The sequence below is a fragment of the Salvelinus fontinalis genome, chromosome 3 (assembly GCF_029448725.1).
Source record: "Salvelinus fontinalis isolate EN_2023a chromosome 3, ASM2944872v1, whole genome shotgun sequence".
In the NCBI taxonomy this organism is placed as follows: domain Eukaryota; kingdom Metazoa; phylum Chordata; class Actinopteri; order Salmoniformes; family Salmonidae; genus Salvelinus; species Salvelinus fontinalis.
Window position 1 is genome coordinate 23380245 of NC_074667.1, and position 72089 is coordinate 23452333.

At 42.3% G+C, this 72089-nt stretch overlaps 2 protein-coding genes across 2 annotated transcripts; one reads left to right on the forward strand and one right to left on the reverse strand.

Moving 5' to 3' along the window:
• Positions 1 to 19248: 19248 nt before the first annotated feature.
• On the forward strand, positions 19249 to 24747 carry LOC129841342 (intermediate filament protein ON3-like). The gene is made up of 9 exons (XM_055909576.1): positions 19249 to 19852; positions 21623 to 21831; positions 21967 to 22027; positions 22132 to 22227; positions 22399 to 22563; positions 22675 to 22800; positions 22999 to 23219; positions 23342 to 23397; positions 23560 to 24747. The coding sequence occupies exons 1-9, from the start codon at positions 19406 to 19408 to the stop codon at positions 23736 to 23738; spliced, it is 1560 nt and encodes a 519-aa protein (XP_055765551.1). The 5' UTR covers positions 19249 to 19405; the 3' UTR covers positions 23739 to 24747.
• A 1634-nt stretch (positions 24748 to 26381) lies between these two features.
• si:dkey-195m11.11 (uncharacterized) lies at positions 26382 to 43913 on the reverse strand. The gene is made up of 8 exons (XM_055909588.1): positions 43854 to 43913; positions 42378 to 42428; positions 40246 to 40548; positions 38101 to 38421; positions 37285 to 37605; positions 36738 to 36862; positions 26797 to 26977; positions 26382 to 26588 (listed from the first exon to the last, which is right to left on the reverse strand). Exons 1-8 carry the CDS (start codon positions 43906 to 43908, stop codon positions 26407 to 26409), a joined length of 1539 nt encoding a protein of 512 aa, XP_055765563.1. The 5' UTR covers positions 43909 to 43913; the 3' UTR covers positions 26382 to 26406.
• Between the last annotated feature and the right edge of the window lie 28176 nt (positions 43914 to 72089).

Sequence of the window (72089 nt, forward strand, 5' to 3'; positions counted from 1 at the left end):
AATTTGAGATTTTTGGTTTCAACCGCCGCGTCTTTGTGAGATGCAGAGTAGGTGAACGGATGATCTCCGCATGTGTGATTCCCACAGTGAAGCATGGAGGAGGTTTGATGGTGTAGGGGTACTTTGTTGGTGAGACGGTCTGTGAATTATTTAGAATTTAAGGCACACTTACCTAGCATGACTACTACATCATTCTGCAGCGATGCGCCATCCCATTTGGTTTGCGCTTAGTGGGACTACCATTTGGTTTTAAACAGAACAATGATCCAAAACACACCTCCAGGCTGCGTAAGGGCTATTTGACCAAGAAATATGGGCTCCTAACCAACTGCTATTCTTTTTTCTTCCGCAATGTAACTTATTTTGTACATAATGTTGTTGCTACCGTCTCTTATGACCGAAAAGAGCTACTGGACATCAGAACAGCGACTACCCCTCTGTAACGATCGTCTTCGGGAGAAAGAGAGGACCAAAGCGCAGCGTGGTGTGTTCATGATGTTTTTAATTAAACTCAGAACACTAAACAAAACAATAAACGATGTGAACAAACAAAACAGTACCGTGTGGCGACAAAGACTGACACGGAAGACAAACACCCATAAACCAAAAGACAAAACAGGCTACCTAAATATGGTTCCCATTCAGGGACGACTGACAGCTGCCTCCGATTGAGAACCATATCAGGCCAAACACAGAAAACCAACACAGAAATAGAAAACATAGATTACCCACCCAACTCATGCCCTGACCAACTAAAACAAAGGAACTAAGGTCAGAACGTGACACCCTCCTTGAACTGGACAAATCATTTATTTTATGAGTCGGACCAGAGGGATTTACTCCAGACACCCGAGAAGGCCCTCATCCCTGTCATTCGCAGGAGAAAGAAATGCAGGTATGGCGGAAGAGGTCAGGGTGCCTTGTGAGGATACTGCGGCTAATCTGCCTTTACCACCGGTATTATTGAACAAACATACAATCGTTGGATAATAAAGTGGACGAACTACAAGCACGTACAGTGAGGAAAACAAGTACTGTGAGATACGGAATCTAAAACAAAAATCCAGAAAATCACATTTGTATGATTTTTAAGTAATTAATTTGCATTTTATTGCATGACATAAGTATTTGAACACCTACAAACCAGTAAGATTTCCAGCTCTCACAGACCTGTTAGTTTTTCTTTAAGAAGCCCTCCTGTTCTCCACTCATTACCTGTATTAACTGCACCTGTTTGAACTTGTTACCTGTATAAAAGACACCTGTCCACACACTCAATCAAACTGACTCCAACCTCTCCACAATGGCCAAGACCAGAGAGCTGTGTAAGTACATAAGGGAAAAAATTATAGACCTGCACAAGGCTGGGATGGGCTACAGGACAATAGGCAAGCAGCTTGGTGAGAAGGCAACAACTGTAGGCGCAATTATTAGAAAATGGAAGAAGAAAGAAGAAGTCTGGGGCTCCATGCAAGATCTCACCTCGTGTGGCATCAATGATCATGAGGAAGGTGAGGGATCAGCCCAGAACTACATGGTTGGACCTGGTCAATGACCTGAAGAGAGCTGGGACCACAGTCTCAAAGAAAACCATTAGTAACACACTACGCCGTCATGGATTAAAATCCTGTAGCGCACGCAAGGTACCCCTGCTCAAGCCAGCGCATGTCCAGGCCCGTCTGAAGTTTGCCAATGACCATCTGTAGGATCCAGAGGAGGAATGGGAGTAGGTCCTGTGGTCTGATGAGACAAAAATAGAGCTTTTTGGTCTAAACTCCACTTGCTGTGTTTGGAGGAAGAAGAAGGATGAGTACAACCCCAAGAACACCATCCCAACCGTGAAGCATGGAGGTGGAAACATCATTATTTGGGGATGCTTTTCTGCAAAGGGGACAGGACGACTGCACCGTATTGAGGGGAGGATGGATGAGGCCATGTATTGCAAGATCTTGGCCAACAACCTAATTCCCTCAGTAAGAGCATTGAAGATTGGTCGTGGCTGGGTCTTCCAGCATGACAACGACCCGAAACACACAGCCAGGGCAACTAAGGAGTGGCTCCATAAGAAGCATCTCAAGGTCCTGGAGTGGCCTAGCCAGTCTCCAGACCTGAACCCAATAGAAAATCTTTGGAGGGAGCTGAAAGTCCGTATTGCCCAGCGACAGCCCCGAAACCTGAAGGATCTGGAGAAGGTCTGTATGGAGGAGTGGGCCAAAATCCCTGCTGCAGTGTGTGCAAACCTGGTCAAGAACTACAGGAAACGTATGATCTCTGTAATTGTAAACAAAGCTTTCTGTACCAAATATTAAGTTCTGCTTTTCTGATGTATCAAATACTTATGTCATGCAATAAAATGCAAATTAATTACTTAAAAATCATACGATGTGATTTTCTGGATTTTTGTTTTAGATTCCGTCTCTCACAGTTGAAGTGTACCTATGATAAAAATTACAGACCTCTACATGCTTTGTAAGTAGGAAAATCTGCAAAATCGGCAGTGTATCAAATACTTGTTCTCCCTACTGTATATCCTACCAACGGGGCATATTTTATGTTTCACCAAGTTGTGGCTGAAGGACGACATGAATAACATACAGCCGGCACGTTATACACTATTGGCAGGATAAAACAGCAGCCTCTGGTAATACAAGGGGTGGCGGTCTATGTATATTTGTAAACAACAGCTGATGCACGATATCTAAGAAAGTCTCAAGGTTTTGCTCGCCTGAGGTAGAATATTTCATGACATGCTGTAGACCACACTATCTACCAAGAAAGTTTTCATCTATTATCTTCGTAGCCGCCTATTTACCACCACAAACCGATGCTGTCACCAAGACCGCACTCAATGAGCTGTATACGGCCATAAGCAAACAGGAAAACACTCATCCAGAGGCGGAGCTCCTAGTGGCCGGGGTCTTTAATAAAGGGAAACTTGAATCTGTTTTACCTCATTTCTACCAGCAAGTTAGATGTGCAACCAGAGGAAAAAACTTGTTCAAAGCTCTCCCTCGCCCTCCATTTGGCAAATCTGACCATAATTCTATCCTCCTTAATTCCAGTTTACAAGCAAAAACTAAAGCAGGAAGCACCAGTGACTCGGTCAATAAAAAAGTGGTCAGATGAAGCAGCTACAGGACTGTTTTGCTAGCACAGACTGAATATAATATGTTCAGGGATTCTTCTGATGGCATTGAGGGGTACACCACATCAGTCACTGTCTTCATCAATAAGTACATTAATGACGTTGTTCCTACAGTGACAGTACGTACATACCAGAAGCCATGGATTACAGGCAACATTCGCACTGAGCTAAAGGGCAGAGCTGCTGCATTCAAGGAGCAGGACTCTAACCCAGAAGCTTATAAGAAATCCCACTATGCCCTCTGACGAACCATCAAACAGGCAATGCATCAATACAGGACTAAGATTGAATCGTACTACACCAGCTCCGACGCTCGTCGGATGTGGCAGGGCTTGCAATCTATTTCAGACTACAAAGGGAAGCACAGCCACGAGCTGACCAGTTACACGAGACTACCAGATGACCTAAATAACTTCAATGCTCGCTTCGATGCAAGTAACACTGAAGCATGCATGAGAGCACCAGCTGTTGCGGACGACTATGATCACCCTCTCCGTAGCCGATGTGAGTAAGACCGTTAAACAGGTCAACATTCACAAGGCCACAGGACCAGATGGATTACCAGGACTTGAACTCCGGGCATGCGCTGACCAACTGGCAAGTGTCTTCACTGACATTTTCAACCTCTCCCTGTCTGAGTCTGTAATACCAACATGTTTCAAGCAGACCACCATAGTGCCTGTGCTAAAGAACACTAAGGTAAACTGCCTAAATGACCACCGACCTGTAGCACTCATGTCTGTAGCCATGAAATGCTTTGAAAGGCTGGTCATGGCTCACATCAACACCCTTATCCCAGAAACCCTAGACCCACTCCCATTTGCATACCTCCTATACCTCTCTCTATTGCACTCCACACTGCTCTTTCACACCTGTACAAAAGGAACACCTATGTGAGAATGCTATTCATTGACTACAACTCAGCGTTCAACACCATAGTGCCCTCAAAGCTCACCACTAAGCTAAGGACCCTGGGACTAAACACCTCCCTCTGCAACTGGATCGGATCCTGGACTTCCTGACGGGCCGCCCCCAGGTGGTAAGGGTAGGTAACACATCTACCACACTGATCCTCAACACGGGGGACCTCAAGGGTGCGTGATGAGTCCCCTTCTGTACTCCCTGTTCACTCATGACTGCATGACCAGCATGACTCCAACACCATCACTAAGTTTGCCGATGACACAACAAAGGTAGGCCTGCTCACCGACAACGACGAGACAGCCTATAGGGAGGAGGTGAGAGACCTGACCAACCGCACCCTCAACGTGATCAAGACAAAGGAGATGATTGTGGACTACAGGAAAAGGAGGACCGAGCATGCCCCCATTCCCATCGACAGGGCTGTAGTGGAGCAGGTTGAGAGCTTCAAGTTCCTTGATGTCCACAACACCAACAAACTAACATTGTCCAAATATACCAAGACAGACGTGAAGAGGGCACGACAAAACCTATTCCCCCTCAGGAGACTGAAAAGACTCGCAATGGGTCCTCAGATCCTCAGAAAGTTCTACTGCTGCAACATTGAGATCATCCTGACTTGTTGCATCAGTGCCTGGTATGGCTATTGTTTTGCCTCTGACCGCAAGGCACTACAGAGGGTAGTGTGTATGGCCCAGTACATCACTGGGGTCAAGCTTCCTGCCATCGAGGACCTTTATACCAGGCGGTGTCAGAGGAAGGCCCTAAAAATTGTCAAAGACACCAGCCACCCTAGTCATAGACTGTTCTCTCTGCTACCACATTGCAAGCGGTACCGGAGCGCCAAGTCTAGGTCCAAGAGGCTTCTAAAAGCTTCTACCGCTAATCCATAAGACTCCTGAACACCTAATCAAATGGCTACCCAGACTATTTGCATTGTACCCCCCCCTCTCTTTTACCCTGCTGCTCTTCTCTGTTTATTATCTATGCATAATCACTTTAATAACTACATGTACATATTACATGTACATATTAACGGAATTACCTCGACTAACTGGTGCCACCGCACATTGACTCTGTACCGGTACTCCCTGCATATAGCATCGCTATTTTTATTTTACTGCTGCTCTTTAATTATTTGTTACTTTTTTATTTATTATTTTTTGGGGTATTTTTCTTGGTATAGGGCTTGTAAGTACACATTTCACTGTAAGGTCTACACCTGTTGTATTCGGCACATGTGACAAATAACATTTTCTTTTATTTCGATGGTGCTGCATCAGATGACACAATCACCCGACCTCAAACCAATTGAGATGGTTTGGGATGAGTTGGACCCCAGAGGGAAAGCAGCCAACAAGTGCTCAATATATGTGGGAACTCCTTCAAGACTGTTGGAAAAGCATTCCTCATGAAGCTAGTTCATAGAATGCTAAGAGTGTGCAAAGCTGTCATCAATGCAAAGGGTGGCTACTTTGAAGAATCTAAAATATAATAAATATTTTGATTTGTTTAACACTTTTTTTGGTTACTACATTATTCCATGTGTGTTATTTCATCATTTTGATGTCTTCACTATTATTCTACAATGTAGAAAATAGTAAAAATCAAGAAAAACCCTTGAATGAGTAGATGTGTCAACTTTTGACTGGTACAGTAAATCTCAATCACAAGGTCAGAGGATTACTTAATGCAAAAACATACTGAAATCCAATATTCAAATAATTTGTTACAGCTATAACAAAGATATTATATAAGTCTTAACACTATAACTAATGTTCGTTTCGGAATTGTATTAACAGGCCAAACCCACTTCATTTTGGTAATGCAATGCTACAAATCTCATTCATACACCTACAGTGCATTTGGAAAGTATTCAGAGGCCTCGATCCATATTTTGCCAGGTTACAGCCTTATTCTAAAATTGATTAAAACGTTTGTTTTCCTCATCAATCTACACGCAATACCCCATAATGACATAAAACTTTGCAAATGTATAAGAAAACTAAACAGAAATATCACTTTCATAAGTATTCAGACCCTTTACTCAGTATTTTGTTGAAGCACTTTTGGCAGCGACTACAGGCTCTACGCTACAAGCTTGGCATATGTGTATTTGGGGAGTTTCTCCCATTATTCTGTGCAGATCCTCTCAAGGTCTCTCAGTTTGGATTGGGAGCTTCGCTGCACAGCTATTTTCAGGTCTCTCCAGAGATCGGGTTCAAGTCCGGGCTCTGGCTGGGCCACTCAAGGACATTCAGAGACTGTCCCAAAGCCATTCCTGCGTTGTCTTAGCTGTGTGCTTATGGTCATTGTCTTTTTGGAAAGTGAACCTTCGCTGCAGTCTTCCGTTGTCTTGGCTATGTGCTTAGGGTTGTTGTCCTGTTGGTAGGTGAACCTTCGCCCCAGTCTGAGGTCCTGAGTGCTCTGGAGCAGGTTTTCATCAACGATCTCTCTGTACTTTGTTCTGTTCATCTTTCCCTCGATCCTGACTAGTCTCCAAGTCCCTGCCGCTGAAAAACATCTCCACAGCATGATGCTGCCACCACTGTGCTTCACCGTAGATGGTGCTTGGTTTCGTCCAATCAATCAATCAATCAATTTTATTTTATATAGCCCTTCGTACATCAGCTAATATCTCGAAGTGCTGTACAGAAACCCAGCCTAAAACCCCAAACAGCTAGTAATGCAGGTGAAGAAGCACGGTGGCTAGGAAAAACTCCCTAGAAAGGCCAAAACCTAGGAAGAAACCTAGAGAGGAACCAGGCTATGAGGGGTGGCCAGTCCTCTTCTGGCTGTGCCGGGTGGAGATTATAACAGAACTATGCCAAGATGTTCAAAAATGTTCATAAGTGACAAGCATGGTCAAATAATAATCATGAATAATTTTCAGTTGGCTTTTCATAGCTGATCATTAAGAGTTGAAAAACAACAGGTCTGGGACAGGTGGCGGTTCCATAACCGCAGGCAGAACAGCTGAAACTGGAATAGCAGCAAGGCCAGGCGGACTGGGGACAGCAAGGAGTCACCACGGGCGGCAGTCCCGACGCATGGTCCTAGGGCCCAGGTCCTCCGAGAGAAAGAAAGAGAGAAGGAGAAAATTAGAGAGAGCCAAGATTTTCAAAATGTTCATAAATGACAAGCATGGTCAAATAATAATCAGGAATAAATCTCAGTTGGCATTTCATAGCCGATCATTAAGAGTTGAAAACAGCAGGTCTGGGACAGGTAGGGGTTCCATAACCGCAGGCAGAAGAGTTGAAACTGGAATAGCAGCAAGGCCAGGCGGACTGGGGGCAGCAAGGAGTCACCACGGCCAGTAGTCCCGACGTATGGTAACAGGGCTCAGGTCCTCCGAGAGAAAGAAAGAGAGAAGGAGAAAATTAGAGAGAGCCAACATTTTCAAAATGTTCATAAATGACAAGCATGGTCAAATAATAATCAGGAATAAATCTCAGTTGGCTTTTCATAGCCGATCATTAAGAGTTGAAAACAGCAGGTCTGGGACAGGTAGGGGTTTCGTAACCGCAGGCAGAACAGTTGAAACTGGAATAGCAGCAAGGCCGGGCGGACTGGGGACAGCAAGGTGTCAGCATGCCCGGTAGTCCTGACGTATGGTCCTAGGGCTCAGGTTCTCAGAGAGAAAGAGAGAACGAGAGAATTAGAGAGAGCATACTTAAATTCACACAGGACACTGGATAAGAGGAGAAGTACTCCAGGTATAACCAACTGACCCTAGCCCCCCGACACATAAACTACTGCAGCATAAATACTGGAGGCTGAGACAGGAGCGGTCAGGAGACACTGTGGCCCCATCCGAAGAAACCCCCGGACAGGGCCAAACAGGAAGGATATAACCCCACCCACTCTGCCGAAGCACAGCCCCCACACCACTAGAGGGATATCCTCAACCACCAACTTACAATCCTGAGACAAGGCCGAGTATAGCCCACAAAGGTCTCCACCACAGCACAACCAAGGGGGGGCGCCAACCCAGACAGGAAGTTCACGTCAGTAACTCAACCCACTCAAGTGACGCACCCCTCCTAGGAACGGCATGAAAGAGCACCAGCAAGCCAATGACTCAGCCCCAGTAACAGGGTTAGAGGCAGAGAATCCCAGTGGAGAGAGGGGAACCGGCCCGGCAGAGACAGCAAGGGCGGTTCGTTGCTCCAGCCTTTCCGTTCACCTTCACACTCCTGGGCCAGACTACACTCAATCATATGACCTACTGAAGAGATAAGTCTTCAGTAAAGACTTAAAGGTTGAGACCGAGTCTGCGTCTCTCACATGGGTAGGCAGACTGTTCCATAAAAATGGAGATCTATAGGAGAAAGCCCTGCCTCCCGCTGTTTGCTTAGAAATTTTTGGGACAATTAGGAGGCCTGCGTCTTGTGACCGTAGCGTACGTATTGGTATGTACGGCAGGACCAACTCGGAAAGATAGGTAGGAGCAAGCCCATGTAACGCTTTATAGGTTAACAGTAAAACCTTGAAATCAGCCCTTGCCTTAACAGGAAGCCAGTGTAGGGAAGCTAGCACTGGAGTAATATGATCAAATTTCTTGGTTCTAGTCAGGATTCTAGCAGCCGTATTTAGCACTAACTGAAGTTAATTTAGTGCTTTATCCGGGTAGCCGGAAAGTAGAGCAATGCAGTAGTCTAACCTAGAAGTAACAAATGCATGGATTAATTTTTCTGCATCATTTTTGGACAGAAAATTTCTGATTTTTGCAATATTACGTAGATGGAAAAAAGCTGTCCTTGAAACAGTCTTGATATGTTCGTCAAAAGAGAGATCAGGGTCAAGAGTAACGCCGAGGTCCTTCACAGCTTTATTTGAGACGACTTTACAACCATCAAGATGAATTGTCAGATTTAACAGAAGATCTCTTTGTTTCTTGGGACCTAGAACAAGCATCTCTGTTTTGTCCGAGTTTAAAAGTAGAACGTTTTCAGCCATCCACTTCCTTATGTCTGAAACACAGGCTTCTAGCGAGGGCAATTTTGGGGCTTCACCATGTTTCATTGAAATGTACAGCTGTGTGTCATCCGCATAGCAGTGAAAGTTAACATTATGTTTTCGAATAACATCCCCAAGAGGTAAAATATATAGTGAAAACAATAGTGGTCCTAAAACGGAACCTTGAGGAACACCGAAATGTACAGTTGATTTGTCAGAGGACAGACCATTCACAGAGACAAACTGATATCTTTCCGACAGGTAAGATCTAAACCAGGCCAGAACTTGTCCGTGTAGACCAATTTGGGTTTCCAGTCTTTCCAAAAGAATGTGGTGATCGATGGTGTCAAAGGCAGCACTAAGGTCTAGTAGCACGAGGACAGATGCAGAGCCTCGGTCTGACGCCATTAAAAGGTCATTTACCACCTTCACAAGTGCAGTCTCAGTGCTATGATGGGGTCTAAAACCAGACTGAAGCATTTCGTATACATTGTTTGTCTTCAGAAAGGCAGTGAGTTGCTGCGCAACAGCTTTTTCGAAATTTTTTGAGAGGAATGGAAGATTCGATATAGGCCGATAGTTTTTTATATTTTCCGGGTCAAGGTTTGGCTTTTTCAAGAGAGGCTTTATCACTGCCACTTTAGTGAGTTTGGTACACATCCGGTGGATAGAGAGCTGTTTATTATGTTCAACATAGGAGGGCCAAGCACAGGAAGCAGCTCCTTCAGCAGTTTAGTAGGAATAGGATCCAGTATGCAGCTTGAAGGTTTAGAGGCCATGATTATTTTCATCATTGTGTCAAGAGATATAGTACTAAAACACTTAAGTGTCTCTCCCGATCCCAGGCCCTCGCAGAGCTGTGCAGATCCAGGACAGCTAAGCCCTGGTTGTGTTGTGCCGTCCAGACGTGACACTTGGGATTCAGGCAAAGGAGTTCAATCTTGGTTTCATCAGACCAGAGAATCTTGTTCCTCATGGTCTGAGTCCTTTAAGTTCCTGTTGGCAAACACCAATCGGGCTGTAATCTGCCTTTTACTGAGGAGTGGCTTTCATCTAGCCACCCTATCATTAAGACCTGATTGGTGGAGTGCTACAGAGATGGTTGTCCTTCTGGAAGGTTCTCCCATCTCCACTGAGGAACTCTGGACATCTGTCAGAGACACCATCGGGTTCTTGGTCATCTTTCTGACTGAGGCCTCTCCCCCGATTGCTCAGTTTGGCCAGGCAGCCAGCTCTAGAAAGAGTCTTGGTGGTTCCAAACTACTTCCATTTAAGAATGATGGAGTCGACTGTGTTGTTGAGGACTTTCAATGCTGCAGAAATGTTTTGGTACCCTTCCCCAGATCTGTGCCTGGATACAATCCTGTCTTGGAGCTCTGCAGACAATTCCTTCGACCTCGTTGCTTTGTTTTTGCTCTGACATGCACTGTCAACTGTGGGACCTTATATACTGTAGATGGTTGTGCCTTTCCAAATCATGTCCAATCATTTGAATTAACCACAGGTGGAATCCAATGAAGTTGTAGAAACATCTCAATGAAAACAGGATGCATCTGAGCTCAATTTTGAGTATCATAGCAAAGGGTCTGAATACTTGTGTAAATAAGGTATTCTTGTTTTTTATTTTTAAGACATTTGCAAAAATGGCTAAAAAACAGTTTTTGCTTTGTCATTATGTGGTATTGTGTGTAGATTGACGAGTAACTTGTTTTACTTCATTCAGTTTAGAATAAGGCTGTAACGTAACAAAGTGTGTAAAAAGTAAAGGGGTCTGAATAATTTCCGAATTTGCTGTATTACTATCACATTACTTTTAACTCTTCCAAGACCTGATTTGCCAGCTGTAACTTTCCCTTTCACTCACTCATATAATGAACATGCCTTGGCTGGCATGCATGAGTATACTGTCTGTAGATAAGTGTGGTCAGGGTGTTGCGGAGGTGAGGAATGATGGTAGCTGATTTGAAGACTGTTCTCTCCCTGTCACTCACGCTGGTGTGTAGCCACCAATAAGAGAGGTTACAGTCAAGCAAGCATATAGGGTAGCCCATGTGCCAACGTGGAGTGAAGTATTTATTATCCTCAAGTGGCAATTCATTTTTAGCACATAGTAAAAACAATGGACACATAACAATAAATCAGTAGATTATCCATTGTACAATGTCATCAAAACAGTAAATGTCATGGAATGTACCATTTGGTTAATGGACTGCACCCCATTTTTGACCTACAGTATTGACATTTAAATGTGCTCAGGAAGGTACTTAGGCACCATAATTGAGGCTGAACACCATCATTCAGAATAGGTCAGGAAATGATTGCGGGGTTACTGACATTCAGAGAAACAGAAAGGCAGAAACTTATACTATACCTGTTCCATTCACACCAGAATGTGTTCACTCTTGGCATACTCTGTGCCAATAGCTAGACCACAAGGTGCATATCATACATTATCAGCTTCCCCCAGACAGTTTTTACATACCAGAGTGTGGAGAAGGCTAGCAGTGAGAGACTAATTTTGCTTTTCGGAGTGCCACTGTTGAGGTATTCCCAGATGCCAGATGAGGTGTAAAAGAGACTTAAAGAGATGTCATAGATTGCAACGTAAAACTACAGTAACCAAATCCTGAAACAGCATCCACAAAACATCACAAACAACGTATTTGCATGACAAGACTCAGACTGGCTTAATTATTTATCATTTGGAATCACTCATTGAATATCTTGGGATGTTAATACATTACTGTGAACTTATTGTGTTTTTAGGGGCAATAATACCGTGACAGTGGCACTGATAAAGTATGTGAAAAGTTTTTCCACCAATTTCTTTTCATCAGAAAGTTTAGCTTATTCTTGTGTGTGAAAAACATTACTGTTCTCAAATGTTTTATTCATAGATTTTAGATGTGTATTAAAATAGGTTTTGTTGCAAAGCGCTATACAGTTGAAGTTTACATACACCTTTGCCAAATACATTTAAACTCAGTTTTTCACAATTCCTGACATTTAATCCCAGTAAAAATGTCCTGTCTTAGGTCAGTTAGGATCACCACTTTATTTTAAGAATGTGACATTTCAGAATAATAATAGATCGAATGATTTATTAATTTCATCACATTCCCAGTGGGTCTGAAGTTTACATACACCCAATTAGTATTTGGTAGCATTGCCTTCTTTAAATTGTTTAACTTGGGTCAAACGTTTCGGGTAGCCTTCCACATGCTTCCCACAATAACCTCCTGACAGAGCTGGTGTAACTAAGTCAGGTTTGTAGGCCTCCTTGCTCGCACACACTTTTTCAGTTCTGCCCACAAATGTTCTATGGGATTGAGGTCAGGGCTTTGTGATGGCCACTCCAATACCTTGACTTTGTTGTCCTTAAGCCATTTTGCCACAACTTCGTAAGTATGCTTGGGGTCATTGTCCATTTGGAAGACCCATTTGCGACCAAGCTTTAACTTCCTGACTGATGTCTTGAGATGTTGCTTCAATATATCCACCAAATTTTCCGTCTTCATGATGCCATCTATTTTGTGAAGTGCACCAGTCCCTCCTGTAGCAAAGCACCCCCACAACATGATGCTGCCACCCCCGTGCTTCACGGTTGGGATGGTGTTCTTCGGCTTGCAAGCGTACCCCTTTCCCTCCAAACATAACGATGGTCATTATGGCCAAACAGTTCTATTTTTGTTTCATCAGACCAGAGGACATTTCTCCAAAAAGTACGATCTTCGTACCTATGTGCAGTTGCAAAAAGCAGTCTGGCTTTTTTATGGCGGTTTTGCAGCAGTGGCTTCTTCCTTGCTGAGCGGCCTTTCAGGTTATGTCGATATAGATAATTTTGTACCTGTTTCCTCCAGCATCTTCACAAGGTCCTTGCTGTTGTTCTGGGATTGATTTGCACTTTTCGCACCAAAGTATGTTCATCTCTAGGAGACAGAATGTGTCTCCTTCCTGAGCGGTATGATGGCTGCGTGGTCCCATGGTGTTTATACTTGCTTACTATTGTTTGTGCAGATGAACATGGTACCTTCAGGTGTTTGGAAATTGCTCCCAAGGACGAACCAGACTTGTGGAGGTTACAATTTTTTTTCCGATGTCATGGCTGATTTCTTTTGATTTTCCCATGATGTCAAGCAAAGAGGCACTGAGTTTGAAGGTAGGCCTTGAAATACATCCAAAAGTACACCTCCAATTGACTCAACTGATGTCAGTTAGCCTATCAGAAGCTTCTAAAGCCATGACATCATTTTATGGAATTTTCCAAGCTGTTTAAAGGCACAGTCAACTTAGTGCATGTAAACTTCTGACCCACTGGAATTGTGACACACAGTGAGTTATACGTGAAATAATCTGTCTGTAAACAATTGTTGGAAAAATTACTTGTGTCATGCGCTAAGTAGATGTCCTAACCGACTTGCCAAAACTATAGTTTGTTAACAAGAAATTAGTGGAGTGGTTGAAAAATGAGTTTTAATGACCAACCAAAGTGTATGTAAACTTCAGACTTCAACTGTATATCAATTTTTTAGCTTGATTGGAATATTTGTATCCTGTATTTTTGATTGTGATATGTGGTTGTCTCACCTAGCTATCTTAAGATGAATGCACTAACTGTACGTCGCTCTGGATAAGAGCAACTGATAAATTACTAAAATGTCAAATGTAAGTATTTTACAAACAGATGTCATGTTACTGTAATTATTCATTTTTTACAACATATATTTTTTATCTTGATGTCACAAATGTGTCATTTGACTGGGTAAAATCTAGCAGTATTACTTATTTCTCTGAGAGTGAGGGGGATATATAGCGTTTTTCAACAAAACATGATTATTTGTCTCTCTGAAATGAAACCATCAAGTGATAGATTTTAAACAAATACATTGTCTGTCATTGAACAAGCCCATGCACCAATGCATTGTTGTTACATTGTCTAGATTGAAGGAACCTGCAAGCAAGCATTTCATTGGATGGTATATACCTGTCATGCCCTGACCTTAGAGCCCTTTTTTATTTCTCTATTTGGTTAGGTTGGGATGTGATTTGAGTGGGTATTCTAGTTTTTCTATTTCTTTGTTGGCTGGGTATAGTTCCCAATCAGAGGCAACTGTCTATCGTTGTCTGATTGGGGATCATACTTAGGCAGCCATTTTTTCCACCGTTAGTTTGTGGGATCTTGTTTTTGTGTGGCTGCCTGTGAGCAGCCCAGAACTTTACGTTTCGTGCGTATAGGTTGGTTTTTCGGTGTTCATTTTAATAAAGTAAGATGTACGCCTACCATGCTGCACCTCCAACGAACGTGACAATACCATGCGTATTCCGTACATACGACTAATGGCTTTCCTAAGTTCTTTAAAAAATAAAAGCTAAAATAGATATATAGCGTTTTGGAATGAAACCCTTCATGCTCTATTTATTATGTATCCTGATTGCCTAGTCACTTTTACCATGAACAACATGTTACTGGAGGTTGGTGGCACATTAATTGGGGAGAACAGGGTTGTGGTAATGACTGGAGCGGAATCAGTGGAAGGAGGTATCAAATATAGGTATCAAATATATCAAACACATGGTTTCCAAGTGTTTGATGCCATTCCATTCGCTCCATTCTGGCCATTATCAGCAACTTGCGGTACATGTACATATTACCTCAATTACCTCGTACCCCTGCACTTTGACTCAGTACCGACACTCCTTGTATGTAGTCTCGTTATTGTTATTTTATTGTGCTACTGTTTCCTTTGACATTTTTTGCAATTTTTTAAAAACTTTTTAACTCCGCATTGTTGGGAAAGGGCTCGTAAAGTAAACATTTCACAGTAAAGTCTACACTTGTTGTATTCGGCGCATGTGACAAACAATTTAATTATTTGATTTGACATAGCTTTTAGTTTGCCATGTAGCATTAGCATTTAAACAAAGAGCGTCGCTGGCAATCAATCAGTCAATACTGTCACACCAAAGAGCGACACCTGCAAAGGCAATAGTCATCGCAAAGATTGATAGTTGAAACTAGGATTTGTAATTTCTTAATTAGTGCCAAAGAATGAGCAAGCTAGTGAGAAGTGCCGAGGGAAGATGATGTCGGTTGAGGAGGATAACATTTCAAAACGAAGGAGGGTAGAGAAAAGGAGATTATTGTAAAAATTGATAAAAGTGCTTTTCTTCCTTAAATCACTCATTCACTCTCACTGTTCCAAGGGAACGCTTGTGTACTCGTGTTTTTGGCAAGCGTCCCCGTTTTCATTCCATCTTCTTTTTGGCAGGCGTCTTTTCTCTTCGTCAAGCTCTCGTGGTTTTCATAATAGATATTCGTTTTCTTGTTGCATTTTACTTCTGCTTGGGAAGGGAGAGCCGAGATTCACTAATGATAGGTCTATGTATCCAAGACACCAAAGCAAAACTAAAGCAAGTCAGGACACGGCCACTACTTTTCTTTTGTCTTCTTATTGGTGCATGATTGCCTAAGATGCTTTGGGCTCCACAATAATTCACACATATCTATTATAGGCCTAGATGCAGGCACACATACAGTATACCCATAAAAACAGTAGACACGCCCACCCATTGTAAAACACACACACAGACATTTACTCTTGTATATGGCTTTATTACAGTATAACACACTGCTCTTAGGCACAACACGTGACTTCCATTCTTAGATTTCCTGAAAGGCCAAGCCCATCTCTGTCTTGGCCCTGCCGAAACTCACCCTCACACCCTCTCCTCTGTGTGTGTCATTGGGCTAGACAATCCCAGACTCCAGAGCATAGCTCTGACTGACTGCAATCACAGGATCACCACAACAGACAGACACGATTTATGAGCATGACTTCATCTTTTTCTCTTTATTTTTGTTCTTACCTCCCATGTCTCTTACTCTCTTTCCGTCTTTCTTTCCATATCTTACTGTCTTTCTCTCTTTTTGACCTCCTTTTTGCTTCCTTTCTATACTTATTTTCTCTGTGTCACTCGGGCTTTTATTATTTCCCTTTCTTTTTCTATTGCGGTCTCTTTTTATAAGCATTTCCCTCCACTTACTGTTTGTAGCCCTGGGGTTGAATACTTCTACCCACGAGGCTTGTCAGACCGTAACGATATATAAACAGTGTGATATACAGTACATCCATTACAACACACCACCTTTGTTTTCTCTATACCATAGCTCTGACTCCTTCATACATTCTTTAGTATTGACCGAATTGAGAGAGAAATTTGCGTGCGTGTGTGTGTGTGTGCAATGTACATTTATGTTTATACCATTGCATTGTTGAATAGTTGTATCGGTTTGTCTTGAAGGGCATTCTAGAGCGTGCATTATTTCATTGATAATGCCAGAGAAACCAGTGTTTGGAGGATATGTTGGCACGGTGTAGTTAGGGCCTTATATTTGCAAGGTCGAATTCAATGGCTATAGTTCATTCTTCCATGTTCTATGTTTGAGCTGCTTCTAAAATAAAATGTATTGATAAAGCCCTTCTTACATCAGATGATATCTCAAAATGCTGTACAGAAACCCAGCCTAAAACCCTAAACAGCAGCAATGCAGGTGTAGAAGCACGGTGGCTAGGAAAAACTCCCTTGAAAGGCCAACACCTAGGAAGAAACCTAGAGAAGAACCAGGCTATGAGGGGTGGCCAGTCCTCTTCTGGCTGTACCGGGTGGAGATTATAACAGAACATGGCCAAGATGTTGAAATGTTCATAGATGACCAGCAGGGTCAAATAATAATAATCACAGTGGTTGTCGAGGGTGCAACAGGTCAACACCTCAGGAGTCAATGTCAGTTGGCTTTTCATAGCCGATCATTGAGAGTATCTCTACCACTCCTGCTGTCTCTAGAGAGTTGAAAACAGCAGGTCTGGGACAGGTAGCACGTCCGGTGAACAGGTCAGGGTTCCATAGTCGCAGGCAGAACAGTTGAAACTGGAGCAGCAGCACGGCCAGGTGGACTGGGGACAACAAGGAGTCAACAGGCCAGGTAGTCCTGAGGCATGGTCCTAGGGCTCAGGTCCTCCAAGAGAAAGAAAGAAAGAGAGAATTAAAGAGAGCACACTTAAATTCACACAGGACACCTGATAAGACATGAGAAATACTCCAGATATAACAGACTGATCATAGCCCCCCGACACATAAACTACTGCAGCATAAATACATCTGAAAGTAAAAGTCAAATGTAAAAAACATTATTGGCATTGTTGAATTAGATTTTCATAATGGCAAGCTAGGCCTGATGGTTTGTTTAGTTACCACAGCAACGACTAGCTATCTTGTAAAAATTGCTTTCCACCGGCAAATGAACGCATTGCTAGTGACAAATGTGTTAAATTATAGCCATGGTATGAAGGGGATAATCAACTAGGGCCTCTATGCGTTCTCTAGAAAATAATGCAACTCCGTGTAAGGTCAATTCCACTCCACTAGCACGTCATGGCACACACCTTCCACGTCCACGTCGTTCATTATTTTCCATGGAATGCATAGCCCCTCGTTGACTATCCCTTACGTAATGCGTGAATGCTTTTTGTGTGGTGAAGTTGTATGAGATATGTGCTGTATCGTTGTGATTCATTCATACACTAGTTTGAATATTTCTATAAACCTATGTCATGCTATTGGAGAGGCATGAATACGTCTGTCTTTAGGTGTGTGAAAGAGAGATTTACAACTCGAAATGGAGCGAGTCAGCGAGAGAAAGTGGAGGAGAGATTGATAGACAGATAGAGTGCGAGACCGCATACAACCGTGTTGGGACAGGTTGATGAGTCAGAGCTCACTCACACACACACACTCACTGTCAGTAAATGATGTGACTTTTACTATAAGAGGTCCTACAGAGTCAGGAACATAGCATACATCACTGGCGGTGTTGTACTGTTTCTATCCTATGTTTTCAATGCACTTGAAATAAAGTGTGGTTTGATTTGAACATGTCTTGATTTCAAATTCAATGAATCAATGAATCAACCTAAGGAACGAGTCAGGAGTCGCACAACACACTTTCTATGAGATATTACTCATGCATCAACATCTGTTGCCAAGAAGAGTCATGCACATGTCTGGTCAACATTGCAATGAGACAAAGTTCGCAGACAGTTTCTCACACACATTCACGAAAATTCAAGAGACAGAGCTAAAATTCCCCTCACTGAAAGTAGGTGTACAACGTTACTGTTTGTCGAAAACAAAGTGTACAGTTTCCAATTGCCAAAGGAGTACAGTATACTGGAAATGATATCACTGGCATCAACTTGTCTGTCATTAAAACCATCCACTGGGTGTAGTGCCAACTAAATTTGCCGTAATCGAAGTGAGTAAGTGATTATACTACTGCTGAAAGAGGTTGTAATATACGTAATTCATTCATGTGCAAGACTGTACTCCCCGGAGTGTGAACTTGGCTACGCTGTAGACATGTAGAAACTTTAATATATGCATATGCCCTAAGCAAATCCTTCTGTGCCAGCCTTGACGAGCCTATTTTACTCCCCCTAAGGCTCTACATTAGTAGACTCATAGTATAACAGTTTATGTCAGAGACTAGGGCAGGTTTGTATAGTGACTGAAAATAACAAGAACATGCACATAGGCTTTACGTGTGGTTTGGGTCAATCAAATGAGCCACTCTGCTGCAGGTCCGATGAACACTGGATATGTGTGTCTGTGTGTGTGTGTGTGCATATGGGTGTGCGTTGTGTCTATACAGTAGGCTTGCCTTTTCCGATAGGCTATGTTTATTTAAGTTTTGTAATCACATAACCATGTTCGCCATACATATTGAAGACATACGGTAGCGACACGACAGTAAATTATCTCCAAGTAACCACATTTTTAGTGCATTTCTCCTCGTTCACTTTCTCGTAGCTCTGTGACTACTCTCGTAGCTCTGTAAGATAGTGCACCTGTCGTCTCTTGAAGAGACCTCTCGTAAAATGCAATTAATCCCAAAGGTTAAAAGACTCACCCTCCTTGTATACTCACACCCCCCCCCCCTCCCCCACAACTCTCTCTCAACCCTTTGGCCAGAAGCAGGGTGTGTCAGGGCTGATCTCCTCTCAAACCTTTTCTACCAGTCTGACAGGACAGGCCACTCCTGCTAGCCACAGCCTCAAGGGAACCAAGGGAGAGGAAGGAGGAGGGAAAGAGAGAGAGGTGCAGGTAAAAGTGGGTATGTTCCAGGTGAATGCTCCTCCCCTTGGCTCTAGAGTAGGATAAAACCGGTGTGGTGCCAGACAGATCGTCACTTGAGGGACTTGACTCTCCTTTTGAAGCCTCCTTGTCCTCTGTCCTACTTCTGTCGCTCTCTACCCCTCTCTCTTTTTCGAGAATTCCAGGCTTGTAAAGAAGAGTCAACACTCCCCTAAAGTTTCAACGATGAGCTTCAGCAGGACAAGCTACACCAGCGGCGGCGGCGGCGGCATGGGCGGCGGCGGCAGCATGGGCGGCGGCGTCACCAGCGTTCGCAGGAGCTTCACCAGCCAGTCTATGATTGCCCCCGGATCCACCCGGATGAGCAGCGGATCCGTCCGTCGTTCCGGCGCCGGTTTCGGTGGTGGCATGGGCATGGGCATGGGCGGCGGCGGCGGCGGCGGCGGCTTCAACTACAGCAGCAGCAGCAGCGCAGGTGGCTACGGTGGCGGTCTCGGCGCTGGATTCGGTGGTGGTATGGGTGGCGGATACCCCATCACAGCTGTCACAACCAACCAGAGCCTGCTGGCCCCCCTGAACCTGGAGATCGACCCCAACATCCAGGTGGTCCGCACCCACGAGAAGGAGCAGATCAAGACCCTCAACAACCGCTTCGCTTCCTTCATCGATAAGGTCAGTTCCTGTTAACCCTATAGGACTCCACCTCGCCTGCACTTCAAATACTGAGCATTCACATCGATATCGATTGCATGCTATTTGACTATATATTCTGTAATGAGCAAGATAAGTACCAGTACACATTTCCATTGACTTTCTCATGCACTGAATTTATTCTTAAAGAAAGTGAGCTTAAAGCCTGTATTAAAGCAGAATGATATTACTCTGCTTTGCTTGTGTAGAGCTATACTATTTGCAGGCTTCCATGTCAAATTGTAACCAAATAGATATTTGACATTGACTACAGGGATACTGTGCAATGATCAGAATCAATGGAGTAAACCAGAAAGGCAACAGATACAAGCATTTGCTCTCACCTCACATATTAGCATCCTAATATAACAGGATTTCCTGTCTGTATATAGCTAAGAAAAGACGATCTCAATATGCAGGAATGTTTATTTTTCTGTTGACTAAGCCCTTATGTCACAACTCCCCTTGTGAGCTCAATAATCTTACACTCTGGTTCAAAGAAAGAGAGAGATAAGATTCATAGCTGCCATGGCGTCCTATCTCTAATGCTGAATCGTCAATGAATTTCGACCTTTGGGATTCTGTTATAAACTGTGCAAAAGCTGTTTCTGACTACCCCTCTGTTTAACTTTCACAAAAGTTATTAAAGGTCTCCACCCAGGAGTTGATAGCCCGTCCTGTGACTGTAGCGGCCTCTTTGGCTGCTATCTAAACAAGGGTGGAGACCCGTCTCTAACCCCATGACTCACCCAATCTCCTACCTGTGGGGTGTGGTCGTGTGGACCTTTCTAGTGCCCACAGTCCAAAGTCTATGCCTGTCGCCGTTGTCATGGGAGATGAGTATTTGCAGTACAGTAAATCAACTCTTCCTTTTGTCTTTTCCAATGAAAGATGAACTCCACCAGTCTCTAGGTATTTTCACCTGCACACCCCCTATATGCCTTACTTGAGGTAGATAATAAAATACACCCCCTTAATTGGCAGAGAGTCAACTCTCACAAGCAAGGCAAAGAACAATGTAAACACCCCTGTAAAAGCCTTCAAAGCTGCTTTTGTCTTCTGTGGTTTATCTGCCACACCTAGTTTTTTTACGGCTGGAATGAATGCGTGGCCTTCACAGTGAAACAGAGCGAAAAGGAGATGACTCATAGCTATGAGAGATAGGTAAAACATTTAAAGCCACACACACACAGTGAGCCTGTCCTAGGCAGAGAAAGTTTGGATATGCTTTGGCATGCCGATAAACTCTCTTTATCTTGCCTATCTTTTGTTTTGAGAGCGAACAATGAGAGCTACACATCTCAGGGCAGATTACAGACGGGATCAGGTTTCATCTTGCCTCCCAGGATGTGGGCTTCTCAGCCTGGGTGTATACATGTAGATTACCATATGTCATCATCAGTTAAATGAACAATGTCTTGGACAGGGACTGGCTGTTCAAGCCCAACCCTGTGATGCTATTTACACAGCTATACTGGTGTGGCTTTTATTGCAAGTCTGCTACAAGGTTGACTTCAGTTAAGTTATGTTTTTGCCACACCATTGGAGCCCAATTCGTTCTACTCCCTTTTAAAAATCGACAGAACTGATTCATTATTTTCATCACCAAGTCTACTCAGGCTGACAATTGAATTTGAATTTAGAGGCTATAAAGCCTTATTCATGGGCCATCCATCCCCCATCCTCATTCATTAATGAACACGCATCCATTTATTCATTCACTCACTGACCATTTCCCTTTTGTCCCTGCAGGTGCGTTTCCTGGAGCAGCAGAACAAGATGCTGGAGACCAAGTGGAGCCTCCTGCAGGACCAGACCACCACCCGCTCCAACATCGACGCCATGTTTGAGGCCTACATCTCCAACCTGCGCAGACAGCTTGACGGTCTGGGCAACGAGAAGATGAAGCTGGAGGGGGAGCTGAAGAACATGCAGGGCCTGGTTGAGGACTTCAAGAACAAGTAGGCGTCGATATGTCGGATATGCTTCAAAAGTAGCCGTATTAGTATAAGCAATAACTTGTGTTTAACCTCAGCGTAAGAAGCCACCCAGAGTGATGACTTTGCATGAAATTTTGCCCCTTGCTTTGTCACCAGGTATGAAGATGAAATCAACAAACGCGCCTCAGTGGAGAACGAGTTTGTCCTGCTGAAGAAGGTGTGCAGGATATAACATCATGTCTCGTCATAACTCATATCAGAGATGGAACCAATATCAATTCCAATCCATTAACTTCTCTCTCTCTCTCTCTCTCTCTCTAGGATGTTGATGGTGCCTACATGAACAAGGTGGAGCTGGAGGCCAAGGTTGACGCTCTTCAGGATGAGATCAACTTCCTCAGGGCCGTCTACGAGGAGGTACGACCCATTCATTAACATTTTCAACATTCATGAACTTTTTCACATTTACCATGCAACACATGTCTTCCATATCAGAATCTTGGAGAGCTTCAACACGACATGATAGTCAGTGAATCAGATGTGGGATGAAATCTAAAAGCTTCTCTCCATCCTCCCTTGGATCTTCAGGAGCTGCGTGAGCTGCAGGGCCAGATCAAGGACACCTCTGTTGTGGTGGAGATGGACAACAGCCGTAACCTGGACATGGATTCCATTGTCGCTGAAGTGCGCGCTCAGTACGAGGACATCGCCAACCGCAGCAGAGCTGAGGCCGAGACCTGGTACAAGCAGAAGGTAAGCAGCGTTTGAACATGAACAGAGTTTACCAGGACAATTTTGGCCAAAATAAGCAATCTTCACCTCTCTCATTTTAATTTTCTTACATTTCTTCCTCACTTTTCACAGTATGAGGAGATGCAGAGCTCTGCTGGACAGTATGGTGAGGACCTCCGCTCCACCAAGGCTGAGATCGCTGACCTAAACCGCATGATTTCTCGTCTCCAGAATGAGATTGAGTCTGTCAAGGGACAGGTGAGGGTGCCATCTAATTTCAGAACCCCTTTTATGAGGATTGTCCATAAATAGCTGATGTCCAAGTAAGATGGTTCATAGCACTAGCGTCTTACCATTAGCTGCTAATCCATGCTTCTACAGTGGATACAGGCTAATGCTAATGAGCATTGCTAATAGCCGAGGTTAATGCAAATGCACCATTCTCTTTTACCACAGCGGGCCAACCTTGAGGCTCAGATCGCTGAGGCAGAGGAGCGCGGTGAGATGGCGGTGAAGGACGCCAAGCTCCGCATCAAGGACCTGGAGGATGCCCTCCAGAGAGCCAAGCAGGACATGGCCCGCCAGGTGCGTGAGTACCAAGAGCTGATGAACGTCAAGCTGGCCCTGGACATTGAAATTGCCACCTACAGGAAGCTGCTGGAAGGAGAGGAAAGCAGGTGAGTTAAAGCTGGATAGTTGAGACATTCGCCTCTTAGCTTAGCATGTTATGAATAACAGTTAGCATATTTGATCAACTTTCCATCCAAACTTCAATAACATTGGACTTATCTATTTACAGAATATCCTCCGGTGGTGCGTCTGCAACAATCCATGTGCAGCAGACCTCTGGCGGCAGTAAGTACCATTTGATTTAATTTCTAATTGTGTCACCTTGAACAGAACATGTTACGTTATGCTGAGGAATACACATGGATTTTGCCATGCATCATTGAAACCGAAATATCCTCTAGCTTTACAGCAGATTAAACTGATCCCACTCTATCTCTCTGTACCCAGACTACTCCGGCGGAAGCTCGGGTGGATTCGGCTATGGCGGCGGCAGCGGAAGCTACGGCGGCGGCAGCTACGGCGGCAGCAGCAGCTTTGGCGGCAGCAGCAGCTTTGGCGGCGGCAGCGGCGGAGGTGCCACCATCACCAAGTCTGTGACATCCACCAGCTCCAGCAGACGTTTCTAGAGACCTTCAACTCTGTACCAATCCACGGTGGTACGCAGTACTCTTAGACACAGCAATAGCCCTGTTGAGTTAAAAGTGGTGGGGGAACGTCTAGCGAACCTGATGATTTGCAATGAGATTGATGACATGTATTTACGTTTCTTTATCAATCCCTCCCAGGACAGAGAAATAAGAATAGGGAACCTGAATTATACTGCCTTGACAGTGATTCACTGGAAAACAATGAATGTATCAATGTGTTCATCCAGGATCAATAGCTGTTCTCCCCTCATTCCCATGTACTCTTCACCATAATTAACAGGTAACCCAGAATGTACCAGGTCCTTACAAGGCCTACATTCCTATCTTTCTGCACTGACGAATAAGGAATTGGAAGAAAAAAAAAGAAAAAAAAGAGTAAACTCTTGAGGGAAAAGTTTAAACCAGCTATAAAGAAAGCTTGCTCGGGATCCTCCTTGTATCTTTGTCAGTTTGTATGTTGCATCTAAATGCATCAGTGGTTGTTGGGCATATTGTTCTAGCGTCACACTCATAGGCGGCAGTGCCATGGACATAATCAATCAACTATGGACACTTGCTGATTTGGCAGCTGAACGGAGAAAACACTCCCAACCTTGTGGGAATACCCTCATATTTCTTTAAGGTGATTTATGAATGATATGAAAGCGATTACGTCATGTGTTCTCGTAAACAAATATAGGCCTTGTTGCTAACACATGACCTGTCTCTTTCATAGTGTACTGCGGTAGCCATACAGAAGTGCCTGTAGTCAATCTTCACTCGCATAACTCTAAAGGAAATACATTGTTGTCAGAGGTTTACATTTTTAGAGAGGTTTCCTGTAAATAGTTTTCTTCGGTGCTTGGTTTTGCTTTTTATGACCATTAGAATGAAACGATGTTGCGACCAGATTTATTTGTAAACGTTTTCTCAACAACCTACATCATTTGTGACAATTGACTTTTTAACATAAAAAAAATAACTAATTAAATGAATCTGAGATCTATAATCACTGCCTGCTGTCTCTTACATTTTACATTTTCTTGTTGTTGCCTTTTTTTCTGAATTGTGTGTGCTTCACATGCATCTCTGGCACCATCTAGCACCTCCTTTGATCAAATGAAACTACAATGTTGAGCATTTTAGACTTTCAGAGTATTAAACCCCATTCAACTGATAACTGATTATTCATATGAATAAAAATACTGATCATTTGCTGAATACAACAAGCACTCAAAAACCCAGTTAGTTATCGGCCATTATCTTATGAAGGGACACATCAAACACATAATTAAAGACAACATCCAAAGTTTAGACCCACTGTTTTAATTCACATTCATTTCATATACAACAATTGAGTTTGAACTATTTATGACTTCCTGTCCTCCTCAATACAGTCTTATTAGATTGAAATAAAGAAGCATAATCGCGGCAGTGTAGCCTAGTGGTTAGCGCGTTGGGCTAGTAACTGAAAGGTTGCAAGTTTGAATCCCCGAGCTGACAAGGTACAAATCTGTCATTCTGCCCCTGACCAAGGCAGTTAACCCACTATTCCCCGGTAGGCCATCATTGAAAATAAGAATTTGTTCTTTAACTGACTTGCCTAGTTAAATAAAAAAAGATATTAAAAAAAGACACTGTAGTAGTGATTCCTCATGTTACTAGAACAAAAAAAGACCATGATTTTCAGATTTTCACAACATAGAAGCATTTAATCCTGTTGAAGGAAAGATTGTTGACATATATTTGACACAAAACATAATTGGGAAATAATTAATTGAAGTTAGAATATTCTATGACACTTTGGCCTAACCCAGGCCTCCTTTAAGACTCTATGTTTCATCTGTAGGTGCTATAAAGCAATTGTTGGTGTGAAGCTTCTCCCCTTGCTCTGTAATATGAGTAGTATTTTGATTTCAATAATACATTTCTAACATAAATGTATAAATATTGAAAAATGTAAACGTGCATATTGAAAATATCACATTTTTGATTGAGCTAAGTATTCTATTTATTGTTGAACATAATATACTCTACAGACATATCAACATTCAACTTTCAAGTTATGATCCACTTTGTAAGCATCACCAACACAGTGAATGTGAAAACGTATAAAAAATGGTCGCCCTCTGTGTTGGTGCTTTGCAGGATGTCCAAGGAGGGCTGTGATTGGTTACATTGTCTACCAAGCCAATTTCTCTGTATAAAATGGGCCATAACGTTAAGACTAGCAGAGAACCCACTTTGGGACATTAATACGTTCGCAGAATAATTTTAGTGAAAATCCCCGAAATCATGGTCTTTTCTTGTTTAGTTTCGTGAGGAATCACCTATAGGGCAAATTAAAAATGTCACCCTACTCCCCACTGGGCACAGACGTAAATTAAGCGTTTATTCTGCGTTGGTTCAACATCATTTCATTGAAATGGCATGGAAACAACATTGATTCAACCAGTGTGTGCCAAGTGGGTCCCTTTACTGTGCACAACGTCTTCACCAGAGCCACATGACTGGTAGAAAGTAGGCCACTATATAAGGTTTAGGGTGACGTTTCAGACAGGCCCATACGTTTTATTTAATTGTAAATACACAAAAAGTTTACTGTATAGGGATTTTATGGAGATTTTCGGGTGGGGGGGGGGGGGGGGGGGGGGCTTCCTGCATGTTTCTAGACACTCTCTATTCTTGGTGAGGCCTCTGGGTCAGCTGTGGACACCCCTTGAGAAGTGACAGCATTTTCTGTCTCCTCCTTCTGGACCCGATAGACACACATATACACTAATATGGCTGCTCCAGATGCGGTTGTGAGGAGAGCCGTGATGATGAGTCCGACATTTGGTTTGTACCATTCTGTTGAAAGTGAACGGAGAACACAAGAGTTACTGTGAAATGTGAGCATTGGGTATGGAGTGTAAGATAAGTCAGACAGTCATTACGCAAGCAGATTGCACTGTACCAATCGGTTACAGTACAGAGTAGGGGAGAGGCAGACATACTGTGAATACCTATAGAAGAGATGGAGTTGCTTTTAGTTAAGCGAGAAAACATAGGTACTCACTGCTCACGAAGATCCTCACTGAGGACACAGTCTGTTGAGACCCTCTAATTCTACAGGCATACTCTCCTGATAAGACAGGGGCATGAAGCATGGTCCTCATCTTCTCTCCTGAGGCGATTTGCACATTGTCGATTACGTTAATGTACGAATCTATGGAGACCCTCGTCAAGTCCATGAAAAGCTGAGTAAAATGATGTGAAGAAAAATCATCAATTGAGTTGTTGTTGACATTACACAGTACTTGCAAACCATCTGAATGTAATTGCCCTACAAAGGCAAAATGCAGTAACTACACTTTTGGTCAAAATGTAGTTAAGACTGAAATCAGGCTTTATAGTATATGTTTTATCGTGTGACAAAGTATCCTGGTTCAATTACATTCAGTTTCAGAGAACATGGAGTGTGAAATGTGTAGTAACTGCAAAATCCAAGTAAAAACCAAGGCAAACGGCAGTAACAGAAGTTACTGCACTTTGGCTTTGTTCCATTATGTTTTGACTGCATTTACCAACTCTGCCATATACAGGCAAAGTGCAGTAACTATGTAAACAGTGAAACTGAGAAAAATGGCTATAACGTTTATTTGCTGTCCAGCCAATATGGTGTAGATAAGTAATAATGCACTGATGTATTATCTTATTATAAAGGGATTTTTTTTTAAATCATGACAACTGATTTGACTTATGACCCCTACGTCAAATAAATGACCATACAAAGTCAAACAGAAAAACAACAAGAAAGTAGGATACACACATTTAGATTGTAGATATTGCACAAAGTCCAAAATATGTTTGAGGTATAATTATTCTGCGTGATGAAAATAGTCCTTACTTTTTGACAAAAAATGGTTGAGGGTTACTACAAAACAACATTCAAAACATGAAAAGATAACTACATAAAACCATTAAATACAGTTGGAATGTACACTGAACAAACATATAAATGCAACATGCTAAGTGTTGGTCCCATGTTTCATGAGCTGAAATAAAATATCCCCGAAATGTGCATAAATGTGTTACCATCCCTGTTAGTGAACATCTTTGTCAAGATAGTCCATCCACCTGACAGGTGTGGCCCATCAAGAAGTTGATTAAATACCATGATCATTAAATAGGTACACCTTGTGCTGGGACAATAAAATGCCACTCTCTGATGTGCAGTCACACAACGCCACAGATGTATTCAAGTTGACGGAGCGTGCAATTGGCATGCTAACTGCAGGAATTTCCACCAGAGCTGTTGTCAGAGAATGTAATGTTCTCTACCATAAGCCGCCTTATGTCATTTTAGAGAAATACGTCCAACCGGCCTCACAACCGCAGACCACATGTATGGAGTTGTGTGGGCGAGCTGTTTGTTGATGTCAAAGTTGTGAATAGAGTGCCCCATGGTTGAGGTGGGGTTATGGTATGGGCAGTTTATCGATAGCAATTTGAATGCACAGAGATACCGTGATGAGATCCTGAGGCCTATTTTCGCCATCACCTCATGTTTCAGCATGATAATGCACCTCCCCATGTCGCAAGGATCTGTACACAATTCCTGGAAGCTGAAAATGTCCCAGATAATTCATGGCCTGCATACTCGCCAGACTTGTCACCCATTGAGCATGTTTGGAATGGTCTGGATCGACTTGTACGACAGGGTGTTCCAGGTCCCGCCAATGTCCAGAAAACTTTGCACAACCATTGAAGATGCGTTGGACAACATTCCACAGGCCATAAGGAACAGCCTGATCAACTCTATGAGAAGGAGATGTGTCGCACCGCTTGAGACAGACGGTGGTCACAACCAGATACTGACTGGTTACTGGTGACACCAGATATACCAGATACTGACGCCCCTGCCTATTTTTCAAGGTATTTGTGACAAACAGATGAATATCTGCATTACCAGTCATGTGGAATCCATAGACTAGGGCCAAATGAATTTATTTCAATTGACCGATTTCCTTATATGAACTACAACTCAGTAAAATCGTTGAAATTGTTGCATGTTGTGTTTATATTTTTGTTCAGTAAAGTTTCAAACGGTTTCCATCAAACAGAAAAAAGCAGTTAGATTGTAGATACTACACTTTACCCATATAGTTGTTTATCAGTGGGTCCTCTGTGGAACGTTGAGCTAACATAGGCTAATGCGATTAGCTTGAGGTTGTAAGTAACAAGAAAATGTCATAGGACATAGACATATCGGATATTGGCAGAAAGCTTCGATTCTTGTTAATCTAACTGCACTGTCCAATTTACAGTAGCTATTACAGTGTAATAATATTCTTTATTTTATTTTACCTTTATTTAACTAGTCAAGTCAGTTAAGAACAAATTCTTATTTTCAATGACGGCCTAGGAACAGTGTGTTAACTGCATTGTTCATGGGCAGAATGACAGATTTTTACCTTGTCAGCTCAGGGATTCAATCTTTCGGTTACTAGTCCAACGCTCTAACCACTAGGCTACCTGCCGCAATACCATGCTATTGTTTGAGGAGAGTGCACAATTTTGAACATGAAAAGTTATTAATAAACCAATTAGGCACATTTGGGCATATTGTTATGCTGATGAAGGAGGACCCAAAAGCGACGTAATAGAAGACCGTGCGTAGATCATGATATTCCTCCGGCACTCCTGTCAAATCACCAGGTTCCTCCTGAGTAGAGGGGACAGAAGAAACAGGAGGTATAGCAGACATTAAACACTTCACATGACAAGAAACATTCCAGGATAGGATAGAATTACTAGACCAATTAATAGAAGGATTATGACATACTAGCCAGGGATGACCCAAAACAACAGGTGTAAAAGGTGAACGAAAAATCAAAAAGGAAATGGTCTCACTGTGGTTACCAGATACTGTGAGGGTTAAAGGTAGTGTCTCACATCTGATACTGGGGAGAGAACTACCATCTAAGGCGAACATGGGCGTGGGCCTCCCTAACTGTCTGAGAGGAATCTCATGTTTCCGAGCCCATGCTTCGTCCATAAAACAACCCTCAGCCCCAGAGTCTATCAAGGCACTGCAGGAAGCAGCCGAACCGGTCCAGCGTAGATGGACCGACAAGGTAGTACAGGATCTTGATGGAGAGACCTGAGTAGTAGCGCTCACCAGTAGCCCTCCGCTTACTGATGAGCTCTGGCTTTTACTGGACATGATATGACAAAATGTCCAGCAGAACCGCAATAGAGACAAAGGCGGTTGGTGATTCTCCGTTCCCTCTCCTTAGTCGAGATGCGAATACCTCCCAGCTGCATGGGCTCAGTCTCTGAGCTGATGGGAGAAGATGGTTGAGATGCGGAGAGGGGAAACACCGTTAACGCGAGCTCTCTTCCACGAGCTCGGTGACGAAGATCTACCCGTCGTTCTATGCGGATGGCGAGTGCAATCAAAGAGTCCACGCTGGAAGGAACCTCCCGAGAGAGAATCTCATCCTTAACCTCAGCGTGAAGTCCCTCCAAAAAACGAGCGAGCAACGCCGGCTCGTTCCAGTCACTGGATGCAGCAAGAGTGCGAAACTCTATAGAGTAATCCGTTATGGATCGATCACCTTGACATAGGGAAGCCAGGACCCTGGAAGCCTCCTTCCCAAAAACAGAACGATCAAAAACGCGTATCATCTCCTCCTTAAAGTTCTGATAAACGTTAGAACACTCAGCCCTTGCCTCCCAGATAGCTGTGCCCCACTCCCGAGCCCGACCAGTCAGGAGCGATATGACGTAAGCGATCCGAGCTCTCTCTCCTGAGTATGTGTTGGGCTGGAGAGAGAACACAATATCACACTGGGTGAGAAAGGAGCGACACTCAGTGGGCTGCCCAGAGTAACAAGGTGGGTTATTAACCCTAGGTTCCGGAGACTTGGAAGACCAGGAAGTAGCTGGTGGCACGAGACGAAGACTCTGAAACTGTCCTGAGAGATCGGAGACATGAGCGGCCAGGGTCTCAACGGCATGACGAGCAGCAGACAATTCCTGCTCGTGTCTACCGAGCATTTCTCCCTGGATCTCGATGGCAGTCTTGCGAGAATCCGTAGTCGCTGGGTCCATTCTTGGTCGGATTCTTCTGTTATGCTGATGAAGGAGGACCCAAAAGCGACGTAATAGAAACAGAGTCTTTATTCCAGTCTTAGACAAAAACGATACTCCTGATATATCTAAGGTAAAAACAAAACAGGAAAACTGAAATCCTCTCGTCAGTAGAGATGAACGACTGGAGACGCGACCACTAGACACCTGCTCACATGCAGCATCTGATGAAGGCAAAAACACGACAGGGCGGAACAAGGACACTGAACAGCAAACATCAAACAAGAATCCGACAAGGACTGAAGCGGAAAACAGAGGAAGAAATAGGAACTCTAATGAGGGCAAAAATAGGGGACAGGTGTGAAAGAGTAAATGAGGTCGTTAGGAGAATGAGAAACAGCTGGGAGCAGGAACGGAACGATAGAGAGAGAGCGGGAGAGGGAGAAAGGGAGGAGGAGAGAGAAGGATAGAAAAAAGGGAAAGAACCTAATAAGACCAGCAGAGGGAAGCACAGGGACAAGACATGATGATCAAAAACATGACAGTACCCCCCCACTCACCGAGCGCCTCCTGGCGCACTCGAGGAGGAACCCTGGCGGCAACGAAGGAAATCATCAATCAACGAACGGTCCAGCACATCCCGAGATGGAACCCAACTCCTCTCCTCAGGACCGTAACCCTCCCAATCCACTAAATACTGGTGACCACGTCCCCGAGAACGCATGTCCATGATCTTCCGTACCTTGTAAATAGGTGCGCCCTCGACAAGGACGGGAGGGGGGGAGGGAAGACGAACGGGAGCGCGAAGAAAAGGCTTGACACAAGAGACATGGAAGACAGGGTGGACGCGACGAAGATGTCGCGGAAGAAGCAGTCGCACAGCGACAGGATTGACGACCTGAGAGACACGGAACGGACCAATGAACCGCGGAGTCAACTTGCGAGAAGCTGTCGTAAGGGGAAGGTTACGAGTGGAAAGCCACACTCTCTGACCGCGACAATACCTAGGGCTCTTAATCCTACGTTTATTGGCGGCTCTCACAGTCTGCGCCCTGTAACGGCAAAGTGCAGACCTGACCCTCCTCCAAGTGCGCTCACAACGTTGGACAAAAGCCTGAGCGGAGGGAACGCTGGACTCGGCGAGCTGGGACGAGAACAGAGGAGGCTGGTAACCAAGACTACTCTGAAACGGAGATAGCCCGGTAGCAGACGAAGGAAGCGAGTTGTGAGCGTACTCAGCCCAGGGGAGCTGTTCTGCCCAAGATGCAGGGTTTCGAAACGAAAGGCTGCGTAAAATGCGACCAATCGACTGATTGGCCCTTTCTGCTTGACCGTTAGACTGGGGATGAAATCCGGAAGAGAGACTGACGGAAGCACCAATCAAACGACAGAACTCCCTCCAAAACTGTGACGTGAATTGCGGACCTCTGTCTGAAACGGCGTCTAACGGGAGGCCATGAATTCTGAACACATTCTCAATGATGATTTGTGCCGTCTCCTTAGCGGAAGGAAGCTTAGCGAGGGGAATGAAATGTGCCGCCTTAGAGAACCTATCGATAACCGTAAGAATCACAGTCTTCCCCGCAGACGAAGGCAGACCGGTAATAAAGTCTAAGGCGATGTGAGACCATGGTCGAGAAGGAATGGGAAGCGGTCTGAGACGACCGGCAGGAGGAGAGTTACCTGACTTAGTCTGCGCGCAGTCCGAACAAGCAGCCACGAAACGGCGCGTGTCCCGCTCCTGAGTAGGCCACCAAAACCGCTGGCGAATAGAAGCAAGCGTACCCCGAACGCCGGGGTGGCCAGCTAACTTGGCAGAATGAGCCCACTGAAGAACAGCCAGACGAGTAGAGACAGGAACAAACAGAAGGTTACTAGGACAAGCGCGCGGCGACGCAGTGTGAGTGAGTGCTTGCTTTACCTGTCTCTCAATTCCCCAGACAGTCAACCCGACAACACGCCCTTCAGGAAGAATCCCCTCGGGGTCGGTAGAAACCACAGAAGAACTAAAGAGACGGGATAAGGCATCAGGCTTGGTGTTCTTATTCCCCGGGCGATAGGAAATCACGAACTCGAAACGAGCGAAAAACAACGCCCAACGAGCTTGACGTGCATTAAGTCGTTTGGCAGAACGGATGTACTCAAGGTTCTTATGGTCAGTCCAAATGACAAAAGGAACGGTCGCCCCCTCCAACCAGTGTCGCCATTCGCCTATGGCTAAGCGGATAGCGAGCAGTTCGCGGTTACCCACATCATAGTTGCGTTCCGATGGCGACAGGCGATGAGAAAAGTAAGCGCAAGGATGAACCTTATCGTCAGACTGGAAGCGCTGGGACAGAATGGCTCCCACGCCCACCTCTGAAGCGTCAACCTCGACAATGAATTGTTTAGTGACGTCAGGAGTAACAAGGATAGGGGCGGATGTAAAACGCTTCTTGAGGAGATCAAAAGCTCCCTGGGCGGAACCGGACCACTTAAAGCAAGTCTTGACAGAAGTCAGAGCTGTGAGAGGGGCAGCCACTTGACCGAAATTACGAATGAAACGCCGATAGAAATTAGCGAAACCGAGAAAGCGCTGCAACTCGACACGTGACTTAGGAACAGGCCAATCGCTGACAGCCTGGACCTTAGCGGGATCCATCTGAATGCCTTCAGCGGAAATAACAGAACCGAGAAAAGTGACAGAGGAGACATGAAAGGCGCACTTCTCAGCCTTCACGTAGAGACAATTCTCTAAAAGGCGCTGGAGTACACGTCGAACGTGCTGAACATGAATCTCGAGTGACGGTGAAAAAATCAGGATATCGTCAAGGTAAACGAAAACAAAGATGTTCAGCATGTCTCTCAGTACATCATTAACTAATGCCTGAAAGACAGCTGGAGCATTAGAGAGACCGAACGGCAGAACCCGGTATTCAAAATGCCCTAACGGAGTGTTAAACGCCGTTTTCCACTCGTCCCCCTCTCTGATGCGTACGAGATGGTAAGCGTTACGAAGGTCCAACTTAGTAAAGAACCTGGCTCCCTGCAGCATCTCGAAGGCTGACGACATAAGGGGAAGCGGATAACGATTCTTAACCGTTATGTCATTCAGCCCTCGATAATCCACGCAGGGGCGCAGAGTACCGTCCTTCTTCTTAACAAAGAAAAACCCCGCTCCGGCGGGAGAGGAAGAAGGCACCACAGTACCGGCGTCGAGAGAAACAGACAGATAATCCTCGAGAGCCTTACGTTCGGGAGCCGACAGAGAGAATAGTCTACCCCGAGGAGGAGTGGTCCCCGGAAGGAGATCAATACAACAATCATACGACCGGTGAGGAGGAAGAGAGCTGGCTCTGGACCGACTGAAGACCGTGCGTAGATCATGATATTCCTCCGGCACTCCTGTCAAATCACCAGGTTCCTCCTGAGTAGAGGGGACAGAAGAAACAGGAGGTATAGCAGACATTAAACACTTCACATGACAAGAAACATTCCAGTATAGGATAGAATTACTAGACCAATTAATAGAAGGATTATGACATACTAGCCAGGGATGACCCAAAACAACAGGTGTAAAAGGTGAACGAAAAATCAAAAAGGAAATGGTCTCACTGTGGTTACCAGATACTGTGAGGGTTAAAGGTAGTGTCTCACATCTGATACTGGGGAGAGAACTACCATCTAAGGCGAACATGGGCGTGGGCCTCCCTAACTGTCTGAGAGGAATCTCATGTTTCCGAGCCCATGCTTCGTCCATAAAACAACCCTCAGCCCCAGAGTCTATCAAGGCACTGCAGGAAGCAGCCGAACCGGTCCAGCGTAGATGGACCGACAAGGTAGTACAGGATCTTGATGGAGAGACCTGAGTAGTAGCGCTCACCAGTAGCCCTCCGCTTACTGATGAGCTCTGGCTTTTACTGGACATGATATGACAAAATGTCCAGCAGAACCGCAATAGAGACAAAGGCGGTTGGTGATTCTCCGTTCCCTCTCCTTAGTCGAGATGCGAATACCTCCCAGCTGCATGGGCTCAGTCTCTGAGCTGATGGGAGAAGATGGTTGAGATGCGGAGAGGGGAAACACCGTTAACGCGAGCTCTCTTCCACGAGCTCGGTGACGAAGATCTACCCGTCGTTCTATGCGGATGGCGAGTGCAATCAAAGAGTCCACGCTGGAAGGAACCTCCCGAGAGAGAATCTCATCCTTAACCTCAGCGTGAAGTCCCTCCAAAAAACGAGCGAGCAACGCCGGCTCGTTCCAGTCACTGGATGCAGCAAGAGTGCGAAACTCTATAGAGTAATCCGTTATGGATCGATCACCTTGACATAGGGAAGCCAGGACCCTGGAAGCCTCCTTCCCAAAAACAGAACGATCAAAAACGCGTATCATCTCCTCCTTAAAGTTCTGATAAACGTTAGAACACTCAGCCCTTGCCTCCCAGATAGCTGTGCCCCACTCCCGAGCCCGACCAGTCAGGAGCGATATGACGTAAGCGATCCGAGCTCTCTCTCCTGAGTATGTGTTGGGCTGGAGAGAGAACACAATATCACACTGGGTGAGAAAGGAGCGACACTCAGTGGGCTGCCCAGAGTAACAAGGTGGGTTATTAACCCTAGGTTCCGGAGACTTGGAAGACCAGGAAGTAGCTGGTGGCACGAGACGAAGACTCTGAAACTGTCCTGAGAGATCGGAGACATGAGCGGCCAGGGTCTCAACGGCATGACGAGCAGCAGACAATTCCTGCTCGTGTCTACCGAGCATTTCTCCCTGGATCTCGATGGCAGTCTTGCGAGAATCCGTAGTCGCTGGGTCCATTCTTGGTCGGATTCTTCTGTTATGCTGATGAAGGAGGACCCAAAAGCGACGTAATAGAAACAGAGTCTTTATTCCAGTCTTAGACAAAAACGATACTCCTGATATATCTAAGGTAAAAACAAAACAGGAAAACTGAAATCCTCTCGTCAGTAGAGATGAACGACTGGAGACGCGACCACTAGACACCTGCTCACATGCAGCATCTGATGAAGGCAAAAACACGACAGGGCGGAACAAGGACACTGAACAGCAAACATCAAACAAGAATCCGACAAGGACTGAAGCGGAAAACAGAGGAAGAAATAGGAACTCTAATGAGGGCAAAAATAGGGGACAGGTGTGAAAGAGTAAATGAGGTCGTTAGGAGAATGAGAAACAGCTGGGAGCAGGAACGGAACGATAGAGAGAGAGCGGGAGAGGGAGAAAGGGAGGAGGAGAGAGAAGGATAGAAAAAAGGGAAAGAACCTAATAAGACCAGCAGAGGGAAGCACAGGGACAAGACATGATGATCAAAAACATGACACATATTGATACAATTTTTATACAGAAATGCAATGGTTCATTGGATCAGTCGAAAACTTTGCACATACAATGATGTCATCTAGTGGCCAAAATCTAAATTGCAGCTGGGCTGGAATAATACATGATGGCCTTTCTCTTGCATTTCAAAGATGATGGTACAAAAAAATAAAATAAGTTTGGTTTTTTTCTTTGTATTTTACCAGATCTATTGTGTTATATTCTCCTACATTCCTTCCACATTTCCAAAAAAACATAAAAAGTGTTTCCTTTAAAATGGTACCAAGAATATGCATATCCTTGCTTCAGGGCCTGAGTTACAGGCAGTTAGATTTGGGTATGTCATTTTAGGCGAAAATTGAAAAAGGGTGTGATCCTGAAGAGGTTTTAAGGTCATAAATTGGCAACATTTTAGAGTTCATAGGTCAGATCAGTGGGCATGGTTGATGTACATAAGAATTACTTCAATAATAAGATGATACATCACTGCATTATCACTACAACATATTTGGCTGGCTAGCAAAAAAAAAACTTGAAAGAAATTTTTCTCAGTTTCACTGTTAGCGTAGTTGCTAGGTGCAGTATTATAAGGAGCTACAGTATTACCTTTTCTGTACCAAACCAAGGGGCATTGAACATGCAGGACAATTCCAACGAGTGCTCATCACTGATGTCGACTCTCGATACCTCTCTGTAGCCTGTGACTGAGATCTTAGTAGTTGGCAGAGCATCTACAGGCAGAGGGAGAGGATTAGAAAAATAATACAGACAAAAAAAAAAAAAAATCATACAAAATATCAAAATGAACAAATCTTCAAAATACAAGTATCTGCTCAAAACAGTGTCACAAAACATTAGGTAACGCCTTTACAGAGTGTTCCCCAATCCTGGGGACCCAAAGGGGTGAATTTATTTTTCAAAACCAACAATAAAACACCTGGTTCAACTTCTCAAAAGCTTGATGACCAGTTTTTAAGTTGAATCCGCTAAGTTAGTGGTGGGCTATAAACAAACATGTGCAGACCTTTGGGTCCCCAGGACCAGGATTGTGAAAAACCCTGCACTGACGGCAATTTAACAACCAACAACCTAAAGAGTTGTACAGAATTAACACCAACCAACATAACTTGATGAAGAATGCACTCTCTCCCACCTGAGCAAACCATTTTCACCCCCTTCCTTGAGTTACAAAGGGGCTGCACCGCATCAATCTGACACTCCCTGAGTCGTCCCTCGCTTCCTCTGCACAATATGGAACCGATGGAGAAGTCAACCTTAAGGTTGTAGTCTTGCTTCGTCGAGACGGAAGATAGTGTCCCACAGCCCAGCTCTCGACAAACCACACTACCCATTGCCGGGTTCCAGCTTTCTATCTGTTGGCACACAGGGCCCCAGCTTCCTCTGACCTGCACCTCCAGTTGTCCCAGACACTTGGAGCCCTGATACTGGGGCACAAGACGGATAGGCGCCTCCTCTGTGAGAAGCGGAGTGGAGTGTCAGAGGACATATTACATATTCAACAGGTGACTTTAGTTAGTAATTTGAATCTGGTCATATACAGTATAACAAATAAAGAAGGAAAGTCACAAAGTCATATACTGAATGCTCACATAAAATTTACTGGGTAAACCGACGTTTCGGCACGCAGTGCCTTCTTGAAAAGGGCACTGAGTGCCGAAACGTTTGTTTACCCAGTAAATTGTTGTGAGCATACAGTATATGACTATGTGACTTTCCTTCGTTATTAAATTGCTGGGAGAATATACAGGTGTCGACTTTCTTTCGTATTTTTATCAAGTTTACTCTCCCTTAGTTAGCACCTCTAGAAACAGTTTTTGGTTGTGTGTCAACTCATGCTTTTTACTGGACGCTGGTCAGTGCCTGCAGACTGCCAACACATTACATTACAACACAGCATTATTGCTGTAGGCCAATTGACTATTAACTCTTCCTGAGCTCAAACACCGACCTGCAATAGCTGGGTGGGGACTGGAGGGAGGAGAGAGGTAAATATGCTGGTTGAAGTCCACAATCTCCAGTCTGCAGACAAACTCGAAGGTTTCTGTGCCGTCCACTAGCCACCTGCTCAGTGTAATGGAATCGTGTCTGTCAAGAAGGGCCGCTGACCCCTGAAGCTTAAAGATCTCGTTTCCCACAGTAACAGGCAGCTGTCTGTAGTAAAGGGCCAGGGTTCTGTTGGGGAAGCGGGTGGTAGTTTGGCAGCTGATGGTGTAGTTTCCTCCGATGGGTATGAAGGGGGGCACCACCAAAATTGGCCCTGGAAGAGAGGCTATTCGAGTGTCGAAGACAGATGGAAAGATATAAGAGAGTCAGAGAGATAGGACAGTGAATGTCACAGTTCTCTTTAAGTCTTCATCTCTTGGCTATTTGTTCCTTTGTAGATTTCAGTAATCATAATGATTAACAGCTGATCTCTCGTTAAACCATCAATACAAGGTAAAATCATCCGCACAGCTGATCTCAATTGCAACCATTATCCGCCACCAATTTAACGCCCTATAAAGGCGCTTGCAGACGGGCAACGGTACATGGCAATTGAACCGTGAGAAAATCTGCCTAACGTGTGTAGAGACCAGCGGCCCTGGTTGTTGTCAGCTCGAATGCGGTCATTAAAACATTGTTTGATTGGCTTATGAATTCTGCTCATTGGTCAACCATGTGTGACGGCCGCTCAAGACTTCAGCTAATTTCCGTTTTTGGCGCCTCGAAAGCCGAGCCAACGGCTCCGCTCACAGGTGCGAGCACTTTGAACTGCGCCGCTTGCAAAACTACTTGCGTTTGGCTGCCTGCCTTCCTACATCCATTAAGTCTATGAGACCGTTGCAAGTTACCGCGGCCCGCCTGTAAGCGCCTTTATCAGGGATCAAGGTAAGACCCAAGTGCAGACTGTGTGAAGTAACAATGTTTATTGTAACCACAGAGGCAGGCAAACGACAGGTCAAGGCAGACAGGGGTCGATAATCTAGAGCAGAGGCCAAGGTACAGGATGACAGGCAGGCTCAGGGTCAGGTCAGGCAGAGGTCAGTAATCCAGAGGTGGAGCAAAGGTACAGGACGGCAGGAAGGCTCAGAGGCAGGCAGTGGTCAGGCGGGCGGGTACAGGGTCAGGACTGGCAAAGGTCAAAAACCAGAAGGACGAGAAAAGCAAGACTAGGGACAACCAGGAGCTGAGACAAAATGCTGGTAGGCTTGAACAAACAAGATGAACTGGCAACAGACAGACAGAAAACACAGGTATAAATACACAGGGGATAATCGGGAAGGTTGGCGATACCTGGAGGGGGGTGGAGACAAACATAAAGGCAGGTGAAACAGATCAGGGCGTGACAGCCTTAACATGGATGTCTTGTTATCTTTCATCAGAGACACTGGATATGATGTCGAGAAGCTTGTATCTCTGCCCTAACAATAGGGTTTGTTGTCCACAGAGTGGAACGGCGGGCTGTCAAGCCCTCGCCTATTCCTCTCTTTGGATTGGTGGATACTTCTCGTTATTTTAATACTTTTATGAATATTCAATGGATGTTGACGTCAACCGCCTGTATTCAATGGAGAGTGAGATACTATGCTAGCCTCATGAATATGCATAGACCGCCTCGAACTCCGATATAAAGTGCTTTTTCTCAAAGTTCCCGGGATGTCACGTGCATCACACTCACCGACCAGTTTATTACGCACACCACCACGTTCACGATAATGGATCTCTCCTACAGAAAGTGAGTCACGTGGCCGTGGCTTGCTCTATAAAGCAGGCTGACAAGCGTCAAGGCATTCAGTTACAGTTAGAAAGGGCAAAACAAGTGACCTAAGGTTCTTTGAGCAAGAATCGTGCAAGCTAATGGGCGGGCAACAAAAAGACAAATAATGTTGCAGTACAACGGTGGCGTGCATAACGGCATCTCGGGAACACACAACTCGTCGATCTTTGACGCTGGTGGGCTACTGCAGCAGACGACCACACCGAGATCCACTACTATCAGCTATAAAAAAGAAGGGGCTCCAGTGGGCACCCTTTTTAAGTGAAGAGAGGCATCCGTTGATCTGTCGATCACGATGATCTGTAATAAGAGAGTTAGACATTATGACACACTTACAGATGGTAAGGTTGGCTGGATTGCTTGTTCCCGACACGTCTCCAGTATTGCTGGCATTGTACCAGCATACGTAGATCCCCTCATTGGCTGCAATGGCTTTCGTGGTGAACCTGACATCATCTCTGTTTTGTATGGTGAGGGAATGTATTGCAGAGAGGGATTGGTTGGCCCAGCTAAAAGAGACAGTTATTGGCAATCTAACATTGGTCGGAAGTGTGCAGATCAGCTCCACGTCTGAGAAAAGTTGGATGTTGCCGCCAAAACGGGGGCGGTAGAAAGAGAGCGAGGGGGCTGGAAGAGGGCCTGTGGAAGAGTGAGAAAAGTGTGAAATCATTACAAAGGTACAGCAACACACACACACACCGCAGGAGGCTGCTGATGGGAGGGTGGCTCATAATAATGGCTAGAATGCAGTGAATGCAATGGTATCAAACACATGGAACATATACCCCGATGAAGACAGCTTGGCTGTCGAAACGTTGGTAAATACATTTTTGCATCTGAGCTCCTAGAGTGTGCGGCTCTCCTTTATTTTTAAGTTTTCTACTCCGCTAGCCAGCACCTCGCCTAATATAGGTGTGCGTTTCTTTTTCTTCTAGATCAAACACATGGAAACCATGTGTTTGACGTGTTCGATTCCATTTATTCTCTTCCAGCCATCACTAAGATCCCATCCTCCCCAATTAATGTCCTAACAACCGCCTATCACACACACACACCTTGTTTTTCAATACATCGTATTGCCTATGGGTTACACAGTGCCATGCAAAAGTACTCGCTTGCACAATTTTTCACATTTCGTAGCGTTAGATGGATCCAGCCTTGCAAAACTTTTATGAAACCAGGAAAACACCCCTTTACACCGATGCTTGCTACATAGGTGACCACACTACAGCTCTCCAGTTAACCACAACACATGACTTGTGAAGAGGATGTTGCCTTACAGAAGGATATTCTGACACAATGCAAAGTATACAGCATTCTTAAGGGAAACTGTTACAAGCTGTTTTCCTGTGTTCAAGTTATAGCCAGGGGTGTAATCATTACTCCAAACAGTTTCAAAACGTTACATTTTGCAGCTGAAACTAGCGTTTCTATTGGAAAGGTTCAGCAAAGAGGAAGGGACCTACCTGAATCTGAGTAATGACTACACCCCAGTTGTTTATATATATATATATTAATTTTTTTCCGGTATTTCCATCATTATCCACTAGGTTTGCTGCAAATTCAAAATCCTAGGAAATTTTATTTAATTGACACAAGCTGTCTCCAATCAATATTATTTATAATATTATTATCATTGCATTGTTGGAAAGAGGTGTCAAGGTAAAAAATGTCACTGTATTGTTTTACACTTGCGCTTATGGCGAGTAAAGTTGTGTGAACTTAACTGGGTGTGTCTCCCATAGACAAAAAATAGATGGGATTCGGTGGAAATTATGTGCGCGTCGATAGAGCCCGGAAGCCGCGCATTGTTATGATTCTGAATGGTCAGATAGCTAGCAACAGTGACAAGAAGCTGCCATGTGGGGAATTGTAGGTGTCTCGTTTCATCTAGTTTTGTCTTGTTCATGATACCATGACTTGTTTTGAATTATTTCATGTCAATGCTAATGTGGCTATAATTCACTAGCTAGCTAACCAACAACTGTAACAATATATTTGAGAGACAACAAGTGCTCATTGTGCAATAGTTGCCCCATAGTTGCACACCCGTCGGTTTTGTTGCTATACAACCAACCAGTCTATGCAATAGCAGTTGGGTCTGGTCTACTTAGTATATTGACTTTTATTCAACCAGAAACAAAACAGAAAAAAAGCTGAGTGGGGTGTCTCGCTTCTTCTGTCTCTTAAGATTCGTAGAACTACGCCTCCCCTGGCTTAAGGCGTGGGGATACATAGGTTCGGTTTGCTCCTAGCAGACCTCTGCTAGGCAAAGCGAACATCTGTGCTCGCATACTCCCTAAAGAGCTTCATGTTCTTTAGTTGTACTCTACCAACTATACATAACGTATAATACATAATGCGTCTCACATCGGGAACATAGATTCCTTTACAGACAACTGTGTGTGGAGAGAAACAACCAGTTTTAACAAGCACATTTGGAAATATGCAAGAGACAGCATGCTTACCCTGAGTCCAAACCACCCTGGCTGATTGCCCAAGCCACAAGATGGTGAGCACTGGGTGAGAAGGAGAGGAAAGGGACATTTTGGTGTTGTGTAACTTCTCCAACTTCCCTCCCCACAACTTACTGATAGTGAATATTCTTTAAACCATACACTGACTGTAACATATATTCTGACTACATCTGACCGATCTGTTGAGTATAAAAACAAATGATAAAAAAACAGTGAGGTCCAAAAGTATTTGGACAGTGACACATTTGTTGCTGTTTTGGCACTGTACTCACTTTGGATTTGAAATGATACAAAGTACAGACTGTCAGCTTTAATTTCAGGGTATTTTCATTCATATCGATATGGACAATTCACTTAAATATGTGTATTAAAGTAGTCAAAAGTTTACTACTTGGTCCCCTTATTCCTAGCGCACAATGACTACATCAAGCTAGTGACTCTGTACAAACGTACAGAGGCACAAAGATCATACCCCCAAGACATTACCAATAACAATGAATGATAGCATTGTTAGGGGGGTATGATATTTATGCCTTCAAATTTCTCACTCATCATTATTCACGATTAATTCAGGATTATCTGTAATCATGGTAGCAGCCACGTTATTGTAGAGGTGTTCAGAAACATATTCTGTTCTTATTTACAATAAAAGTTATTACAAAATTACACAATACATTATTTACCATTCATTTCTGTTGGGCACAAAATAATCAAACACAGCCAAAACAAGTTTGCGGAACTCTTAGGAAGTCCCAAGGTTTTGCTCACCTGAGGTAGCGTATCATCTCATGTTAAACTGTAGACCACACTATTTACCAAGAGTTTTCATCTATATTCTTCGTAGCTGTCTATTTACCACCACAAACCAAATACTTTGGTTCCCTAAAATGAGGGGGTATGTACAAAAAGACCTGTAATTTCGAAACAGTTCACCAGATATGGATGAAAATACCCTCAAATTAAAGCTGGCAGCCTGCACAGAGCCAAAACAACAACACTTGTCACTGTCCAAATACTTTTAGACCTCACTGTATATAAAACAGGTCATTATTTAAAGATATTAAAAGAAAAAAATGCATTGTAAATTAAGAATAATGGGGTGCCAACAAAGTTATAAAACAGGTCATTATTTAAAGATATTAAAAGAAAAAATGCTTTGTAAATTAAGAATAATTGGGTGCCAACAAAGTTATTTTGTGCTGTTTATGTTCATTCTGTAAGACAGTACATGTACAGTGTATGTATACTTATATACTGTAGGAGAAATAAGTATCTGTAAATATGAATGCACTGAAAGCTGTCATTTTTATATTAAATCAAACCATTTACAAATGAATAAAAGTTTACAAAATTATAAATGTTAACATTTGAATTTTCAAGTCCTCAGCATTGTGGTTAATTGTTTAAAAAATAAATATCCATCCATATAAATGTACATATTGAACAAATACTCGTGTGTACCTGTACCTGTTACGCTGAGCATCGCCATAGTGAATGAAACTGACGAGAATAATTGGTCCATAAATTCCAGAAAATAGATTTGAGCAATAGCAAATGGGGAAGATCTTAACTTCCTACACAAACTGTCATGTACTTTACATAATACTAGAAACGTAGTTATTCACAGAGTTCGAGCTGTTGGAGGAATCGAATACCAGATTAATTCAGCACATATTGAATTTTGAAGCCAGTGTAACATCTTTACACTTGTTTATCCAATCATTGATCATTGTAGCTAGAATGGTGACTTTCTTGTCAAGAAATATTCACATCTGATGATGAGATTTAACAAAATGTTGGCACAATTATATATTTTGAAAAACACTTTTTTTATGGATATGATGATTTTTACAAATTGATCATTCAATTTAAAACGCAATAACCCCTGGATAAGGCTTATTCACTCTGTTAGAGAGAGGAGGCAATGTGGATTATGCCATTGCTCATTGTTTTCCACAAGAGGGCAGTGTTGTTCTGCTTTTCTTTGAGAGCCTCATCCTCTGCTTCGATATGATATCACAACAACTCACATTTGGACTAAAATGGCACAACTTGCATCTGGCTTACGAAGTACTTGTGCAACACTAAGTAAGGAATCAAAAAAGAAATACACTGAACTGTCTGAACAAAACAATACCCTCATTGCAATTTGTAACACAGTTGAGATGTATACTGTAAAATTCTTTGTTTTTGTAATGCAACATTAGTGTGGATTAAAGTAGCCACAACTGTGGTCCTATAAATCTTCTCATCCTAGCCAGGAGTGAAAATATAAAACAGATATAGCAATATGTGGCTTGCTATACAGTACCAGTCAAAAGTTTGGACACCTACTCATTCAAGGGTTTTTCTTTATTTTTTACTATTTTCTACATTGTAGAATAATAGTGAAGACATCAAAACTATGAAATAACACACATGGAATCACGCATTAAACAAATCTTCAAAATAGCCATCCTTTGCCTTGACAGCTTTGCACACTCTTGGCTTTCTCTCAACCAGCTTAATGAGGTAGTCACCTGGAAGCATGTCAATTAACAGGTGTGCCTTGTTAAAAATGAATTCCTGGAATTTCTTTCCTTAATGCATTTGAGCCAATCAGTTGTGTTGTGTCAAGGTAGGGGTGGTATACAGAAATTAGCCTTATTTGATAAAAGACAAAGTCTTCACCTGGAATGCTTTTCCAACAATCTTGAAGGAGTTCCCTTGAGAGAATGCTCAGGAACATATATATCCATATGCCATCTCTTCATATGTTTTTTGGAGCATATACCCACGTGGGTGATTGAAAGATTAACTTAGGTCCACACTCTGGTAGGTTGCAGTAATGCTGTAAAGTTGGTTGCCAACCACCATATGAAGTCCAAAGAAGAAAAAGAAGCCTTAAGGAAGGAGAAGAGATGACGAGAAACTAATTTGGTTTACAGTTTTATCTGTGGATTAATTGTTGGATTTGAGGACATTGTGCATTTCAGGAAAAATAACCCAATGTTTACATACCAGTACAAATTAGCTAGTAACAGCAAGCTAGCGAGATAAATTGCCATAAATGTTTAATCCTTTTAGATCTGTCCCAAAATTAATATAATTGGTTCAGAGTTTGTTTTGATATTTCAACCTGCGCGTCCTGATTGCTTTGGTGTGGGTGAACAAAAGCAACGTGCGCGCGTCCGGTTTGGTCAGCATGTAAGGAATTGTTGAAACCAAGAGAGATGAGGTTTCTCTGAGGAAATTCAAAGCCATATTTCACAGATTTGGGTCTCTTTTTTAAACAAGAAAGGGCTGTGTGTATGAAAGTTGAATTTGGTTAGTTAAGTGATGTTATTTTGATATAGTGTCTCTCTCAAACCCAAGACCACAAGCCAGAGTGGACCACATTCAATAAAATATGCAGTTGAATTTCACAAACTATTAAAGACAACAAAGAAAGCCAGAACAGAAGACATGATTATTCTGATGGTGTCACGAACATCGTCAGGGAAATGACTGGACCAAGGTGCAGCGTGGTGAGCGTAAATCTTTCTTTAAAGAATGTCGCCAACAAAACAAGAAACACCAAAAACGACCGTGAAGCTTACTGGGGCTATACAGGCCACTAACAAAGACAACTACCCACAACTAAGGTGGAAAAACAGGCTGCCTAAGTATGATTCCCAATCAGAGACAACGATAGACAGCTGTCCCTGATTGAGAACCATACCTGGCCAAAACATAGGAACAGAAAACATAGAAATAAAGAAACTAGAACGCCCACCCTAGTCACACCCTGGCTTAACCAAAATAGAGAATAAAAACCTCTCTATGGCCAGTGCGTGACAGATGGAATCACAAGACAATAAATGGGCACAGGGAGAAGATATTTATTCATAGAGTAGGCCTACCTGCCTTACATGCATTCGAGGGTACTATCCCACTGGGCACAAACTGGTTGAATCGATGTTGTTTCAACGTAATTTGTCAACGTATTGCGATGTGGAATCAACGTGGAAAATACATTGGATTTGAAAAAGTAATCAACCAGTACTGTTTTCATCTAATTTCAACCAGCGTTGTAAACATTGCAATTAGGGTAAAACTTCAACTTAAATACATTGACTTAACCTGACTAACAGGTTGTTACATCAATTGAATTTCAACGTAATCATCAGAACTTTGTATACGTTGAAATTGCATAGAAAATTCCACATAGAAACGTAAAAACTCTTTATCATCCTATATTCACTATATATTGGGTGGTTGAAATAAATGTTATATTTTATTTGACCTTGTTTCAATGTCGATAGTAAAATGGTTGTCATTGTTTATATCATTGTATATCATTGTTTCAACATCAACGATTCCTGCCTGAATAGTGACTCCTACTGGCATATGAGGGGCAATGCACTTCAGTGAGAACAAGTCTACCATCCAAATGCCTATCTCTATGTACCCTGCTTGGCTTTGGAAATAAGCTGTCCTTTTCAGCTAACATATCATGTTGACACAATTACACATTGATCAGCTTCCATACTCATTTGAGTAAACTACCTAAATAACAAAGCATTTGCTGACCAGCTGGCAAGTGTCTTCACAGAAATGTTCAATCTATCCCAGTCTTTAATCCCAGCATGTTTCAAGCTGACCACCATTGTCCCTGTTCCCTAAAGCTCCAAGGTAACCTTCCCAAATGGCTATCACCCTGTAGCACTCACAGTCCAATTCGCATAACCGCCCCAACAGATCCACAGATAACGTAATCTCAACTGCACTTTACACTGCCCTCTCCCACCTGGACAAGAGGGGAAATACAGTAACTATGTGAAAATGCTGTTCATAGACTACAGCTCAGTGTTCAACACCATAGTCCCCCCAAAGCTCATCAATAAGGACCCTGGGACTAAACACCTCCCACGGAAACTGGAGCCTGGACTTCTTGACGGGCCAGTCCCAGGAGGTGAGCGTAGGCAACAACACTTCCGCCACGCTGACCCTCAACACGGGGATCGCTCAGAGGTGTGTGCTTAGTCCCCTCCTGTACTCCCTGGTCACCCACAACTGCATGGCCACGCACGACTCCAACACCATCATCAAGTTTGCTGAGGCTACAATGGTGGTTGGCCTGATCACCGCAAACGGTACCGGAGCGCCAAGTCTAGGTCCAAGAGGCTTCTAAACAGCTTCTACCCCCAAGCCATAAGACTCCTGAACACCTTATCAAATGGCTATCCAAACTATTTGCATTGCCCCCCCCCCCCCCCCCTGTTACACCGCTGCTACTCTCTGTTATCATTTATGCATAGTCACTTTAATATCTCTACCTACATGACATTGACTCTGTACCGGTACCCCCGTATATAGTCTCACTATTGTTATTTTACTGCTGCTCTTTTATTACTTGTTACTTTTATTTCTTATTCTTATCCGTATTTTTTAAAACTGCATTGTTGGTTAGGTTAGGTTAAGTAAGCATTTCTCTGTAAGGTCTACACCTGTTGTTGTTACACCTTGGTTTCTCAAATGATTGCCTCGCCTGGTTCACCAACTACTTCTCCGACAGAGATCAGTGTGTCAAATCTGAGGTCCTGTTTCCGGGCCTATGGCAGTCTCTATGGGGGTGCCACAGGGTTAAATTCTTGGGCTGATTCTCTTCTCTGTATACATCAATGATATCGCTCTTGCTGCTGGTGAGTCTCTGATCCACCTCTACGCAGACGACACCATTCTGTATACTTCTGGCCCTTCTTTGGACACTGTGTTAACAACCCTCCAGACGAGCTTCAATGCCATACAACTCTCCTTCCGCGGCCTCCAACTGCTCTTAAATACAAGTAAAACTAAATGCATGCTCTTCAACCGATCGCTGCCTACACCTGCCCGCCCGTACAGCATCACTACTCTGGACGGTTCTGACTTAGAATATGTGGATAACTACAAATACTTAGATGTCTGGTTAGACTGTAAACTCTCCTTCCAGACTCACATAAAACATCTCCAATCCAAAGTCAAATCTAGAATTGGCTTCCTATTTCGCAACAAAGCATCCTTCACTCATGCTGCCAAACATACCCTCGTAAAACTGACCATCTTACCGATCCTCGACTTCGGCAATGTTATTTACAAAATAGCCTCCAACACCCTACATAACAAATTGGATGCAGTCTATCACAGTGCCATCCGTTTTGTCACCAAAGCCCCATATACTACCCACCACTGCGACCTGTACGCTCTCGTTGGCTGGCCCTCGCTTCATACCCGTCGCCAAACCCACTGGCTCCAGGTCATCTACAAGACCCTGCTAGGTAAAGTCTCGCATTATCTCTGCTCGCTGGTCAACATAGCAGCACCCACCCGTAGCACGCGTTCCAGCAGGTATATCTCACTTGTCACCCCCAAAGCCAATTCCTCCTTTGGCCGCCTCTCCTTCCAGTTCTCTGCTGGCAATGACTGGAACGAACTACAACAATCTCTGAAACTGGAAACACTTTTCTCCCTCACTAGCTGTAAGCACCAGCTGTCAGAGCAGCTCACAGATCACTATACCTGTACATAGCCGATCTATAATTTATCCCAAACAACTACCCTCTTCACCTACTGTATTTATTTTGCTCCTTTGCACCCCAGTATTTCTACTTTGCACACTCATCTACTGTCAAATCTACCATTCCAGTGTTTTAATTGCTTTATTGTATTTACTTTGCCACTATGGCCTATTTATTGCCTTTACCTCCCTTATCTCACCTCATTTGCTCACATTGTATATAGACTTATTTTTCTACTGTATTATTGACTGTATGCTTGTTTTACTCCATGTGTAACTCTGTGTTGTTATATGTGTCGAACTGCTTTGCTTTATCTTGGCCAGGTCTCAGTTGTAAATGAGAACTTGTTCTCAACTTGCCTACCTGGTTAAATAAAGGTGAAATAAATAAAAGTTGTATTTGGCACATGTGACTAATAAAATTAGATTTTACTGACAATATATGACGGCTTATTACACAGAGATGGGAAAGGGGGTTTGGAAAATAGAGATAAAGGGACATTTATTTTGGATACATTCTAGGACTGTCTTCACATTAATCATATATATTGTACTGATTGTGGACTGATTGTCCACCAGAGTGGTGGACTCATTGTGGACTGATTGTCCACCAGATAGTCAGAGTTTGAACCCCTTTTACACAGACAGGTGTAGCCTGTTCATGTTCGAGTATAGTCTGGTGAGTTTATCTTCTTCACCTCGTGTTGTTTCAACCATTTCCCACGTGTAGCTAACTTTCCACGTTTCCTGGTCTGGTAGTTGTGGTTATTTTCTCATCTAGTGTTAAGGTTGAGAGTTTCAGTGTTTCTAACCATTTCAACATGTGGTCCATGGTCTCATGTCTTCTGGTATGATACGTTAATTCTTACCCAGTCCTTTTAAGCACTCTGGTCGAAAAGAGAGCTCTCTGATTTCATTCGGGGCATGGCTACTTAATGGACAACGTATCATCAAAACTATGATCTCGTTATAGTCTATCTTAACAAAAATATTCTCTTCATCCTTGATATTTCCTTCACAACGTAAAGGATTTCAACCTGACATACACAGTGTGAAAGCTCTTCAAGTTACAATATTTTCAGTAAACGTTTTTATACCATTTTTTTTATGACATCACAAAATAGACATTAATGTTCCATAGACCATCTCTCATCATTCCCCACATCCGAATGTTTGGAAATATTGTCCCAGTGTTCACTTTTGGACGTTAGAGTTTTTGGGTGGAAAAATGTCTATGTAACAAAGGCACAATCCGATCACCACTCCTGAAGACTCCTGAAGACACTCCTGAAGATCACCACTCCTGAAGACCTGCTGCATACAATTTACGATTGGCTTGAGGTGTCATAAAACCACCACATCAATCCCTACTCCTTTCTGTGGGTGAGAGGGGTCTGGTGGACATTGATCCATTGTAACATGATCTTTGGATCCTCAGAGTCATGGCAGCTTATATGCACTTAACATTTTCTAATTTATTTTATTCCATGCTATTGTTACAAAATAGATTTGTGTTGACTTTGATTAGGGCGTGGGAATATAAGAGCATCTGCTAGGCTATATTAACAAGCGAGGATTGCATAGCTCACCACATGATCCTCAAATCAAAGACTGGCCAAAGTCGTGATTCTAAAAGTGTGACAAAATCTATGGATAGTAGATTACAAATTTGTCTGTCAAACAGCTAGGGTTCCAACACAAACTCTCTTGTTGTTAGTAACCTAATGTCAAATTAAAATGAAGGCCTCGAATTACCTTACTTTCAGCACCTATGCGCTGTCCATCTCCGCGGCAGAAGCTTCATAGTAATGTAAATTACTCAAATATGGCTAATTTTGACAAAAAGCTTCATTATGGGCAACGAAACATTGTTTTTTATTAAAATCAATTAAAGCAGTAGCAAGCTTACCTCCGGTCTTCCTTCTCATCTTCAGTCTCCTTCTCAAAAAGAACAGGATATCAGTAGGCCTAGTCCGCATGCACAGATATTGCATTTCTTGGACAAAAAAAAAAAAAAACAGAAGAAATTTTTGACTCACCTCCTGAAGTACCACCAAACAACAGCAGTCATTGGTTAGGCAGTACAAAGGGTTAACATCAGCAAGAGCAGGGCAGGCCCGGGGCTCATGATTGGGAACACCTATCCATTGCAATGTTTAGTGCAGTGTAGCCTTTTCTAAATACACCATCCCAGCAGCGCAAAAACTCTGGAAGGAAGTACATTTTCTTAGAAATATAACATATACGACGAGCATGCTCTTCGTATAGCCTAAGCCTATAGTATAGGCTATGGATTATTTTATTGAGACTACACTAGGCCTACTTGATATTGTGTGGCCAGCAGAGAATCAGGGATGAAGGGCATCATAGGGCACACATGGAGAAACTATAATAAGCAACTCATTCTCAAACCCTGAGCAATATGACATTTCATCTATTTCAAATGACATTACCCTCCCCTGGACTAAATTAAATATACTAAACCCTCCCTCTGACTGAAATTGAAATTGCATGACTTTCCCCCATTTTCCTCCGGGTAACAATTGTGTACATTTTGACCTTCTCCCTTACAATTAGCCCTATAATTGGGATGCCAAATTCATGATCCAACATTCTGAAGCATGATTTACCCTTCATGGTCAATGCTAAGGTTAATCATTGACACGAACCTGTCTTCCTCGTATGTATTGAACTTAGTAGGAAATCAGATAAATGTACAGACATGAACAAAATGCATAAGTGATTTGTGTTTTCCTTCAACTTTCTGAAGAGGCAACGGTGCAGGAATGCCCCTGTGTGTGTGTTTAGTTGTCTATGACTTTGTGTATCCATTAGCAATGACGCTAATGACATCCTCTTCAGGCAGATGGAAAGGCTTTCCCAAAAACCTTCTAAATTAAAGGTTACCGACAAAGTAGTCTATGCTTACCTGGCAGAATGATATCATGATTATTTGCAACAATCCATTTGTGATTTGTTTAGCAAACTCTGCAATCACGCGTGCTAAATAAACGGTGCTAAGAAAATCTCTTACTGGTGCATGCTTAAATTAAAAGGTATCTACACCCAAAAATGAAAATGTATTTTTCCCAGACCTCAAGTGGTCTTCTGATGTGTTTTAAGCATTGTTGTGGACTTAGAACATCCAATGTTTTTGTTTTTCTATTAATAAAGTGTGATTTTGAAAGTGAAACCTGGGGGGGAAAAAGGGGGAAATCTGAAACCTGGAAAAACATAACGGAATTTAGGAAAAACTAAGATTTTATAGGCCCTATTTAAGGATTCTTCTGGTCAACTTCTAATCTACATTCTTATACTGTAAAGGCATTCAAAAACGTGAAACAATGGATCAAATTATGTAGGCCTATGCACTTCAAGCCCAGCTTATTTGGGAAATGAAGAGAGAAGACAGACAGTATGATTACCTGGCCACTGCCCTTTGCAGTCCTTTTAACGGGTTGTGTGATTTAATCACCGATACCATTGAGTGACTTTGCTCTTGTGCCATAAAATGTGTGGTTAGGACGCAATCTAAAAATGAGAAGAGAAAGCTTGCCTATGAAGTCATTAACATTCACAGTGATGTACTCTCACTGTGGAAATTATGGGGCCCTGTCATTGCTCACGGCCTTCCTCCCGCATGCCCTTCTTAAAATACAATTCCTGCGCCTCATTTTTACAGGCCTGGTATAATGTGGTATTAAAATGCAAAGGATTTTATTGAGTCAACTTATTTCAGATGTCTGTTTAATTTAATTAAATGTCAAGTGAAATGACAATTAGGTCTGGCACAATTACCGTGTAATCGTGTACCGGTTATGGATGAAGAGCATTTTTTTGTGGAACTAAAGACGGAAGGGCCAGGCATTTTCGTGTAGTCGAGTCTGTTTCTGCGGTAACATAGACTTTAACAATGTGATGAAACTTTATTGCTCCTTGCTGAAATAAGCAAGGTGCTGTACCAAATGAGTCTTCAACTTTCCCTGCAGCACACATAGTATGAAATAGTATGAATAGTACCGGCTTGAAACTTCTAACCCTGGCAATTTGACTGGTCAATTTATGGGTGCACTTGCAATGGCTGCCTGGTATTGTGTTGCATTAATTTCCATGGCAATGTCAAACATTCATTCAAATGATGTTAACTGATGTGGCTCATACAATGGGATGTATTTTTTGTAATGTCATTAGTGGAATCAACATATCGCAGCACATATTGATGGGTAAACTTCCTGCTTTTACTTCTTGCTTTACTTTCATCTCCTAGCAACCAATTCCACGAGCAGCAGCACTTAAGAGCTCCTTCTAAAATTGACATTTTTTGTTAAACTATTTTATATGTAAAAAGTTTAGTTATTTTAATGCAATGATGTGTTTTGCTCATCTAGAGGAATTGGAAGATATTTTTATTTTGTGGAAATAGTTTGAGATTTTGAGAGATTTATCGATTTGGTTCTTGCAAGGCTCATCTGCTGAATCATCAGGCAACACAATGAAGGAATGGAAGTGGACTATAAACCCAACAAGGACAATAAGAAGGGTGCATTTGTAAATTCACTTTGGCTATCTACTCCAATTTCAGAGCACTCTCATTTCAGTGTGCAATAGTGAAGAATAACTGAAGAATTTACGAACGCACAACACCTGTTGAATAGGACTGGTGTCAGTAAACGTCGGGGAATTTTTAAAAATGAAATTGTTGCCAGCAGCACAGTTAATCACCAACACTCTAGATAACATGACAACAGCCTAACCAGCTCTGCTAGGTCAGAGTGAGCTTGGGTGCTTGACTGCCATTGTGAGGTCAGAATGCTTGGATCAACCCTACTCATCGGCCAGAGCGTCCAGTGTGTGCACTAATTCTCAGCTAAGATCTTTCTTACCTTTGGAATGTATTTTAATTGTACATCAGGTGGGTTTTAGACCAGGTTATAGCACTATCTTTGCTGCATCCCTAGTTCTAAATTATGTTGTTAACTGTATTGGTGTCACGTTCCTGACCTGTTTTCTGTTATTTTTGTATGTGTTTAGCTGGTCAGGACGTGAGTTGGGGTGGGCATTCTATGTTTTGTTTTTCTATGTTTAGGTCATTGGGAATTAGCCTTATATGGTTCTCAATCAGAGACAGGTGTTTGTCGTTTTCCTCTGATTGAGAACCATATATAGGTAGGTTGTTTCACATTATTTGTTGTGGGTGGTTGTCTTCCGTGTCTGTGTATGTTGCACCACACGGGACTGTTTCGGTTTGTTCGTTCGTTTGTTGTAGTCTGTACCTGTTCGTGCGTTCTTCGTGTTTTATGTAAGTTCACATGTTTCAGGTCAGTCTACGTTCGTTTGTTATTTTGTAGTTTGTTGAAGTGTTTTCGGTTTTCGTCTTTACTTTAATAATAAACATCATGTCAAAATATCACGCTGCGCTTTGGTTCAATCCCTACTCCTCCTCTTCTTCCGAAGAGGGACCTGGATTTGCCTTCTGATAAGCTGTCGTTATGGACGACTAATATCTCCGGCTTTGATTTGATTTGATACATGTTACAATATCATCGTAAAGTATGTTTTTTCAATATAGTTGAATCAGATGATTAAAATTTTTTCGGGAGTTTTGCCGTGTTCCGTTCTCTGAGTTTGTTGACGATGGAGAGATTCGTGCCACTTGGCAAGTGTGCTTGCTAAATCGAGAGGGAAAAAGGCCGTTCTAAAACCAAACAACGATTGTTCTGGACAAAGGACCCCTTGTACAACATTCTGATGGAAGATCAAAAAAAGTAGGACCCATTTTATGATGTTATTTCATATATCTGTCGTACATGTGAACTAGTCGTTTGCGGCCAGGTTTTGGGTACTCTCTCGCCATAACGTAAACTGCATATCGTAATGAAGTTATTTTTAGAATTCTAACACAGCGATTGCATTAAGAACTAGTGTATCTATCATTTCCTATACAACATGTATTTTTTAGTTATGTTCATGAATAGTTATTTGGTCAGAATATTTGTGTCATAAAATTTTTCGGACGTTGTGGGAAAAAGATGCTACGTTAGCACAATGTATAACCACTGATTTCAGCTCTAAATATGCACATTTTCGAACAAAACATAAGTGTATGTATAACCTGATGTTATAGGACTGTCATCTGATGAAGCTTATCAAGGTTAGTCAAAAATGATATATCTTTTGCTGGTTTGTTACGATCGCTAACTTTTGCTACTGGGGAATGGCTTGTGTTTCTGGCTATTGTGGTAAGCTAATATAACGCTATATTGTGTTTTCGCTGTAAAACACTTAATAAATCGGAAATATTGGCTGGATTCACAAGATGCTTGTCTTTCATTTGCTGTACACTATGTATTTTTCAGAAATGTTTTATGATGAGTATTTAGGTATTTGACGTTGGTGTCTGTAATTATTCTGGCTGCTTTCGGTGCAATTTCTGATTGTAGCTGCAATGTAAACTATGATTTATACCTGATATGCACATTTTTCGAACAAAACATAGATTTATTGAATAACATGTTATAAGACTGTCATCTGATGAAGTTGTTTGTTGGTTAGTTTGGTTGGTTCTTGGTTAGTTAGGTTGACTTTGTGCATGCTACCTGTGCTGTGAAAAATGTCTGTCCTTTTTTGTATTTGGTGGTGAGCTAACATAAATATACGTGCTGTTTTCGCTGTAAAACATTTAAAAAATCGGACATGTTGGCTGGATTCACAAGATGTGTACCTTTCATTTGCTGTATTGGACTTGTTAATGTGTGAAAGTTAAATATTTCTAAAACATATATTTTGAATTTCGCGCCCTGCACTTGAAGTGGCTGTTGTCATATTGTGGCCGGCCTCAGGCTTGCAGCCAGAAGAAGTTAAAACCTCTTAGCGCACAAATCCCTTTAGCGGGATCATTTTCGTCAACATCCGCTGAATTGCAGAACGCCAAATTCAAATTAAATTACAATATTTAATTTCTTGAAATAACAAGTGCAATATAGCAAAACACAGCTTAGCTTGTTGTTAATCTGTCGTGTCAGATTTTGAAAATATGCTTTACTGCGAAAGCAAACCAAGCGTTTGTGTGAGGACATCGATCAGTAGACAAAACATTACAAACAGCTAGCAGCAAAGTAGCTTGGTCACGAAAGTCAGAAAAGCAATAAAATGAATCGCTTACCTTTGATGATCTTCGGATGTTTGCACTCACAAGGCTCCCAGTTACACAATAAATGTTTGTTTTGTTCGATAAAGATTATTTTTATATCCAAAAACCTCAATTTGATTGGCGCGTTTTGTTAAGTAAACCACAGGCTCGTGCAGGTCATGACGGGCAGACGAAAATTCCAAATAGTATCCGTAAAGTTCATAGAAACATGTAAAATGTTTTTTATAATCAATCCTCAGGTTGTTTTTAACATAAATAATCTATAATATTTAAACCGGACTATTCAATACAAGAGAGAAAGAAAATGTTGAGCTACCATTGTCGCGCAAACTAATCGAAGGACATCTGGCAGTCCACTGATGCGATGTGATAAATCTCGCACATTTTTCAGAATAAAAGCTTGAAATAATGTCTAAAGACTGTTCATACCCTGTGGAAGCCATAGGAAAGGGAATCTGGTTGATATCCCTTTAAATGGAGGAAAGGCAGGCAATGGAACAGAGATTTTTCAAAATAAGAGGCACTTCCTGGTTGGATTTCCTCAGGTTTTTGCCTGCAAAATCAGTTCTGTTATACTCACAGACAATATTTTGACAGTTATGGAAACTTTAGAGTGTTACCTATCCTAATCTGCCAATGATATGCATATTCTAGCATCTGGGCCTGAGAAATAGGCAGTTTACTTTGGGAACGTTATTTTTCCAAACATAAAAATACTGCCCCCTAGCTTCAAGAGGGTAATGCCTTAAAGTAATGATGGATTTAGTCCTATTTGGTATAAGACCATCTTCTTTATACCACCCCTACCTTATCTCAACACAGCTGATTGGCTAAAACACATTAAGAAGGAAAGAAATTCCACAAATTAACTTTTAACAAGGCACACCTGTTAATTGAAATGCATTCCAGGTGACTATGCCATGAAGCTGGTTGAGACAATGCCAAGAATGTGCAAAGCAGACATCAATGCAAAGGGTGGTTACTTTGAAGAATCTCAAATATAAAATATATTTAGATTTGTTTAACACTTTTTTGGTTACTACATGATTCCATATGTGTTATTTCATAGTTTTGATGTCATCACTATTATTCTACAATGTAGATAGAATAGTAAAAAGAAAGAGAAACCCTTGACCGAGTAGGTGTGTCCAACTCTTTGACTGGTACTGTATATCTACTGAAAGTGTTAAATCAGATTTCCTGGATATTACAAAAGATGTCCCGCAGGTGTCAATTCTGGGTCCTGTACTTTTTACTTTTTACATTAACAATATTGAAGAAGTGTGAAGAAATGTACCTGCATTTGTATGTTGATGTGTTGATGTTGTGTATGTCACGCCCTGATCTGTTTCACCTGTCCTTGTGCTTGTCTCCACCCTACTCCAGGTGTCACCCGTCTTCCCCATTATCCCCTGGGTACTTATACCTGTGTTCTCTTTGTCTGTTGCCAATTCATCTTGTTTGTCAAGTCAATCAGCATTTCGTCTCAGCTCCTGCTTTTCCCCAGTCTTTCTTTTCTCGCTCTCCTGGTTTTGATCTTTGCCTGTCCTGACTCTGAGCCCGCCTGCCTGATCACTCTGCCTGCCCCTGACCCTGAGCCTGCCTGCCGTTCTGTGCCTTTGCTCCACCTCTGGATTATCAACCTCTGCCTGATCTGACCCTGAGCCTGCCTGCCATCCTGTGCCTTTGCCACTACTCTGGATTAACAACCCCTGCCTGCCTTGACCTGTCGTTTGCCTGCCCCTGTTGCTGTAATAAACATTGTTCCAACAGTTGACCAGGCTCTATCTGAACTACAGTCTACCTTAATTGTACTACAGAAACACTGTATTGATCTGAAATTAGTACTGAATGCAGGTAAAACTAAGTCTGTTGTTCTCTAGAGCGCATAAAACAATACGTCTGATTTAAGCATATGTACTTTGGTGTCCATATTCAACGTGTCTGTGCTTACAAATATCTGGATAGACGAGAAGCTTTCATTAAATAAGCATATTGATGAGTTAGCAAAGAAGATGAGAATAAAAATGGGAAGTAGGTCCTGCCTGTTCCTACCGTTCCTAGACTATGGCGACATCATCTATATGAACACAGCTGCCACTTCATTAAAGCCGTTAGATGCATTTGATCATATTATGGGCGACAATGTTAGTTATCCTCACCGCATTATCTACCAGAAAGTTTGTTGTCCCTCTTTGATGTCACATACTGTAGGTTGATACATTACTATGTTTTCATTTCTAAAGCACTTTTACAAAAAGTCCCACTGTACTTAACATTATGACTAAACTCTCGACGTATGAGTTACCACACCTGGTCTCAGGGATGGCTAACTGGAAATTCCTTTGGTATCTACTGAATGAGGTAAATCGGCTTTTAGGTTTCTTGCAACTTGTTTGTGAACCAATCTTCAAATTGTAATTACATTTCATGTTCTGGTGCCTCTTAGGGCAATTCAGAAAGCTGATTGAGGACCTTATTACTGATGAAAGTGTTTTTTTATGACCGTGTTTTTCTTTCTGCTTTCATTTTGTATTTATATTTTCATGTGTGTTTTCTGTCATTTATGTAACTCAGGGCTCATCTGTAAGATATATTGGTCTCAGTATGACACCCCGATAAAATAAAGGTAAAATAAAATGGCCGCCAAGATCGCGTTAAATAAAATAAAAAAATGCTTGTTTATGAATAACATTACTACTGGGCTGTCTGGCACCTCGCCAACATTACAGGCACATTTAGTCTTTGCCACTCCCTGGTGAGTGAACAATGAAACCGAGTAGGTCTCGTCAACAACACTTCACACTCACGAAGCAGCATTCCAACCAATGGCTCTACTAAAACCAGGGTATAAGAGACACTACTTCAAGTCTTAGGCAGGGTGATATTACCACAAGATGCTCGCTCTGGCGTTCGGCTTACCAGCCAGAGATACTAAATCTAGTACTCACAGCATTCTGACCTTCTACGCAGCAATCTCAGAGGACAGGCAGAGTCCAATTGTGTTATTCATGTCACGAAAGGATGACTTCCCAACAATGGTCTGGATGTATCAGAGTATCTATACTGAACAAAATTATAAAAACAACAGGTAGTGTTGGTCCCATGTTTCATGAGCTGAAATTAAAGATCCCAGAAATGTTCCATACGCACAAAAAGCATATTTTTCTCAAATGCTGTGTAGACATTTGTTTACATCCTGTTAGTAAGTATTTCTAATTCGCCAAGATAATCCATCCACCTGACAGGTGTGGCTTATCAAGAAGCTGATTAAACAGCATGACCAATATACAGGTGCACCTTGTTCTGGGGACAATAAAAGGCCACTCTAAAATGTGCAGTTTTGTCACACAACACCATGCCACTGATGTCTCAAGTTTTGAGAGAGCTGTTGCCAGAGAATTTAATGTTCATGTCTCTACCATAATCCACCTCCAACATCGTTTTAGAGAATTTTGCAGAACGTCCAACCGGCCTCACAATCACAGACCATGTGTAACCAAGCCAGCCCAGGACCTCCACATCCAGCTTCTTCACCTACGGGATTGTCTGAGTGTTGGGGTGTGTTGAGGATTATTTCTGTCTGTAATAAAAACCCTTTTGTGGGGACAAACTCTTTGTGATTGGCTGGGCCTGGCTCCCCAGTGGATGCGAAATCCATAAATTAGGGCTTAATGAATTTATTTCAATTGACTGATTTCCTTCTATGAACTGTAACTCCGTAAAATCTTTGCAATTATTGCATGTTTCATTTATATTTTTGTTCAGTATATTTTTTGTTGGCATAATTAGAAAAATAGGAAATAACAAGCTTAGCATGTGTCTCAATTTCGTTTGCAAAAGGTACCATACTTGCATAGTTCTAGAAACCTTAATTAAACAGGCTTTCAGTTCAAGGTATCTGCATGTGTCAGTTAGTAAAGCAGGCTAACCCTCCCTGCCTGACCAGTGAGAATTTTTCACGCTTACTCGTTTTAACCAATGACAATAACGGCATTGCTAAGATGCTAACATGCTAAGCTGCACAGCTAGCAAATGCTAAAACCAACATGGAGAGCTAGCAGCTCGTGCTCAACACAAAATGTGAACATTCCATTGTAGAAAGATAACATTCTTAACAAACAGAATTTCGACTCAAAGTTTCAATTAAGTTCACAGGAAACATATTTGACTACTTTTTACTAGACAGCGATATTTACACACTTTCAATCAACAAATTTGAAGAGCAGAAATTCACCTACCTCTACCAATGCGAGCAGAAGGACAGAAAAAGTAGCCTACAACTGGTGAGGCAACAGGTTTCATGGAGATGGAGTGAACCATTCCATAGTTTTAACTTATTGTCTTATATTTTCTTATACCAACTCTGTTAAACTCAGATTACAGATACAAATTTACATTGTGTTAATTATTTATTAATTCAATCTCACACAATTTTTTTTTGCATTTTGTGTGGCTTAATTCGTGTGAAAAGATACATTTTTGTGCGACTTAATTAATAGGAAAATATATTTTGATGGGGCAAACTTCAGAACAATATTTTGAAAGTTATTAGAGCAATGCATGATGGGCAGTGGTGTTCTACACGACCCTTATTTTGTGTCACACATTTACTTATATAATAAAAGAAAAACATGTTAACTTCTTATGGCTGCAGTGGCAGTATTGAATAGCTTGGATGAAAGGTGCCCAGAGGTGCCCATAGTAAACTGCCTGCTCCTCAGTCCCAGTTGCTAATATATGCATATTATTATTCATATTGGATAAAAAACACTCTGAAGTTTCTAAAACTGTTTGAATGATGTCTGTGAGTATAACAGAACTCATATGGCAGGCAAGAACCTGAGAAAAATTCCAAACAGGAAGTGGGAATTCTGAGGCTGGTGGATTTTCAAACAAGACCCTGTTGAATTCACAGTGCGATATGGATGAGAGTTTGCACTTCCTACGGCTTCCACTTGATGTCAACAGTCTGTAGAACCTTGTCTGATGCCTCTACTGTGAAGGGGGGCCAAATGAGAGAGGAATTAGTCTGGTCTATCATGACCTGACCATGCTCTGACCATGCGCGTTCACATGAGAGGGAGCTCTGTTCCATCCCACATCTGAAGTCAATGTAATTCTCCGGTTGGAACGTTATTCAAGATTTATGTTAAAAACGTTCTAAAGATTGATTCAATACATCGTTTGACATGTTTCTACTGACTGTTACGGAACATTTTGACATTTCGTCAGCTTTAAGTGAACGCGCTTCCTGACGTTGGATTTGTTTACCAAACACACTAACAAAAATAGTTAGTGTGTTTGTTTACCAAACACACTAACTATTTGGACATAAATGATGGACATTACCGAACAAAACAAACATTTATTGTGGAAGTGGGAGTCCTGGGAGTGCATTCCGACGAAGATCAGCAAAGGTAAGTGAAGATTTACAATGCTTTTTATGAGTTTTGTTGACTGCACAATTTGGCGGGTAACTGTATGGCTTGCTTTTGTGGCTGAACGCTGTTCTCAGATTATTGAATATTTGTCACGCCCTGGCCTTAGTTATCTTTCTTTTCTTTATTATTTTAGTTAGGTCAGGGTGTGACATGAGGGATGTATGTGTTTTGTTATTGTCTAGGGGTTTTGTATGTTTATGGGGCAGTGTCTAGTCTAGGTGTTTGTATGTCGATGGCTGCCTAGATTGGTTCTCAATTAGAGGCAGCTGTTGATCATTGTCTCTGTTGGGAACCATATTTAGGCAGCCAAATTCATTGGGTATTTCGTGGGTTATTGTCTATGTCTATGTGTAGCGTTTGTGTCAGCACTATTTGGTTATAGCGTCACGGTCGTCGTTTAGTTGTTTTTGTATAGTGTTCTTCGTTTCGCTTAATTAAAAGAAGAATGTATTGTTATCACGCTGCACCTTGGTCCTCCTCTCTTCCACCATCTAACGATTGTGACAATATTGTGCTTTTGCCGTAAAGATTTTTGAAATCTGACACAGAAGTTGCATTAGGAACAAGTGTATCTCTAATTATTTGTAAAACATGTATCTTTCATCAAAGTTTATGATGAGTATTTCTGTTATTTGACGTGGCTCTCTGCAATTTCTCCGGATATTTTGGAGGCATTTCTGAACATGGTGCCAATGTAAACTGAGGTTTTTGGATATAAATATTAACTTTATCGAACAAAACATATATGTATTGTGTAACATGAAGTCCTATAAGTGTCATCTGATGAAGATCATCAAAGGTTAGTGATTAATTGTATCTCTATTTCTGTTTTTTGTGACTCCTGTCTTTGGCTGGAAAAATGACTGTGTTTGTCTGTGATTTTGCGGTGAACTAACATAATCGTTTGTGGTGCTTTCGCAGAAAAGCCTATTTGAAATCGGACACTTTGGTGGGATTAACAACAAGATTACCTTAAAAATGTTATAAGATACATGTATGTTTGAGGAATTTTAATTTTCGAGATTTCTGTTGTTTGAATTTGGCGCCCTGCACTTTCACTGGCTGTTGTCCTATCATCCCGTTAACGGGATTGCAGCCATAAGAAGTTTAACAACCAAATATTGTTAATCAACCAGGTTGTCACCGAAATAATTATAATATAATAGTAGCCTTATGTAGTTATTTAAAAAGAAAAATCCAATACTGTTATCTATGCTTGTTTTCAATGAATACTTTGGGATACTGGTGCACTTGTCGTCAGAAAGGCCTTTTTTTTTGTGTAGGCAACAGTAGACCTACACGATTTCCTTCATAAAGCATTTCATATTTCGTTGAGCCTACACTGCCATTCAAAAGTTTGGGGTCACTTAGAAATGTCCCTGTTTTTGAAAGAAAAATTAAAAAATGTGTCCATTAAATTATCAAATTGATCAGAAATATAGTGTAGACATTGTTAATGTTGTAAATGACTACTGCAGCTGGAAAAGAGTCCAGCTGGAACAGAGTCCCATCGTCACCAACCATCACTCCTGTGTTCCAATGGCACTTTATGTTAGCTAATTCAAGTTTATCATTTTAAAAGGCTAACTGATCATCAGAAAACCTTTTTGCAATTATGTTAGCATAGCTGAAAACTGTTGTCCTGATTAAAGAAGCAATAAAACTGGCCTTCTTTAGACTAGTTGAGTATCTGGAGCGTCAGCATTTGTGGGTTCGATTACAGGCTCCAAATTGCCAGAAACAAAGAACTTTCTTCTGAAACTCGTCAGTCTATCCTTGTTCTGAGAAATTAAGGCTATTCCATGCGAGAAATTGCCAAGGAACTGAAGATCTCATACAACGCTGTGTACTACTCCCTTCACAGAACAGCGCAAACTGAGAGGAGTGGGAGGCCCCAGTGCACAACTGAGCAAGAGGACAAGTAGATTAGAGTGTCTAGTTTGAGAAACAAACGCCTCACAAGTCCTGAACTGGCAGCTTCATTAAATAGTACCCACAAAACACCAGTCTCAGCAAAACACCAGTTAACAACTAGACATTGTTAATGTTGTAAATGACTATTGTAGCTGGAAACGGCAGATTTTTTATGGAAAATCTACAGAGGCCCATTATCAGCAACCAGCAAACACCAGTCTTAAGGTCAACAGTGAAAAGGCGACTCCGGGATGCTGGCCTTCTAGGCAGAGTTGCAAAGAAAAAGCCGTATCTCAGACTGGCCAATAAAATGAAAAGATTAAGATGGGCAAAAGAACACAGACACTGGACAGAGGAACTCCGCCTGGAAAGCCAGCATCCTGAAGTTTTCCCCCCAGAAATGTACTTTGCTATGAATGAAGTGGTAAAAAAATGTGGGTATTTTCCAACGATTTAAGTAGCATTTTTTTTATATTTTCACATGAATTAAGCCACACAAAAACACACAAAATCTGCTAAAATACTTTTTATACATATCTGTACGAATTTAGTGTGAGATTGTGTTGAAATAATGCACAAATATAGTCGTGGTAAAATAATAACGCAATACCACAGCAGACAATTAATTCGAAACCAAAATCCATTCGAATACCTAATTGGCCTAGTTCACTCTGCTGATTTATATATATATATTTTTAATTTACCTTTATGAAACTAGGCAAGAAAGTTAAGAACATAAGAACAAATTCTTATTTATAATGACTGACTACCCTGGCCAAAACCTTGCGTAAGCTGGGCGACGCTGGGCCAATTGTGTACCGCCCTATGGGACGCTGGTTGTGATACAGCCCGGGATTGAACCAAGGTCTGTAGTGGCACCTCTAGCACTGTGATGCAGTGCATTAGACTGCTGCGCCACTCGGAAGCCCTTCCACTGAATCAAGTGGAAGTATTCAAACACCTGGTATTTCAAAATAAAATCTCTCTTATTCATAACCTAGGGAAACATTACCTTGCTGTAACTGTTAACAAAATGGCTGCCCACCAATATTCATTATCTTTCTCTGAGGATTAGGCTATTATAAAGATTATTGCCTTGTACGCCTTGTGTATACAAATGTTCACCTTCATGTTTAGGTAATTCTCTGTTCACAAATACAAGCACAGTAAATACGCACTAGTGGTCTTGAACAGAAGCCAGTTACATAATTCTCAAATGTTCACACAACCTTTTTGAATTTTTCTCCAACTATATTGTTCCAAAACAATATCACACTCCAAAGGTAGTTTTGTAGTTCAATAAAATATAAAAGGTACATCTATTTGCATTTGTCTTTTATTTAAGAGTATCCTATTGGGACCATGGTCAGTGAATTTAAATTAACACAATAAAACTTTAAATTGAAGTCCTCTCCCTAACCTGCTCTAGCCTATGGTCCGAAAGTCTGAAGCTAGGCATTTTCTATAGAGCTTGTGTCTCCCATAAATGTTCTCTGTACTTACCCATTAGAGACTGTGTCCTGTGGTCTCACTGTGACTTGGAAGGCCACCACTAGAAATTGACTTTTTATTACACTCATACATCACAGGCCCATAGTTTAGAGTCAAGACAACAAAGGCGATTTCCCCCTTTGCTTTCCTCCAATGGTGAAGGAGGGAAAATAACAATTGATGGAAAGATGGCCATTGCCAAAGTGCCAATGCTGTTTTAGGCCAGTCCTATTTATGCTAGATGTCGGCTACGGTAGAAAATGTAAACAAGAGTCTTCCTTCATCTGAAGGTACCCATGGACAATACTGTTTTGCATTTAGATTATTTCATGATGACATATTTGTTTGTGATAATATGTAACTTTCAAAATTAAACAACACAAATTAATTTGAAAACCTGTTTGTACCCTAAAGCTCCATCTCGCTACACGGCCATCTAAGCTAATCAAAGGAAAATGTGTGTGGGGGAATTACTAGCACAATCTTCATTGTGTCTCATAGGAAGGTTACTGTGGGCCTTGCTGTTTTAAATTACAGGCTTCAGAGTGCCATGGCAACCGAGCACTTTGCGGCCAAGCATCAGTCCATGTTGAACGAACATAATGTTCATTCTTTTATTTCTACCCAGGTTCATGGAATTTGGTATACCTTTGTGCATTCTCTCATCCATCTTTCTAATGGTATTCTACTTCGTTCTCAAGCAGGTCCCATGTGGGCTCTTCATTTTATTTTTTACTAAAGTCTTTGAAATGAACTATTAGTTGTTATTGCGAGTCCTTGGTAGCTTTTAATAAAATAGCATTGAACATGTAGAGAAAATAATGTCTTGTTTTGCTGTAGGGCACCCCAATTAATTCAAATCAATGTTTATTGGTCACGTACACAGTTTTGCACGTTATCGCATGTGCAGGGAAATACTTGTTTATAGCTCCAATGCAGCAATTGTAACGGCTGTTGGTGGAAGAAGGAGTGGACCAAAACGCAGCGTGGTAAGTGTCCATGTTAATATTTATTTTAACTCCGAACACTAAAACAAAATAACAAACATAGCCCAACACGAAACAGTTCTGTCTGGTGCAGACACAGAGACAGAAAACACTGCCCACAAACACAGGTGGGAACAGGCTACCTAAGTATGGTTCACAATCAGAGACAACGATTGACAGCTGCCTCTGATTGGGAACTATACCAGGCCAAACACAGAAATACAAAACATAGAACAAAACATAGAATGCCCACCCCAACTCACGCCCTGACCAAACCAAAATAGAGACAGAAAAAAGGAACTAAGGTCAGAACGTGACAGCAATATCTAGCAATACATTAACAATGCACACATAATCCAAAAGTTTAAAAAAAGAACAAGACATTAAGACATATTAGATTGAGCAATATCAGAACAAGCAATGTCAGAGCCCAGAATATAAATATATATGGACAGTATATGAATAGAAAAGATGAGTACAGCAGAAGCTATATAGGATGATCCATGACTAGAATGCAGTATTTGGAGTGCTGTCGGAAAGTAATCAGACCCCTTGACTTTTTCCACATTTTGTTACTTTACAGCCTTATTCTAAAATTGATGAGGATTTGTATTTATTTATTCGATCTACAAACAATACTCCATAATGACAAAAACAGGTTTTTATACACTGTTGCAAATGTATTCAAAATAAAAAATTGACCTTATTTACATAAATATTCAGACCCTTTGCTATGAGACTTGAAATTGAGCTCAGCTACATCTTGCTTCCATTAATCATCCTTGATGTTTCTACAACTTGATTGGAATCCACCTGTGGTAAATTCAATTAATTGGACATGATTTTAAAAGGCTTGCACATGTCTATATAAGGTCCCACAGTTGTCAGTGCTTGTCAGAGCAAAAACCATGCCATGAGGTCGAAGGAATTGTCCGTAGAGCTCCGAGACAGGATTGTGTCGAGGCACAGATCTGGAGAAGGGTACCAAAAAATGTCTGCACCATTGAAGGTCCCAAAAACACAGTGGTCTCCATCAATCTAAAACGGAAGAAGTTTGGAACCACCAAGACTCTTCCTAGAGCTGGCCGCCTGGCCAAACTGAGCAATCGGGGTAGAAGGGCCGTGGTCAATCTGACAGAGCTCCAGAGTTCCTCTGTGGAGATGGGAGAACCTTCCAGAAGGACAACCATCTCTGCAGCACTCCACCAATCAGGCCATGAGAAACAAGATTCTCTGATCTTATGAAACAAAGATTGAACTCTTTGACCTGAATGCCAAGCATCACATTTGGAGGAAACCTGGCACCATTCCTACGGTGAAGCATGGTGGTGGCAGCCTCATGCTGTGGGGAGGTTTTTCAGCGGCAGGGACTGAGAGACTAGTCAGGATCGAGGGAAAGATGAACGGAGCAAAGTGCAGAGAGATCTTTGATGAAAATCTGCTCCAGAGTGCTCAGGCCCTCAGACTGGAGTGAGGTTCACCTTCTAACAGGACAACGACCCTAAGCCCACAGCCAAGACAACGCAGGAGAGGCTTTGGGACAAGTCTCTGAAAGTCCTTGAGTGGCACAGCCAGAGCCCGTACTTGAACTCGATCTAACATCTCTGGAGAGACCTGAAAATAGCTGTGCAGCAACATCCTCATCCAACCTGACAGAGCTTGAGAGGATCTGCAGAGAATGGGAGAAGCTCCCAAAATACAGGTGTGCCAAGCTTGTAATGTCATACCCAAGAAGACTCAAGGCTGTAATCTCTTCCAAAGGTGCTTCAACAGAGTACTGAGTTAAGGGTCTGAATACTTATGTAAGTGATATATCCGTTAATTTAAAATAAATGTTTTTGCTTTGTTATTATGGGGTATTGTGTGTAGATTGATGAGGAGGGAAAAAAATATTTAATCCATTTTAGAATAAGGCTGTAATGTAACAAAATATGGGTCTGAATACTTTCCAAATGCACTGTACATATGAAGTGGGTAAAACAATATGTAAACATTGTTAAAGTGACCAGTGTTCAATGACTATGTACGTAGGGCAGCAGTGTCTAAAGTGCAGGGTAGAGTACCGGGTGGTAGCCGGCTAGTGACTGTGTCTAAAGTTCAAGGCAGGGTACTATGCGGAGGCCGGCTAGTGATGACTGTTTAACATTCTGATGGCCTGGAGATAGAAGCTGTTTATCAGTCTTTCAGTCCCAGCTTTGATGCCCCTGTACTCTCTCTGCCTTCTACATGGCTGTGGGGTGAACAGGCCGTGACTTGGGTGACTGAGGTCCTTTATGATCTTCTTGGCCTTCCTGTAGATGTCCTGGAGGTTAGGCAGTGTGCCACCGATGATGCGTTGGGCTGACCGCACCACCCTCTGGAGAGCCCTACGGTCACGGGTGGTGCTGTTGCTGTCCGTACCAGGTGGTGATACAGCCAGACAGAATGCTCTCGATGGTGCATCTGTAGAAGTTTGTGACGGTCATAGAGCCAAGCTGAATTTCTTTAGCTTCCAGATGTATTTCTCCTTTAAAAGGCAGAGTGCTTGCTTGATTGATTCAAAGCTGTCCTGCTTTTTCTTTTCTTCTCTGCAAGTTGGCCCCATGTTGTTTCCTTGAGTGTTGCTGTGCTGAGGCTTGTGTTGTGACTCGTCTACAGTAGCCAAGCAGAGCTCATTTGGAGGCGGCTACTCTAACTTCAATGCAAAATGACCAGTGTTTTCATTCCCCTTACAGTAGTGTGAGGAAGAGCTAGCGTAATGAGCTATTGATTCCGTTGGTCTGTGAGAAAATCCTTTGTAGTGATTGAAAAAACTGACCTTACACTTAACCTGAGCCACCACTCCCGATCAATAGACATTACACCTTCCACAAACCCTGACACACAAATCGATAGCGGTGTATTATCAGGCCGTTGGCGAAAACAGGAGATGCATGGGGAATAGGGAGGGACCCCATCACTTAGTGCCTGTGTTAGATGGTAATGAGGATGCCTCAATTTAGGTTGGATGGAGAGGGGGGGGTAGTGTCACCTCTCTTCAAAGCCAGCTGATGGAAGGTTTGGGTGACACCAACCACATTTCCAGTTTTTATGCAAGTAAAGTCATACCATATACAAATAATTCTGACAGCTGTGGTGGAAACAGGATGTTTTGGTACAATTTTATACATGCCGACAGGTAATTTGTTCGTTCGACATGGTGGGATCTTTATGTGTCTGTAAAATGTATTATGCAAGAAATGGCGGTGGAAACGCCTTTATGTGCAAATTTTGGTGTGTGGTCCTCCCACTATGACTCGGGAAACCATACATTTTAAATTAGGCTACAGATTAAATAAGTTATGGTGAACTTCACAGGCTGGTGAAAGTGATGCTTTATGCTCCTTTCCAATAAATGTTGAGGGTCTTATTCTGGTGAAATGACGATCGATGCTTGATTGGCATTTTGACAAATACAAACATTCACATTCCCCTTCATAATCTCATCATGTGGACTAGCCTTCCCACAGAGCCTAACCACACGGTATCTGTGAGCTATTGGCTACAGCATGTGTCTAGACCAGAGCAGGCACATTTGTTAACGCAACATCAGCAGAGTTCAAAATGCGACGGAAACACATTCAACATTTGATTTTTATTCGGTACATGAAAACGTAAACAAAAAAGTACATTTTGAGTGCACTTTGTCATCACACGCTGATTTTTCTCTGCAACAAGTCAGTTTGGTGGAAACACCACTGGTGGGACAATGCACATATATTTCTTTATGCCGATTTTAGAAAGTTTGCATGAATTGGATGGAATTGGATGGAAACCCAAATTCTGTCATAGAAATTATGCTATGTTGATCTTTACTGATCATGACAAGCATCCAACTTGTAACGTCTGAATTTAGACTGAACTTTTGACTATTATGTTTGTCATAACAGGGTTACATGTATTTCAGTCTGCATTGGGTTATGTCTGGGGCCTTGAAGTGAATTTAGCAGCGGTGGAGATGGGGATTAGTTCAGTTTCATTTTTCATTATTAGGCCCTGAATTAATTTTGACTGGCCCTACTTGGGAAACAAGAAATGGCACATTATATATACTGCAAAGAGTGACATAGATGACCTTGCATGATAGAAATATGTAAAAGTAATACAATCGACACTTGATTAGTTTACCATCCCTATGAATCTGCTGGTCCTTTCCCAAACAGGCATTTTCCGAGACACCTACAGAATCCCTAAACTGAGAGCATGACAGATGAATCTCCCCACCAGTTTAGGCCCTCAAAGACAGGCCTGATAAAAACCAGGGATGGCACACTTACATGGTTATCACAGGCCTGTTGCCTTATCATGACAGGTGACAGAGTGGGGACGATCACCTGGATGTCCGCTCTCATCCCACTTCAGGAAGTTACGGTTTTATCCAGGTATTACTTTGTTTTAGGTCTATTAGGTTGTTATAGGGATGTTAACAGTGAACTTTTAATCGATTTGACCGGTCATACTTATTGGTTTACAGGTTAATTTGCATCATTTTGTGGAATTAAATTGTCCCGTGTTTTTCGTTAGATCATCATGTATCTTATTTATCAAATGTGCATAGCATTGAGAGCCTAGTTTGAGTGGAATAATATCACTAGTCTGGCAGAGTTGCAGCTCCTTGAACAATGCTCCTTGACCTCAATAATATCACCTGTCTGACAGCAAACGCTGCAGGTCCTTGAACAATACTCCTTGAGCTTTGGGCCAGTAACCGAACGGTTTCTGGTTTGAATACCCGAGCCTACAAGGGGAAAAATCTGCCGAGGAAGGCACTTAACCCCAATTTTCTCCAGGCATCGTTCTACTATGACTGACCCTGCTATAAGCCCAATCATTGCGCAACAATTATAAATGCAATTGCATGTTGAAAACTTTTTTATGGCCACAATTAAATGGAGGAAACTCCCTGCTTTCTATTGCTACAATTTCTATTTCTCACCTCCTAATTGAAGTGCGTCCTCTATTCGAACGCATACAGTGGGCAACTGTAGGCAGGATATCAGCACGTCGCCCATCACTTTGAAATATGAGCTGGAAGTAGTGTGCATTTTGCGAACATATACTTAATTATTTGAAACTTGAACATTTTACTTCATATTATGAGGCATGTCTTACCTTGCTTCAAAGTAGCCTAGCCAAAATCCGACAATAGAAACGTTGAGGAAATTATTTTATAGGCGGTGGCTGTGATTACGGAGTTTTCGCCCCGACCCTGCCCCTCCGGAAAGTGATTTCACAAAGCTAAGGATCTTTACACACACATGATAAAACGGTTGGTGAACGTCTCTGGAATCGCTGAGCCGGAGGAGTGGTATTAATCCTACTGTATTAGGTCATAAATATACCTCAGTGGCTGTATTCCTTGAGGCCAGCAGGTCAAACAAACAACTAACATGAAATTCACAGATTGGGGTCATGACTCTCGAGTTGTTCAAAAACATTAAATCGCTGTTTTGACTGCCTCAAATCAAATCACATTTTATTTGTCACATGCTTCCTAAACAACAGGTGTAGACTAATAGTGAAATGCTTATTTAAGTGCCATTAACAACAATGCAGTGTCTTGCTTGTGTTTAATATGCTTGCCTAAATAGCTGCATGTAACTCAGCAGGTAAGAAGAACATGAAATCGCAAGACTGCCTGTTTGTGTCGTGCTTATGTTTGCAATACTGTTACAACAGACAACAACGTTTGTGCAGACATGTCAATCATGTCTTGTGTACAACATTTAAATAGCTGAATGTAGACTTTGCCTCCGGCCAAACACTTCGCCACACCCACAGACGTTAGTTTCTTTCTCCACAATTGGTCTGGATCTGAGTACCTCCCCAACTATTTATAGAATGCATACATATTCTAACAGTTCTGATTGGTCCCAGAAACCGATGGGTTGGGCCAGAGCCAAAAGACACGTGAGTAAAGTGTCATCTTGAAAACTCGTCATTGACTTTGATACTCTGATTTGTTAGAGATAATCCAATAGCTAATGACTTTTTTTGTACCACACCCCTCATTTTTGCATCACCACACACAACTTGAAATATGCCAGTCTCAGACTGAAGTATGTAACAAACAAAGCGTAGCAGAATAATTTAGTTTGAGTAATCAGGAAAATGTAGCCTAACTCCCCTCCTGAAACAATAACATGAAATCCTGCTTACAAATTGCCAACTGAGGAATGCAAA

Bases quoted from the DNA above. Each gene is read 5' to 3' on its own strand.
- si:dkey-195m11.11 (XM_055909588.1), bottom strand. From the start codon at position 43,908: ATGGACCAATTATTCTCGTCAGTTTCATTCACTATGGCGATGCTCAGC. The intron at 42,429-43,853 runs GTACAGGTACAC...CTTCTCACCCAG, and splicing joins GGCGATGCTCAGCGTAACAG to TGCTCACCATCTTGTGGCTT. The intron at 37,606-38,100 runs GTCGGTGTTTGA...CGCTTCTCACAG, and splicing joins TCCCCACCCAGCTATTGCAG to AGGAGGCGCCTATCCGTCTT.
- LOC129841342 (XM_055909576.1), top strand. From the start codon at position 19,406: ATGAGCTTCAGCAGGACAAGCTACACCAGCGGCGGCGGCGGCGGCATG. The intron at 22,028-22,131 runs GTGTGCAGGATA...CTCTCTCTCTAG, and splicing joins AGTTTGTCCTGCTGAAGAAG to GATGTTGATGGTGCCTACAT. The intron at 22,228-22,398 runs GTACGACCCATT...TTGGATCTTCAG, and splicing joins TCAGGGCCGTCTACGAGGAG to GAGCTGCGTGAGCTGCAGGG.